The sequence below is a fragment of the Apium graveolens genome, chromosome 5 (assembly GCF_009905375.1).
Source record: "Apium graveolens cultivar Ventura chromosome 5, ASM990537v1, whole genome shotgun sequence".
Lineage (NCBI taxonomy): Eukaryota > Viridiplantae > Streptophyta > Magnoliopsida > Apiales > Apiaceae > Apium > Apium graveolens.
This window is the reverse complement of record NC_133651.1, coordinates 295943544-296015632: the sequence shown is the minus strand read 5'-3', so window position 1 is coordinate 296015632 and position 72089 is coordinate 295943544. Positions and strand designations below refer to the sequence as shown.

At 36.8% G+C, this 72089-nt stretch overlaps 2 protein-coding genes and 1 non-coding gene across 3 annotated transcripts; 2 read left to right on the top strand and 1 right to left on the bottom strand.

Moving 5' to 3' along the window:
- Window positions 1–20362: 20362 nt before the first annotated feature.
- On the top strand, window positions 20363–21058 carry LOC141661065 (secreted RxLR effector protein 161-like). Its single transcript, XM_074468048.1, has one exon. It carries the CDS (start codon window positions 20363–20365, stop codon window positions 21056–21058), a length of 696 nt encoding a protein of 231 aa, XP_074324149.1.
- Window positions 21059–23458: 2400 nt separating this feature from the next.
- On the top strand, window positions 23459–25383 carry LOC141662118 (vesicle-associated protein 3-1-like). The gene is made up of 8 exons (XM_074469168.1): window positions 23459–23591; window positions 23661–23716; window positions 23851–23924; window positions 24142–24223; window positions 24316–24437; window positions 24508–24642; window positions 24722–24786; window positions 25126–25383. Exons 1-8 carry the CDS (start codon window positions 23545–23547, stop codon window positions 25178–25180), a joined length of 636 nt encoding a protein of 211 aa, XP_074325269.1. The 5' UTR covers window positions 23459–23544; the 3' UTR covers window positions 25181–25383.
- A 27108-nt stretch (window positions 25384–52491) lies between these two features.
- LOC141663264 (small nucleolar RNA R71) lies at window positions 52492–52598 on the bottom strand. Its single transcript, XR_012551342.1, has one exon. It is a non-coding gene; the product is annotated as a small nucleolar RNA R71 (small nucleolar RNA).
- Between the last annotated feature and the right edge of the window lie 19491 nt (window positions 52599–72089).

Below are 72089 nucleotides of genomic sequence, written 5' to 3'. Positions count from 1 at the left end.
ATTCTGAATCCATGGTTTCAGTCCTTGCTGAAACCTCCTAGCTTTCTTTTCCTCGGTGCTCACAAACTCCGGCACAAACCTTGAGAACTCAGTAAATTTTGCTTCATACTCTGCCACAGATAAATTAGTCTGCTTTAGCTCCAAGAACTTGAGCTCCATCTGGTTCTCCATAAAACTCGGGAAATATTTTCCCAAAAACAACTGACCGTACCTCTCCCAGGTTATGATAGCATCGGTCTCCATGTTTTTCTTGGCCTCCCACCAGTAGTTGGTCTCTCCTTTCAGAAGGTAGGTAGCAAATATAGTCTTCTGTGCTTCATCGGTACTCAGAATCTCAAAGGATTTCTCCATTTCCTTTAGCCATGCCCTTGCCTCAACTGGATCGGCTAATCCGTGGAACTCAGGGGGCTTAAGGGACTTGCAAGCCCTGAAAGAGTTTGCCACATCATTGCTATTTCCTTGAGGGGATGGGTTGGGTTGACGTTCCAAGTTCTGCCTTAGTAGTTGCATGAACTGTGCCATGGGGTCCATGCCTGGGTTTGGTACTGGTTGCTCAACCCCATTTTCTCCTTCTTTAGCCTCTATCTCAAATCCTTCAACATCATATGTTTCCTCCTCCTCTTCATACAGGGAGTCATCCTGTTCAACATAATACTCATCTTCCTCTTTACTGTGTTCTTGGTTCCTACCGTCCTGGTTATGGCTTCCCTGGTCCTCAGATCCAGGGTTCGCCCTAGTTCCAATCTTTCTTGGCGGCATGATACTGATAAATTTTTGGGAAATTCAACGTTAGGTCACAATCATACATAAAATTGTGCCTTGCACAGTTTCTATAATGGGGAGAATGTATCTCGTAATTCTATTATATTATGACAGTTTTAATAAGAAGTGCAGTAATAATAATGATAAAAACAGTGATCTCGTCACTAAGGAACTGAACTGAAAGGAAACAAATATATACATAATGCGAGAAATACATAGTTTGATCTGGTCAAAAGTACAACAGTTCTGCAGCCATCTGCCCAAAAGTGATACACAAGAGTCTATCTGTCTAGTCAGAGAAAGGGAACTATGTACAAGTAAACTATCCCGGAAAATTGGCTCTTACTATGGCCTCGACTAACTAGACGACTAGACTACCCCATCACTGGTCCTGAATCACACACCGGAGCGGGTCAGCTCCCACACCCTTTCCATCGCACGACGGAAAATGTAGTCAGCCTGCCTCCTAGAGATCCTGCCATGCCTGTCCCCCTGGAGTGATCGGAGTCTCGCACGGGCCCTGAGCTCTATCCCATTCAGCTCCCTCCTCAGGGATCAGGGTATGGGAGCTCTAGCCTCATAAGCTCGGGCACGCCGACCAGCCCTCTCCACCTCCAACTCCCTCCTGACTTCATCCAGCCGGGCCTCAGCAACAGCCACTCGAGTCATCAGTACATCCTGAACATAGCCGTGAGCTAACAAAGACTGCCTATGGGCAGGGTCGAGAGGTGGTGAATCCGGAGCCGCTGGGGGTGCCTCCTCGGTCTGCCTAGGCTCGGGAGTATGGGTCTCAAAGCTGTCATCATAAGGTCTCCAAGATAGTGGTTCAGGGGTAGGAGCTCTGACCACCAGGAGAGAAGGAAAAGGGGTACCAGTGTACTCTACCATAGCTCCGACATGCTCCTCAGCCACTAGGATATCATCCGGGTCCTCCTCATCTGAACTCGCAATAACCTCCGTCTCTGACTCCTCTGAGGGGTCCTCCTCCTCCTCCTGCATCTCAGGCTCCTCCTGATGCTCGACATCTAGCAGTGCCTCATCATGCTCATGCTCGAACATCTCTGGGTCCTCTATCTCATGTGCCTACACATTAAACGAGCTAAGTTACTATCATGATACTTATAAGGGTTCCCGTAAGGGTTTAACTGTCAGCGCTACTTTAAGTAGACCGACCATGAACTTGGCAATAGTTCTTATTATCTTTGTGAGTTTATTATTATATTATCGCATCATCTCTGAGGTTTATAACGCTTAGCTCTAATACCATTTCTGTAACACCCCCAGATCCGGGGTCGGGGATCCGGGTCGTCACGGTCTTTCTTTCCACAATATCACTTAACTTAATTAATAATAAATAACCTCATACTGTGACCCCACACTAACACACACCACAACACGTTATAGTCTCATAGATGAAATTGAAATAAGTACAAGTCCTTGAATCCATAATTTAAAAGTTATTACAACCCAAAATGATTACTTGATAAGTTTTAAGTTAATTGCCATTATCTGCCACAAGTTATAATTATACATAATTGATTCCCAAAAGTAGAATGCCCGATCTACAAATAGATCTACCTCTGCAGCTATAACAGCTACGATATCAACGGGAAGACGCGGGACGCTTCCCACGCGCTTGCGCTGGGTCTGCTTGAGTCTGGCCATCTTTCCTAATTATTGTTGTGTGATGAAGAAATGAAGCCAGAGTGAACATCACAGCTCGCAAGATAATATATAGTGTAAACAATAATGCAAGTATCTAAATGGATAACTTACTAGAACCCTTTATCAAGTGTAAGGTAATTACTTACTGGATATAAGCTTAAAGGAAGATGAAGTTACCAATTACTTCACTATACTTATACCATTTTAGAAAACTACTTGAACTACCACTGTTCAAAGTATAATAGGTTTCAAAAGGTCATCCCATAGATGAGACCACAAGTTAAGACTTGAATAGATTAAATCTTTGAAATATTATTGAATGAAATGAAGTTACGAGATACTTCATTAAGTCCCGATATATATATCCACATATATATCTCTTATACATTTCCTGGAAACCTCTGTCATGTAAAGTATGAGCAGAGTTTGTAATATCCAATAAATTTTGGAAAGAAAAGAATTTTGGCATAAACCCGATATCTTGCTGATCAGGCAAAGATACCAATAAGTAACCTTTTCTACTAGTAGATGGACGAATTCCCCACTGGTCATCACCCTGGCCGCAATAGGACCTTATGCTGGACTGCCACTCAGCCACTTACACATTTGATGGACTCCCACTGAGCCACTTACACTTTCATGGACGCCCACTGAGCCCATGTTGCTTATGCCGACTCAATAGATGGACTTACTTCCCGAACGTTGGGTAAGTAATCAATTCATTTATCAAAATAGCAACCTCGTTGGGAATATAAAATACACCACAGAGCCGGATCCCTCATGTTTTGAGCGAGTATTTAAAATCCCCTTTAAAAGGAAGATCTTAAATATAAAAATGAGTTTTGGGATCCGCTCTAACTTTTAAAATCATTTTGAAGACTCGAAAACATTTTTAAGAATGTTTGGAGTAATGCCGATTTAATGAAATAAATCAGTCCCGATATATTAGAAAATATCTGAATATTATTATTTAAATAATATTCCCATAAGAATAATCTTTATATAAATAATTTGAAGTAGAAGTTTTAAAACTCATACTTGAAATGAATAATAAATAACCAAAGGTATACTTATACGAAGTACGATCTTTATTTGAATAATCGAAAATAAGTTTGATTATCGAAACATTATTCTTTAATAAAATAAAGAATATTATTTAGTAAATAAGCGGAGTCATAAGTCCTCGAATGAATATTCAAGATAATATTCATTAAATAAAATAAACCGAGTCATAAGTCGTCGAATGAATATTCAAAGTAATATTCATTAATAAAAATAAAGTTATCGAATAAACCTTATTCGATTAATAGTTTTGAAAACTATATCTATATCTATATATATAAATATATATAATATACTCGGGAATATCGACTCCCGATTTTAGAAAATGTTCGCCTTTGGGTCCCCTATACTAAGGGTATACGCAACTACTGCTTATCTCTAGCATAGATATTTTGCAATTATAAGCACTGGAATCAACAGATAGATATCAAGATTATGAAACAGACATGCATATAAATCATATCAGTATACTCCAATATATCGCAAGATTTGCTAATTAACCATCATGCATCTATCACAAGATAATGCATATACATATATACATCACAACAACAGTATAACGGGTAGAACACTTGCCTGAGCGACTGGGGGTGGTAAAAGTCCTGGGATGAGTCTGGTAACCTATAAACAACATATAAGTTGGAATTAACCAAAGTCGCTTAAGAATCTATACTTTAACCAATTAGACCCTAACGTTCGCTTTCGCGCTTAACGATTCACTTAAGTCGCTCAAGTACCCTCGGCTCCACCATTTTTAATAAATTAATCATTAAGAGTTTTAAGGCAATTCTTTCGCGAGTACCCTACCAACTGCCTAATCCACTTTACATAATTGTTTTATACTCCAATTAGTCATTTAAGGGCCTTAACCAAGGTTTCAAAGTAAGGCGAGGGGTAATGGTTCGGTCGCGAAACGCCGTTACTTAAAACAGTCGTTTCTCCTAAACCGTACATCGGATTCAAGCGAACCACATACCAAAACGAAGCTCGTAACATGAACTATCTAATAATGGCAATGGTTAAAACCTAACAGTGAGTTCACGGGTTCTGATGTTAAGGACAAAAACAGTCTAAAGTAAATCGGGCATTACGACGGCTATGTTTACGCGATTACCAAATTTTATACTACTCCAAATCAATCCACAATCAACCCACAATCATTATTACAACCAAACTCCATCCATACACTACTACAACAGCCCCAACATCTCAAGATTTCCAATTTATACTACTTCTCAATCATGAACTAAGAGCTTACTTAAGTTCATTAACTAATAATCAAGATTTACAACTCCAAAAACATCACAAAACCAACCAATCTCTAAATACACAATAATCATGCCTCTCATGAACTATACTACTCATAACAAGCTCTTAACATTCAATAATAATGCTAGGTTAAGAGATTATACCTTCCTTGAGAGTAGGAGTAACTAATGAGCTTGAAACAACCTTGGAAAATCCTTACTAAAGCTTTATCTAAACAAAAACACAAGATCAAAATTTCAAGTTCTTGAAAAACACTATTCACTCTCTTCTTCCATGAATTATTGGAAGAGATTGTGAAGGAATTTGAAGCTTAGATTCATAGGATATCTATATCTATGTACAAGGAACCTTAGATAATTACCTCACTAATTAACAAGGCTTGGAACTTGAATTTGAATTTTCTTTCCTTTGAAAAAGAAAAGAGGCCGAGAGTTTCTTCTTGAATAATGAAAGTCAACTTTGTGTTTTATGATTTGTGATTTGTTTTGCTTGGTTGTTTTGTTTTTGTTTTGTTTAATTAACCTTTTAACCATGGTAAAATTTGTGTGGCTTGTAATCAACCAACAATTCCTTCCCTTTTGGTCATGCTTATGTCATCCTCCTATGTCATCTTCCCACACTTGTCCTCTTCTTGTTGGTGTGATGACATCATCATCACTAACCTCTTTGATTAACTCCTAATCACTTGGCTAATGATCGCTGATCTGTTATACGGTTCGCTTAACTTTCATTTTCGTTTATCGTTAGAGGGATCATACCCGGGATCTTATTACTTGGGTTCCCTTAACCTTTCTCAATACATTATATTCCTTTTATGATCCTCTCTTATAATTCTTGAATTTAAATCCTTTTTATCCTGTTACCTTATACTCAATTCTTTCGGTATCTGGTGGATTTTCGGGAAAAATCAAAGTGTTCGAATTTGGATTCTGACGATCTTTACATACACTTATATACCATATAGAGTACTAATAGGATCTCAGAATAACAATAAAAGAACCTCTACAAAGTGTGGTATGACAAGTTTCCTTATTCAACATAATCAGCAAAATCACTATTCATAACGGTTACAAAAAGTCCAAAATTTTGGGGTTATTACACTTCAACTCATTAAATGTAGAATCTGCCACTTGCCTTCTCAGCAAAGCAAGTCAAGATGAAAGTTGGCTATGGCACAAGAAGTTGTCCCATCTAAACTCCAAAACCATAAATGAGCTTGTCAAGAAAGAACTGGATAGATGAATTCCTCAAGTGGAGTTTACAAAAGATGGACTGTGTGATGCTTGCCAAAAGGGAAAGCAAATCAAAGCATCATTCAGAAAGAAGCTTGATTCAATAATTGAAGAACCTTTGCAATTGCTACACATGGATTTTTTTGGACCAGTCAATGTGTTGTCCATCTCAAGGAAAAGATTTTGCCTAGTAATTGTGGATGATTTCTTAAAGTTCTCTTGGACATATTTCCTAAAGTCTAAAGATGAAGCTAGTGAAATCATCATAAATCATATAAGGCAAGTCAACAATCATCTTGATTTTAAAGTAAGAAGAATCAGGAGTGACAATGGAACTGAGTTCAAGAATTCTGTGATGATATCATTTTGTGAAGAAACTGGGATTATGCATGAATTTTCTGTAGCAAGGACTCCACAACAAAATGGAGTGGTAGAAATAAATAATAGATCCCTTATTGAAACTGCAAGAACAATGCTTGAAGAATCAAAGTTACCAACATACTTTTGGACTGAAGCTGTGAACATTGCCTGTTATACTCAAAATATCTCTTTGGTGAATCAAGTAAAATATATGACTCCCTACCAATTGTTCAAGAACATGAAACCAACTCTAAATTTTCTTCATGTCTATGGCTGCAAATGTTATATCTTGAAGAATCAAACTGATCAACATGGGAAGTTTGATGCTAAAGCAGATGAAGGAATTTTTGTTGGATATGCTGTGGGAAAAGCATATAGAGTCTACAATCTAAGAACCAACATTGTTGTGGAATCAATACATGTTGTGTTTGATAATAAAAAGATTGAAGGACTGCAAGATGGAGATTTCCATGAAAGCCTAAAATTTGACAATTTGGAGATGGTTAGTGATGATAGTGATGATGAAAGTGATCAAGAAACTACAACTAAGGATAGTGCAGAAAAATCTACAACTAATGAAGCTAATAACTCAATATCCATCAAGTTACAAAGTGTTTCATCCGCCGGGTCATTGAGAGAAGCTGAAAGTCAAGGTAGATCACTCACAGAAAGTTCCCCTTTCTCAAATCAAAGACTCACAAACTCAGGGGGAGTTTCTCAAAATCAAAACTCAGTCACACATCAGGACAACAATGAGGCCTCTTCATCTATAGCAAATCTACCACAACAGAGAAAATGGACAAGAGATCACCCCTATGAACTAATTATTGGTGATGCATCTTCTAGAGTTCAGACAAGGAAAACAACTCAAGATGAATGTTTGTACAACAGCTTCCTTTCTAAAGAAGAACCAAAGAAGGTAGAAGAAGCTCTGTTGGATCCTAATTGGATTTTAGCTATGTAGGAAAAGCTAAACCAATTTGAAAGGAACAATGTTTGGAAGCTGGTACCCAAGCCTAAGGGAAAGAATCCAATAGATACCATATGGGTATTCAGAAACAAGATGGATGAAAATGGCATAGTAGTCAGGAACAAAGCTAGATTGGTTGCTAAGGGCTATTGTCAACAAAAATGAATAGATTCTGATGAAACCTTTGCTCCTGTTGCAAGACTTGAAGCCATCAGAATCTTCTTAGCCTATGCAGCCCATGCCAATTTCAAGGTCTATCAAATGGCTGTCAAAAGTGCCTTTCTAAATGGAGATTTGGAGGAGGAAGTCTATGTCATTCAGCCTCCTGGTGTTGAATATCCAAATCTACCTGATCATGTATACTATCTTTTGAAAGCACTCTATGGATTGAAGCAAGCACCAGAGCCTGGTATGACACTTTGTCAAAGTTTCTTTTAGAGAATCACTTCACTAGAGGTACTGTAAACAAAACTTTATTCTTTAGAAATGTTAATGGCTCTAGCATACTTGTCAAATTTATGTAGATGACATTGTTTTTGGCTCTATAGATGAAAAACTTTGCAAAACATTTGCCAAATTGATGCAAAGTAAGTACAAATGAGCATGATGGGAGAACTAACTTACTTTCTTGGTTTACAAGTTAAGCAAATTAGTGATGGAATATTCATTAGTCAAACTAAATACATTTATGATCTTTTAAAGAAGTTTAAACTAATGGATTGCACATTTGTAAAAACTCCCATGGCCACTGCAACTAAACTTGAACTAAACACTACTGAAAAGTCTGTGGATATTTCAAGTTATAGAGGCATGGTTGACTCACTTCTATACTTAACGGCTAGTAGGCCAGATATAATGTTTGCTACATGTCTTTGTGCTAGATTTCAGGTTAATTCTAGAGAATCTCACTTAATTGCTATTAAGAGAATTTTTAGATATCTCAAAGGTACACCAAAACTTGGCATTTGGTACCCTAGAGATTCTGGTTTTGATCTGACTGGTTATTCGGATGCAGATTATGCAGGTTGTAGAATTGATAGAAAAAGTACAACAAGAACCTGTCAATTTCTAGGAAACAAGCTAGTGTCCTGGTTCAGTAAAAAGCAAAATTCAGTTTATACTTCTACAACAGAAGCTGAATATATTGATGCTGGTAGTTGCTGTGCACAGATTTTGTGGATGAAAAACCAAATGCTAGATTATGGTCTGCAAGTGAAAAGAAATCCTATTTTCTGTGATAACACAAGTGCAATTTCCATTACTGAGAATCCAGTACAGCATTCAAGAACAAAGCACATAGACATCAAGTATCATTTCATTAGGGAACATGTAATGAATGGTATTGTGGAACTATATTTTGTTCCAAGTGAAAAACATTTTGCAGATATATTTACCAAGCCACTGGATGAATCCACCTTTTCAAGGTTGGTAAGTGAGTTAGGTATGCTTAATTATTCTTGAATTATTTCAGATATTTTTGTAAGTTGTAATGCAGCCAGAAATTTAATTGATTTTTCTTCCTTGGATAAAATTTTGGCTAAGTCAAAATTTACATCCCGACGGATGATCATTATCTATCGAGTTTGATCATCCGTCGGAATAGCATATCTAAAAATTCAATTATTTTTCTAGATTATTTTAATAACCCGACAGATCAAATGTTTTATCCTCATCCGTCGAGTTGTCCAAATCTTGGCCGTTAATTCTCTGAACATCATCCATCGAGTTTACTTACAGTCTGTAAGTATATTTCTATGGATGGTTGATAGAATTTTGACAGTTTATTTTAATTTAAACGGCTATTTTGGGAAAATTTGATTGGTTCTTTATTACTTTTGTCAATTTATTTTTGAGAAAGTATAAAAGCAAAATTCATTTTCATTACTTTTCTTTTATCATTCTCAATTCATCTGCTCTAACTTCTTTCTTTCTCAAAAGAAATTACCCTCTCTCTCTGCAATTTTTACTCTCTAACAATGGCACCAGTCGTCAAAATCATGTCTCAAACTGGCTTTATCTATGAGAAGAACAATTTCACAGCTCTAGTGAACAAGGGGATTCAACAGTCTGGCGACTACCACAAAATGATGGATTTTGTGCAAGGATATAAGCTCAACTATGCCATGCTAGAGTCTCCCACTATCTACTGTGAGGTTGTGGAGGAGATATGGATGACCGCAGTATACAACTCAACTGACAAGACCATCACTTTCACTATTAAAGGTAAGGAATTCTGTGTTAATAGTGACATTGTTAAGGCATACTTTAGGATTCCTGTTAATACTGTCACTACTCCACACACAGACACTGATATTGTTAACATGTTAAACTCCATGGGTTATGCACTCACCATCTCTAAATTAAGTGAAATTAGGAGATTGGGTCTTAGGAAAGAATGGAGTTACCTGTGTGATGTAGTTACTAAAGTATTCTCTAGTATAATTAGCAATTTTGATTCTGTTAATATCTCCATGCTCAACATGCTTTACATGCTGGTAACTGATAAATACTTCAATTTTAGTGATCTAGTCTTGTTTGAGTTGGGGTTTAAGTCAGGGGAGCTTAATAAGAGGGGTAAGAGTGTTTATTATGCTAGATTTTTCATGATGCTTGCTAACCACCTCTCTGAGGATATTGTGATTGAGAACCCAACTAACAAGTTAAATTGTTGGGTTCAAGAAAGAAGAATTATTGCAGATCTCAATAGAGCAGATCACCACAAAAAGGTGCCATTCTTCTACTTTCCAGTAATGGAGGCACCTCAGGTAAGTGAGGTAATTTCAACTGTCTCTACTCTTCCAACCTCAAACATTTCTTTGCCTTCTAGTATAGCAGTGACATCTGTGTCAATGACCAGACAGATGCCTACCCAAGCTACCAAAACCAAAGTTTCAAAAATAAAGACAAAGAAAGCCCCCTCCGGTGTCTCTCAAAATATGTTAGTTTTAAAATCCACTAAACACAAAGAGGGGAGTGTGAAGGTGGGAAAGACAGGTGAGGGACAGGGTGAAAATCAAAGAAACCCTAAGAATAAGGATGGTGAGCATAGTGTACCCAAACCAAGCCACACCACAGTTTCCCAACAAACTGTGGTTGTTAATAAGGACAAAAGCTCAATTCTAGTTTCATCCTCCCAAAAGTATGTAACTATTGAAACAAGCTCTCAACCAGGAGCACATAACAAAAGGGGTAGGGACACAAGTTCACCACAAACTTATACAAGAAAGTAGAAAACTAAAACCCTTGGGGATGCATAGGGTACACACATAGTGCAAACTGGAGCTAAAGACCCAGTCACTGCACCATCTTAAAGTTAAATTGATGTGGCTCCAACAAATGTGGAGTCACAGCCAAAATCTGTACAAATTGAAACACCTCAAACACCAAATTCTCCCACACACTCTTTGGATATTGACATGATTCAAACATCTCAACCATATTCTCCATCTTTAATTCTGTTGGAGAAGCCAAAAATCAATGCAAGTGAGCATCATCTTCTAGATGATTTGTTGGCTCACTTGTCATTTCCATCTGAGACTATTGAGACATCTGTGCCAAAATTTTCATCAATCTGCACAGAGTCTACAATAGTCTCCACTCCACACTCATTCATTTCTACTCACTTGATGGATATTGTTCATCCGTCGAGTAGTGATTGTATCCCGACGGATGTGCCTAACAGCAGTCATCCGTCAGATAGTCAAATTACTAACCCGATGGATATTTCTCATCCATCAGGTGTCTCTGCACAACTCCAAAGCTCAACTATAGTTACAAGTGTAGATGACTTAGTAATTGTGCAATCACTATTAGGATTGAGGGAAGGTAGTGACTTGAGTGAGAGTCTGGGTTGCTCCCAGGAAAAAGAAGAGGTAAAGAGTGATCCAATGCAGCCCATTTCTTCAGGACTGGAAAAAGTGAGTGTGAGGAGTCCCACCTTAGATGGTGAAGGTGAGGGTGTGAGGGTGGGGAGCCAAGGTGAGACCTTGATGCAAGAAAAGAGAAAAAATGAGAGAAATGCAGACACTGGAGATATAAGGGTGGATGTCATTGCAAGTGAGTTAATGAATGTCCAGGATGCAGACAGGGAGGGACTATCTCAGCAAACTCAAGCTGTTATAGATTCTACCTCCTTCGATGCTGAGGCATTTACTCACCCTGTTCCAGCATATCAACTTCTAGCTGGACAGGGCAATGACAATGCAGAAAGAATGCTCAATTTGGTGTACACCATATAGTCCATGCAAAGAGCTAAGGATGCCATCACAGCTTTGCCCTCCACAGCTGATGATGTTGATTATGAGACTGGTGGCTTAGAAGAATTCTTTGGAGGTGAGGGTGGAGATAGTGAAGAAGAGCCATTGGACATACGGGGAGAAGTAGGCCCTAGTTCCAGATCAAGCATGCCATAATGGGCCTTCTCTAAGAACTGTGATGATCACCATTTCAAGACCACACTCATCCAACTTATCAGCCAAACACAGTCTGCACTTCAATCAACCACAAATGCTAGCACCAGGAAGCTTCTGTAAGCACATCTTGCTTCTCTCCAACTACAGCAAATCTCTGGCTACCAACAAAGTCAAAATGTCTCCCTCATCAAAAATGAAGTTGATCAACTTAAGAAAGACATCTGTGACAAGTTGGAAGCTAAACTTCCAGAAGCCACAATGCTTGACATCAAAAGACAGCTCAGGAAAAACTCTGATCTTGCAACCAAGGTGGATTCCTTGGACAAAAGAATGGTTTCTATGGAAGCTTCTCTTACAACAATCCATCTACACCAAGCTCAACAAATAGACTTGCTTCAGAAACTGGTGGCTGCACAGACCTCCCCTTCTACTCAACTTGCTGATAACAAAAAGGGGGAGAAAGAGAGTTCTAGGAGTGAGGGGGAGCAAAAAGTGCTTAACATTCAAGTGAGTAAAGAAATTGTTCCAACAATTGCTTTCACAAAGCCACCAGCTAAAGATAACATTGATCTGATAAATGAAGCAGCAACCACTTTGAGAGCAGCTGAGAAGAAGCAGTTTAGTCCAATCAACTGGGAGAAAACTGACGAGGATATTCAAAAGAAATTTGGTCTAGCAAAGAAGCCAGAAAAATCAGTCATTCATCACTCTCAAGTCAGGCAAATTTTTGTGAATGATATGAGCATGAACTATCTGGAGAGAGGCCAGCCATCCTGCATCAAATCCCCAAAGGCAGATCTAATTATGAAGCCAAAGGTGAACTACCCAAAGTCTTCACTCAAGAACCCTTTGGACACAGTGTATGAGACACCAAAGCCTGATGAGAAGAAGCTGTTGGCCAGGTCCATAGCATTCTACAAAGATCCTGCAGATTCAGCTCTAAAAAGGAGAATTGCCAAGGTTTTCAGAAATGGTAAGGAAATTTGTGTGGTGGCTGGACACCCTCAATTTTTTGAAGCAAAAAGGGAAGAAAAGGCAAGATTGAAGAAAGAAAAGAAGCAAGCTGCTCTAGATGCTAAAAAGCTCAAACAAAAGAAGGAGCAAGCATCTATCTTGGCCAAGTTGCAAGCTGTAAAACCCACACAACAAATTCCTGAACAACCATCTGAAACCACTGAATCTAAAGATTAAGAAGCACCTCAAAAGAAAAGAAAATTTAGATATAAGCTTCCCTCTAAGAGGAAATTGGATTTCAGTGATGAGGAGATGGAAAACTACTTTCCCAAAGAGTCTACTTCTACAACAACTCAAACATCCATGCCCTCTGTGGCACATAAAGAATTCAAGATAGATCCATCCAAGAATTTTCATGGTGAACCTATCATTCCAAAGGATGAGCCAATAGACTGGGAGAGTCTACCAATTCTTGAACTCAATCTGCCTCATTTCATGAAGCCAAAGAAAACAAAGACCAGAGCAGTCAAGAAAGTGAAGCCCTCAACTGTCAGATCCAAGTCTCTAACCAAAGCTCAAACCAAGGTCAACAAGGGAGATATAATGTACATCTGTGACATTAAGGAATTCTCTGATCTAAATCTCTATCTAGATGAACTGGAAGAAGTTAGAGGGATTAATGCTTACAGGAATCTACCTGAGAGGCTAGTATTCAAGTACAAGGGAGGAAAATAGATGACATGGCCACTTCACAAGATTCTTCAAGAGAGCCAATCTATACTGATAAAAGTCTATTCATCTTTCAAGAAGAACTTTGGATTCAATACGACAGCTAGAAGACTACTTCTAAAGAAGATTGAAGAACTGAGGAGTATTAGAGTCAAAAATGCACTCCCAAAGACTTTAACTATTCCTTACATAGGAAGTAGAGTGCATCTAAGGCCCTACTGGCTGATGGAATTCTTGGATGATAAGGAAGTTAGAAGATTCTTCAGACTAGAGGACCAACTGAGCATCTCTAGCAATGAGACTCTACTGGAAATGCAAGAAATGCTAGATCTGTCAGACGCTGATGAACTTGAATTCCACAGACAGCTCCAAAATCAGATAGAAGAAAACAACAGGAAGCTTGGAAAGAAATGCAGAACATCAAGGAAATAGATCAATCTGCTCAGACTAGAGGAGCACCTTGAAAATGATTGTGAGCAAATCTTTGTACACTTTGTCTTGTAAATTCTTCAGTAAATATTGCAGCACTTTTTAGTTTTATCTACTACCTTTTAAATTTGTATTTTTAGGGTGTTTGTTATCATCAAGTTTCTCTAAATTTATGGCTACAATTCTAGTAGGCATAAATTGGGGGAGATTGTTAAGAATATGTTGTGTACTTGATGATAAACTAAATAAAACACCTTAGTAGATTTAACTTAGTGAATTTTGTAGCACCCGATTGATGATCAATTATAGTCCCGACAGATGATTCAATATAGTCCCGATGGATGACTAATTGATATCCATCGGGTGAGTAGCTTATGTAACAATAAGTCATGTAGCACATTTCTGTAAACAACTTTGTATAGTTTCTGTAGTAGCTTATGAGTCTTGGAGATTGCTAGTAGATGTGCAGAATAGGTTGATTAAATGTAAATATAAGATGTCTTGTAATTCTCCACAAATGAAATGGAGTCAAGTGATAAATGGCTACCCGACGGATGATTAACAAAGCTACCCGACGGATGATCAACAAGGCAACTCGACGGATAACAAGCATGTACCCGACGGATGATCAATTCAAACATCTGTTGACAATGACAACACAGTCACATGCGTTGAGTGTTTGCAAAAGGAATGTGGAAGCCTGTTTAACAGGTAATGAAGAACAAAGAAGCATTACCATTTCCATGCAAGTCAAGAAGATTTTCAAAGGTGCTGGAATAGAGTAGTGAAGCAGCATGGAGTTTAACTTGATAGTTTTATTTTATTATCTTGTCTTATTACCATGTAAACTTGGTGGTATATAAACCAAGTATAGCTAGTAGAACAAAAAACTAAGCAAACACTTTTAGAAGAGAAATAGAAAAAGCTGTAACTGTTAAGAATTTCTCTGTAGTTTGTTTGTTCACTTGTAAAGCAGCTGTGAGACAATTTGTTCTTCACAGAGTTCTTAATTCGATATATATATCTGGTGGATACTTTCAAATCCACCAGAAAGTTTTAAAGACTTTTGTTTTTATTACATTGTGTTTTTGATTTATTTAACTTGTGATTCCGTACCTTGCAAATCAAAACACTTATATATATATATATAGTTTGAGTTAGAACATTTTATAGTTTAAGAAAAAGTTTACTAGAATTACATTGAACCCCCCTTCTATAATTCTTGCTGCATTGTTAGGGACTAACAGTTTGCAAATTAAAGAAGTCCATCAATGGTCTCAGGCAGGCTTCTCGTGAATGGTATCATAAATTTCATCATGTAATCACATCATATGGTTTCGAAGTGAACTTGGTGGAACATTGTGTATATCACAAGTTTAGTGGGAGCAAATTTATCTTTCTTCTCTTATACGTTGATGACATCTTACTTGCTACTAATGATATAGGCTTATTGCACGATACCAAGAATTTTCTCACTAATCAATTTGAGATGAAGGATCTTGGTAACGCCTCTTTTGTATTAGGAATTCAGATACATCAAGATCGTTCTCGAGGTATTCTTGGATTGTCACAAAAGAGCTATATCGAAAAGATCTTGGAAAGGTATGGCATGAAAGATTGTGCACCAATGGATAAACCCGTGTCTAAGGGAGACCCGATTAGATTTAATTTATTGTATGGACCTAATAAGTGGATACCTAATACCAGACCCAATTAAATTATAATGGAAGATTTAAATAGGTGGTATACAAAAGGGTAATAGTCCCCAATATATCAAGTATACGTAACGGCTTATCTTCTACCATCAGAGAGAGCTATTTGAGAAACCCTAAAGAGTACTTGGTTGAGGAAGAGAATAATCAAGAACACTATACATATTCAGATACAGTTACGATTATCGCCACATGGATTCAGGTACGCTTCTGCCTTCAGTTTTAATCTCGATAATTAGATATGATGATTACGGTCCTCATCTCTATTTAGAGAATTATATGTTTATAGAATTATTATATTCTATCAATTGGCATCAGAGCCTCTTCATATTTTGATTATCGGGAATTACGGTTCTTATTTATTTCTAAGATTGTGACATATATGACCCGTATATTTGGATGATTACGGCCCGTGCAATCTTGTACGCCAGATTCCGTGATTTTGATTAAGTTTTTGTTTTGTTTCATTTTATTTTATTTTATTCACGCACGAACATGGTTATTCATTCTTTTCTCGGGCCATGATAATTGAGTAAAACTGTTGAATGTTTTTCTCCTTTTTTGAATATGGTCACATTGCTTATAATACTGGAATTATATTTCAAACCTAACTTTATGTGTACTGAATAACATGTATTGTGTCTTGTGACTAAAATATTACTAAGGATGCAACATAAAAATATTTTGTGTTCACTTGAAGTCTTTATAATTATTTGATTAAATTCTTATAATCATGACACATATATGTATCATTATATGCTGTATGTTAATTCAACTCATGTATGTATCATGTCACATATATGTTTTATTATTTTCATGGGATGATGATGATGTCAAGTGAAGTGATGGTCTAGTTTACTATTAATAAAAGTCTCGGGTCGGCAACTTATTTGCATAAGGAACATGTTCGTGCCCATGTATATCAAGTTAGCATATCATCCATCTTTACCATTTAGTTGTTTAGAATGGTACACTTTTGGCGAATTACTGTTAATAAGTATATTTGTGATTTATATTTTTTAATTATTGACAAATTAATATTAACTTATTTATATAAGTGGTATAATATTTTTAAATTAATTGATTGAAACAATATGTCGCCAAGGTGACCTCTTTTGTGTAAATTGATTAATTTAAAAATATTATTGTGACGATAAAATATTTAATTTTATGCAAATTTTATCGGCCCAAAGGAAGGTAACATTTAGCCAAAATTAATATATTCTAGTGATAATAAGTATGTAACAATATTAAGTATTTCATGTGAATAATAAGTCGGTCCAAAGAAAAGCATATTATTTGACAGAAATTGATTGTTAATACTTGATTATTGCGTGGAGAGTATCAATTGCAAATTAAATTTTCTGTCCAAAGACTAAAATTTAATTTTGCGCTAGGTATCTTGTGATGGTGTTGCCAATATTTAAAATTTATCACATTATTGTATATACTAGTTTGAGCATATGTCATATATTTGTTTTCTATTTCAGTTACTGCTAGTGTTAATTCTGCTTCCGCTCAATTAAGCATGATTCCAATGTTGAATGGGACAAATTATGTCACGTGGAAAGAGAATGTTGAGATTGTTCTTGGTTGTATGGATCTCGACCTTGCGCTAAAGAAAGAGCTACCAGTTCCCATTACGGATGATCCCAAAAAGGATCAAATTGAGAAATGGGAACGCTCTAATCGCATGTGTCTGGCGATCATGAAGGGAACGATTCCAACTGGCTTTCGGGGCTCTATTGCTGAGAGCACAAGTGCCAAGAAGTTCCTCTCCGAGATTGAGCAATATTTTTCTAAGAATGAGAAAGCGGAAACAAGTAATCTTCTGTCAAAACTCGTGACCATGAAGTATAAAGGAAAGGGGAACATAAGGGAGTACATCATTGGGATGTCTAATCTTGATGGCAAACTCAAGGAACTCAAGTTAGAACTATGAATGAGTTACTTGTTTACTTGGTTCTTATTTCTATGCTTTCTCAGTTTGGACACTTCACGATGAGTTATAATACTCAAAAGGAAAAATGGACTCTTAATGAGCTCATTTTACACTGTGTGCAAGAGGAAGAAAGGGTTTTGCAAGAGAAGAATGAGAGTGCTCACTTGGCATCAAGCTCTCATTATAAGAAAAGAAAGAGAGGTAAGGATATTGCAAGTGGAAAACCCAAGCATCAGTTGCAAGAGAAGCTGGATAAGTGAACAACCTGCTACTTTTGTAAGAAGGTTGGACACATGAAGAAAGAGTGTTCCAAATATGCTGCTTGGCGTGTGAAGAAGGGTAAGACTTCTGTCTTTGTTTGTTCTGAAGTTAATTTGGCTTCTGTACCTAAGGATACTTGGTGGGTAGATTCTGGTGCTACTACTCACATAAGTGTATCAATGCAGGATTGCCTGTGGAGCCGACCGCCAATTGATGCTGCAAGATTCATCTATGTGGGCGACAACAATAAAGTTTCAGTTGAAGCTGTTTGAACATTTAGATTATTATTAAAAACTGGTGTTTATTTGGGTTTATTTGAGATATTTGTTGCGCCGTCTTTTAGACGAAAGCTTATTTCTGTTTCCTGTTTGGACAAATATGACTACCCTTATTTTTTTGGAAAAAATAAAGTGTGTTTCTCTTTAAATTCAAATGTGGTTGCCATTGGTTCTTTGATTGATAATCTTTATATGTTTGATACTGTTGCTTTTAATAATGAAATTTTGTACTCAAGTGCAAGAGGTACAAAGCGTAAGTTAACTGAGAATTCTGCTATGTTGTGGCACAAGCGATTAGGTCATATCTCTAAACAGAGAATTCAGAGGCTTATGAATGATAATATTCTTGATCCCTTAGATTTAAGTGACTTTCAAGTCTGTGTTGAATGTATTAAGGAAAAATAAACAAACTCGAGAAAGTTAGGTGCCAATAGAGCTACAAGTGTCTTGGAACTGATTCATACCAATATATGTGGACCATTCCTTACAGCCTCTTGGAACGGTCAACGGTATTTTATCACATTCATAGATGATTACTCTAGGTATGGTTACCTATACTTGATACATGAGAAGTCACAAGCTCTGGACGTATTTAAAGAGTATAAGGCTGAAGTTGAACTTCAGCTAAGCAGTAGTATTAAAGTTGTCAGATCTGATCGTGGTGGTGAATACTAAGGTAGATATGATGGATCAGGTGAGAAATGTCCAGGACCCTTTGCTAACTTCCTAAAGGAGTGTGGAATTTTCCCTCAATACACTATGCCAGGAAAACCACATATGAATGGTGTTGCTGAGAGGCGAAACCATACTCTTAAAGATATGGTGAGAAGTATGATAAGTCATTCTTCCTTGCCTGAGTCACTTTGGGAAGATGCACTAAAGACAGGAATTTATATCCTTAACCGGGTTCCAACTAAAGCAGTGGCGGAAACTCCTTACAAACTTTGGACTAAGAAAACACTTAGTATTAAACATTTACATGTTTGGGGTTGTCGAGCTGAGGCAAGGCCATATAGGCCAAAACTGGACTCTAGGACGGTTAGTTGCTATTTTGTTGGGTATCTGGAACGTACTCGCGGATTTAAATTTTATGATCCCGCTACTAGATCCTTCTTTAAGACTGATAATGTAAGATTTTTTGAGGATGTCGATTTTGGGAGGGAAGATATATGTAAAAGTATTGTCTTTGAAGAAAATAGTCATGATCCTATTTATGACTCTGCCGAGAGCAATGATCAGATTATGATACCTATCATTGTTTAAGGCCCTCTGGTTCAAGACAACACCTAAATTCCGTATGAAGAACCAATTGAGCAAACTCAAAAACCTCATGAATCACAAGAAGTGCCACTAAGGAGATCCACTAGAGAGCGAAAGAGCGCAATTCCAAATGATTATGTTGTTTTTCTATAAGAACATGAAGATGAAATTGGCATTGGGGAAGATGATCCTTTAAATCTTCAACAATGCAGAGTCCTAACTCTCAAAATGGATTGATGCCATGAATGAAGAGATGCAATCAATGAAAGAAAATGACGTTTGGGATCTTGTCGAGTTGCCTAAAGGCTCAAAACCTATTGGTTGCAAATGGGTATTTAAAACCAAATGGGATTCGAGTGGTAACATCGAATGATATAAGGCTCGTCTAATCGCTAAAGGATTCACTCAAAAGAAAGGTATCGACTACAATGAGACTTTCTTTCCGGTTCCCATGAAAGACTTATTTAGAATTTTTATGGCACTTGTGGCTCATTATGATCTAGAGCTACATCAGATGGATGTAAAGACGATATTTCTCAATGGAAACATTGGCGAGACAATTTATATGGTGCAACCAGAAAACTTTGTCATTGGAGATCCAAAGACTGTGGTTTGCAAATTAAAGAAGTCCATCTATGGTCTCAGGCAGACTTTTCGTGAATGGTATCACAAATTTCATCATGTAATCATATCATATGGTTTCGAAGTGAACTTGGTGGAACATTGTGTATATCACAAGTTCAGTGGGAGCAAATTTATCTTTCTTCTCTTATACGTTGATGACATCTTACTTGCTACTAATGATATAGGCTTATTGCACGATACCAAGAAATTTCTCACTAATCAATTTGAGATGAAGGATCTTGGTAACGCCTCTTTTATATTAGGAATTCAGATACATCGAGATCGTTCTCGAGGTATTCTTGGATTGTCACAAAAGAGCTATATCGAAAAGATCCTGGAAAAGTATGGCATGAAAGATTGTGCACCAATGGATACACCCGTGTCTAAGTGAGACAAATTTAGTCTCAAACAGTGTCCAAGAATGAACTTAAGATAAGGGAAATGCAAAGGATACCATATGCATCGGCAGTGGAAAGCCTAATGTATGCTCAAATTTGTACTCGTCATGACATAGCATTCATTGTTGGAATATTGGGAAGATATTTGAGTAATCCGGGAATGGAGCAATGGAAAGCAGTGAAACGAGTCTTACGGTATTTGAAGAAAACAAAAGAGTATATGCTCACATACAGGAAATCGGATCATCTAGAAATCATTGGATATTCAGATTCTGACTTTGGAGGATGCAAAGATGAAAGAAAATCTACTTCGGGCTATGTTTATCTACTGGCTGGTGGGGCGATTTCACAAAGGTCTGCCAAACAAACGCTCATAGCTTCATCCACCATTGCTGCAGAATATATAGCATGTTTTGTGGCATCCAATCAAGCTTTATGGCTGCGAAACTTTTTCACTAGTTTACGTATTTTTGCTGGTGTTGAAAGACCATTAAAAATATTTTGTGATAATAAATCAGCAGTGGAGTATTCAAACAACAATAGGAGCACTACAGATGCAAAACATATAGATATTAAGTTCTTAGTTGTTAAAGAAAAGATTCAGAGTGTACAGATTTCGATAGAACACATTGGCACTAACTCCATGATTACGGATCCGCTCACTAAGGCGCTAACACCTAAGGTTTTTCACGAGCATACTGCTCATATGGGTGTTACCTTATGTGATACTTTGGTTTAGTGGGAGTTTAGTATTTTGGTGTTTTATGTAATAAACATTGAGTTGTTTATATTCTACAGAATACAGTTGATGGAATTTTATTAAATGTCACTCTACTTTTGTTCAATTTTATTATTGTGGTTTAACATTGAGTTGAGAAAATTGGAATCAATCTCATTAGAGATTGACTAAGGACTAGTTGGAAATAGACATTATATAGATCACATTATATGTAATTTTCATGCCACTTATCCATGCATTGATTCATGTCGTTGAATATATTTATGTGGTGACCATGTAAGGTTTAGTCACGTAAAGTTTATGATGAATGCCGCCAAAATCTCATGCATATATTGTAGACGGACCGAATTGTTTTGGTAAAATTTAAGGACGATGAATAGCATAAAGTTGCGCACTAAAGTTTGGTATAATTGATTCTGGATTCATATGAAGCCCAAGTGGGAGATTGTTATTATTATTTTAATAATAATAATTATTTATGGGTTACATATAAATATATCAATTATATTTGCTATTTATTATATTGAGTTAAAATAAGTGATCAAATAAGAAACCCTATTAGATTTAATTTATTGTATGGACCTAATAAGTGGATACCTAATACCAGGCCCAATTAAATTATAATGGGAGATTTAATTAGGTGGTATACAAAAGGGTTATAGTTCCCAATATATCAAGTACACGTAACGGCTTATCTTCTAGCCATCAGGGAGAACTATTTGAGAAACCCTAAGGAGTACTTGATTGAGGAAGAGAATAATCAAGAACACTATATATATTCAGATACCGTTATGATTATCGCCTCATGGATTCAGGTACGCTTCCGCCTTCGGTTTTAATCTCGATAATTAGATATGATAATTATGGTCCTTATCTCTACTTTAGAGAATTATATGTGTATAGAATTATTAAATTCTATCAATACATATAACTATGTATAAATTTGAAATAACTTGAATATAATCCTTACAATTCCAAATCAACAAAAGATATCATTGTGTATCTACTAAATTTTGTACCGTATATTAAAGAGAACAATTCTTTTTGTTCGCGGTATTAACCCCGTAGTGCAATCTATTTCTTTGGATCTCTTAAAGGGGATATCTTTTTTTTTTCTTTCTATTTTGTAAAGAACCTGCAACCGTTATTTTTGGGTGTGTACTGGATAAATTTTACGGATTCACGCAATAATCACGCCAGTTAGAGAAACATTATCGGCCGTGAGCTTTCACAGGTTTGGATATTATTTAATTATTGAACATAATATAAGAATTAAATATGAAAGTAAAAATAAAAATATGAATGTAAAATAAGTAGTGAATTATCGAAAATAAAAATAATTATTGAAAACAGAATTAATTAATTATATTATTTAGATATGTTGTTGTAGAGTATTTAACATAAATTATGAGCTTAAAAAATATAAAATTTGGATGAAAATTGTATGGGATCGGACCCCGGCGAAACCGGAGATAAATCAAATAAATAAATTTCAAACCTGAATTTTAGTGATAGATAAAACTTGATAATTGCATATCCCGGTAATAGTACTTCGTGAGTATATATATTGAGAATAATTTTGCAATTCACTCGAGTATATTCAATCAAGATTTTAAAAAATTATTTTAAAATATTAGGCATTCAATTTTGATTTTTTCTAAAATATGACGGTATTAGAGAAAGATTGTAAAAGTCTTTTAAAATATTAGAGTATTCAATTTAAATTTAAAATATTTATGAAAATATGGTGTTATTTAATTTTAATTTTAAAAAATTTGTCAAAATATGATAGTATTCAAAAGTAAATAGATTTTTAAAAGTGGTGAATTTTGATAAATTTTCTAGTATATTCTTAATAGTTTAAAATCTCTCTAAATTTCATGAGATAAATTCATGAAATTAAAGAATTTCTGGAAAAGAAACTCTTCAAATTATTAAAACTTGCAAGATTCTTTTATCTAACTCCATCAAAATCACCTAACAATTAAGAACAACAATATTTTATTAAATTCATAAATTTTAGTATCAATCAAAACAGAAATGAATACACTCTAAGAAATTTGCTTTTATGAAAAATGTGAGGATACAATTTTTTTTTAAAAATAGTTATAAATATTACGTGTCATACCACTCGTGTATTCACAATAACTGCATCAATTAAATTATTTTATATTATCACATTGAATTTATAATGACTGCACCAATTAAATTATTTTATATTGTCACATTAACCCCTACCATGTCATTTTATAATAATTTTTGACAATAATTTTATATATCTTTGACATTACTCATTCTTTCCTAAGGTGACCCAAAAGAAAGCCACGTCTTAGACGATCGATAAGGTTTGTTATAGCACTAAAATAGTAGGTACAGTTCCTCATTTTTCTACGTATAATTTATCAACAACTTTAACCATTCAACCTATATTAGAAATCTACCATTTGATCTTCCCACTAGAGATTTGAATTCTTAAATATAATTTCATGGCATATTTCGGGGTCCTTGTTGCTGACAGTGCAAAGGATGATAAGTAAGTCTACTAATTTGTTTCCTTGGATCACTTATGTAATCATTATTTATCTTTGCATATGTCATGCAGAAGAAACAAGAATACACAGTTATTGAAGATTGAACCGCTTGACCTCAAACTCAATTGTGAGTACTACAATTGTATCAATGTTTATGTACTCCTGCTTCTTGTCAGTTGTCATTTACTTGCAGATCAAAAACAATTATGAGCTAATTAATGTCTTATTTTTCACAATTGCCTCCTGCTTCGTACTTCAAAGTTGAGTCCAAGAAGCCAAGTACGTTTGCCATTAACCTTATCAATGCTTGTGATCATAATCATGTTGCGTTCAAGGTATATAAATATTAATTTGATCAATGTTAAATACTATCACTAACGCATCTCCAAGAATAACCTAAAGATCCAAATTTAGACCAAATTACTGGAGTTGAAGAGGGATTCGGTCCAAATTTGAATTTAAACTTTTTGGACCAAACTCTTGAAGTTGCTATTGGGGAGATAAGAAAGACCGTGCAAGTAACAAACTAATCATTATATAAACATGTTGCAGGTAAGCACTACAGCGCCAGAAAAGTACAATGTGCATCCAAACACCGGCCTAATCAAGTCAAACTCAAAATCTAATTTTACAGGTACACTAGACTCTTTTAGTCCTCAAGTAGCTTGCTTACCTGAAACTACACCTCTAATATTTGTTGCTGTTTTGCTCTGTTTGTCTTTTTAGTTACATTATTGCAAGATCCAAGTATTGATAATTTAGCTGATATCAAGTGCGGAGATAAGTTTCTGATTATGAGCAGAAGTGTTCCATTTTTGGCAAATCAAGATGATGTTACTCCTGCCCTTGTAAGAGCTTTATACTATATTCAATTGTCTATTATTCTTCGTTATTATTTACAAAAAATGTCTTTAGCAGTGGACCGAAGAAGACAGCGCAAGCTATGTAGAAGAAAACAGTCTTTCGTTTGTTCTGGCTGGCAAAGCAAATTCTCTGCCACTGAATTTAGCCGAGGAAATAGAACTTTTAGAGGCAATTTTGAACAATTTACAGGTCAGTTTTTTTGTTGTATATATCATTGACCCGTCCTCCTCTATCAATAATAATAATTTTTTGGAAATAATTCTGGCAGAAAGAATTTTCCACCGCCAAGGAAGATCAGCTGGACAAGTGGATGTTAAACGTAGACGATGCATGGTCAGTGTACAACTAAAAACATCAAGTCACTCTTATATAAAATAAGAGTTGGATCAACCCCAAACACTATTCTGTCCCTCCTGAGCTATATTCTTGGTTACGCCACTGATCAAGTGGATGTTAAACCTCACTCTGTGATCACTCCTGCTTATTACTCTTATTCCAAAACATCGCTTAATTTTAAATTATGTTTGTGGTTTAATGAACTCGCTCCAACTGAAATCCTAACAAATATATAAGATGCATCCGATCTTAGATGATCGAGGCTTCTGAGTATTGCTTTAACATGCAAATGAGGTGTGCTTGCGACTCATTTTACATTCAAATTGAAATATGCAGGGCCAGATGTCAATTTGCCAAATTGCAAGACTACGTGGATGGAAGTATTGGATAATAATAAGCTTATCGTTTATAACGAGCCTCCTGGTGCGGAGATTTGTGGTTTATTCCACCCTCATCAAAGAATAGACTTAGGTGTAGCCGCTGCCAATCCGGTTGGAATCCAGAACTCGCTCTGACTCTTTGAATTTCATGTTTGTAGTCGATTTATGGCCTAATATTCATGCTTCAAACTTGTGTTGTTTTAAGTAATGAAAAACTACGCCCCTTATCCTTATAACATCGTTTGGTTAGCGATGTTTTGCAATTTTAAACTAAAAATAGAAATTATTGCTGAACAATATTATTCCATATTCTTAAAAGAAATACAAACAGAATCCCGAAAGCGAGTCAGCCTACTGATGTGAGAAACCATAAGTGTGGTCCACATAATTTCATAGAATCCTGAAGCTTGTTGCAAAACTTGTTTAATCTTGCTATAAGCTCTGTTCGATGACTTGTCATTCACCCCCTCTACGTCTTCGTTGAGATTCTTATTTTGTAACAAGTACTTCGCCTGATAAGAGGTAGCAGCCATTGTGGCCATTTACTCGGGAATAGAGAGGGGAAGCCTCCCAATATTTAACATCTTGTTCAAACTCGTTACTTGATTTCTCAACAGCAACACTCTTTTTTCTCAAGGCTTGGTTTTCAATGTTCGAGACAGCAAACTAAGCATTAGCCTTTAAAAGTGTGCATACAGTAGATAGTTAGTACTACACAATATAAGTCGGCTAAATAGAAAATTCCGACTAGGCTTTGGGGAAGCCCTTCGTCCGACTAGGCTCCTGGGAGCCCTTTAGTCGACTAAAAAGGACCGAGTAGGCTCTCCTAGGAGCCCTCTTGCTGAGTAGGCTACCGGGAGAGCCCTCGGCCGTATAGAAAAATCCGATTTGAAAAGCGGAACAATAAAATACGTGTTAACAGAAATGCTCACCTCATACAAGGCATGAGCTCCCACCACCTCAGACTCAAGAAATTTGTTAGTCACAGTGCCATGAATAAGGCTATGCAGAGTGATTGAATACTTGGACCAATCCAAGGCAAGTTGTGGACTTTCAAAGATGAGTCCCGGGTACAAATATCCCGTCCCCGCTCAAACGGAGTATGTTGGATATTGTGAATATTTTCTAAAAAATATACTTTTATAATAATATCAAATATTTTATTTTTTGAGATTGGGTAACATATAAGTAAATGAAAGTAAAATAATTATTTTTTGAATTTGATTGATTTGGTGTCCAGGTTCATTTTGTAACTGGTGCATTAATTTATTAAGCAAGCATAGTGGGTGCCTTTTCTTGTACTTTTTATTCAAGATTATGGCTCCTCTTTAGCCTATATAAGGAGCTTGTTGCATACAAGTTTGATACAAAAAAAAAAATATTTACATCTTTTCTCTTTCTTGTACTTATACAAATCTCTTACACACACTCTTTTTAATATTTATACATTTGGTGAATTTACCATCTCTTGTACACTTACATGTTATATTATCCGTAGCCATCATTACTATTTATATAAAGAGTCGAGTTTGTTTAAACCGAAGACAACAATCTCGAGCAGTATATTTGTTTATTTTGGGTGTGCATTGGTCGATAATTTCTAGGTGCAAGAAATTATCGTTAAAGATTTTTTTTTGGGCTGTTTTATCCTGGGGACGACGGGGCAAACGTGATTGTCTAGCACTATTTTGGACATAGCCGCAAAACGTCTTAAAGAAAGCGAGATCCGTGGCTCATCCCAGAAAAATCCGGTATATTCGTTCTATTTTTCAGATTTTAATAATCGTAAAATAATTTCTTTCAAAAATTCATTTTTTGTTTTTTTAAATATTTTTTACAACAATTTTAAGACGTTTCAGAATTTTATGATTATTAAGAATCTGCTTGCCATGTCTACTGTAGATTTTTCAGGTAATGTAGCTTTTGATATTTATAAGTCTTTCCGTTTTGAGGGTGTGCATTTTAAGCGTTGGAAACAAAAAATGTTATTTTTCCTTACCATGCGTAAAGTAGCTAATGTTTTATCGACCCCAAAACCTGTTGCCTGCCCCTGCTAGTAGTGAATCTTCTGAAACTGTGACACCAACTAATACTGAAATTGCTAAGGAGATAGATTTGTGGGTAGAAAATGACTTTCTTTGTAAGAATTTTATTTTAAACGGCTTATCCGATAATTTGTACGATTACCATAGTTCTGATAAGTCGGCCAAAGAAATTTGGGAAGCACTTCAAAAGAAGTATGATACGGCGGAGGCTAGCGCCAAGAAATATGCGATGAGCCACTATCTCAAGTTCCAAATGACCGATGATAAGTCGGTTGAGGAACAATCACACAAGCTGTAAATGATCTTACACGAGATCATCACGGAGGGGATGCCACTAGATGAGCAATTTCAAGTAGCTGTGATATTAGACAAGTTTTCACCAAGTTTAAAGGACTTCAAGAATATCCTAAGGCATAAGACTAAGGAATTCTCCTTAGAAAGTCTTATCACTCGCTTCAGGATTGAAGAGGAATCTCGGAAGCAGAATAAGAAGGAAGATGTGTTGGTTGTGTCCAACAATAAGCAAAGGAATCACTCTGGTGCGGGTCTGATGCCTAAGATGAAGAATTTCAAGAAGGCCAACTGCAACCTACAAGGAAACTCCCAACCTCAGAAGAATCAGACAACATAACAACCACCCAAGAATGCCGCTGGAGTGTTCCACTGTTTCAACTGTGGGAAGCTAGGACATATGGCGAAGAAGTGCAGACTCAAGCGCCAAGCTCCTCCGCAAGTTAACAACACTGAGGAAGCCTTTGTAGCGATGATCACGGAGGTTAATCTTGTTGGTGGAGTTGATGGGTGGTGGGTAGACACTGGTGCCTCCCTCCATGTCTGCTATGACCGTATAATGTTCAAGACATATACAGATGCTGAGGACAAGAAGGTGCTGCTAGGAGACTCCCACACCACCAATGTTGCTGGAATTGGAAATGTGGAGCTCAAGTTTACCTCTGGAAAGACCCTATTGCTGAAGGACGTCTTGCATACTCCAGAGATGCGAAAGAATTTGGTGTCTGGGTTTTTACTTAATAAGGGAGGGTTTATCCAGACTATAGGTTCTGATTTATATACATTTACTAAAAAATGGTATTTTTGTGGGTAAAGGGTATGCCGTAGATGGAATGTTTAAGTTGAATGTTGAAGTTAATAAAATTTCTATTTCCCCTTACATGTTGACTCATTTCACTACTTGGCATAATAGACCCTGTCACATTAATAAACGAAACATAAGAAATATGAGCAACCTAGGAATAATTCCCAAATTGTCTCTCTCTGATTTAGATAAATGTGAGTATTGTACTCAAGAAAAAATCACAAAGACTCCCCATAGGTCAGTGGTGATTAAATTAGATCTAATTCATTATGATATATATGAATTAAATGGAGTTTTAACTCGAAATGGTGAGAGGTACTTTATCACATTTATCGATGATTTTTCTGATTATACTTTTGTTTATCTTATGAAAAACAAAAGTGGCACATTTGACATGTTCAAGTTATTTGCGAATAGAGTTAAAAATCAGTACAATAGGAAAATCAAGAGACTTCGTAGTGACAGAGGAGTGGAGTACGAATCAAACCTATTTACCAAATATTATAACTCTCATTGAATTATACATGAGAGAACTGCTCCTTATTCACCGAAAATGAATGGAAAAGCCGAAAGAAAAAATAGAACTCTAACAGAGTTGGTAGTTTCCATTATGCTTGGTTCTGGTGTTGCATCTTGTTAAGTGGCATTTATGTCCACTTAGAATGCTCTATAAAGGCTTGAATTGATGTTTTGTACTCGAATTATTTGTGTATTTGATGTGGTTTTATAGTGTTTTTGCATTTCAGATATATAACAGGAATCAAGATAATTTAGCATTATTTTGGTGCTAAATTGTTGCTAGGAGTGTGTCCAAGAAGATTGCTCGTGAAAAGACCAACTTAAACCAGCAAGAAAATAAAAATTAGAAGTTTTTCCAGAGAGTTAGCGCGCCCGCACTGTAGTAGCGCGCAGCCGTGCCGGGAGGCAGATTTGCAGCGCCCACACGCTGGTGAAGCGCGCGGTTGCACCAGTCTGGGTTTCAAGAATCCTGATTCTACTACAATTTTGATCTGCTGGACTTCTAATCTGCATGGGCTGCTGTAATAACTCGACTTATTGAGACCTTGTAAAATGTTTAATGAATAGTAACCCTGACAGACGGGAAAAACTTTTGAGCCCACACTATGTAGTGCATGAGAAAATGAGTTTTGGAATTGATATTACGACTATACGTACCAAATGAGTGTATGTAAATGCTATTAGTTTTCGAATAAAATGAACTTTGAAAAACGACCGTATTTACGACTTATCGAGGATTACGAGAATCACAATATAATTACGAGATTAAAATCCTACGGATTTATATTCAAGTAGGATAAATAAAAATATAAGGAATAAATACGAAATGAATTACATCGTGAACCAATTACAAGTAAGTATTACGGAGAACGTTTAAGTAACAGAGCGAACGCGTAAACGATTAAATAAACGTAACGCACTAACTAAACAATGGTAAGGAAGTAACCATGGTTACTTCATCAAATAGTGAGCTAACCATAGGATGACCAAGCTAGCTAGCAAATAGTGTGCTAAGGAAGCTAACCTTGTAGCTAGCTTATAAGCTAGCAAGCTGCAAAGATATGTCCATGGATTTGGCAACAAAGAATAAACCTAGAATGCTATACTAGGAAGAATAAAATCAAGTTGCAATATATCAACTCACCTTCCAAGAAGCAACCTATCCAAAGCATCCAAGAGAAGCAACCAAGTAGTATAAATACCCCCCCATTCCCATTTGTTCCATTCGGCCCTATTAAAGAAAAAAAGGGGAATTCAAATTCCAAACTCCAAGTTCAAGCTCTTGTAAAATCACCCAATTAATTACCAAGCCTCCAAGAAACTAAACTAAGATAAAAAAATTCTTTCATCTCATTTTATCAAGGTTTGATGGGTGGAATAAATTCAAGAAACTCACTAGTGAAAGTGTGAATAGTAACCTCTCTTTGGTTTCTTGATTTCAATGGTGGTTCTAGGTTCTAAAAATCATACCAAGCACTTCCAAGCCTCCATAATCCTCAAGAACACATCTCAAGCTTTCAATAAAGGTAAAAATCTTTGGCCCAACTTTATTTAAGGTTCATTTTTAAGATCCATTTAGTATGTAGTAGTAAACCTAGCTTACTAAGTGTTATTGATGAAATCTTGATGATTAAGTTAAGTAGATTTAAGGTTGGTTGTTGTTGTCTCAAGAACATGATGTTCTTGAGAGGAGTTTGATGATTGTTGGTGGTTGTGTTGATAGTTAGGGTGTAAACGAAACCCCGATCATAAACGTAACTTCGTTAAAACCAACAAATCATAACTTTAAGTTTCTGCAGAAAGTCCCGAAGTTGTAAACTGTAGATTCTTGAAAAATAACCATTTTTTAGGATAGACAATGTTATAAGGATCGTTTAGGCGCTTGAATCGCTTGATCCCGATTTACGGATCAAAAGTTATGGCCGTTTTAGTAAAAGTGATTTACGCGACAAAAACTGCTACGAATTACAAACTTTGAAAATATAAAGGATAGACTTAAGTATGTTCATAAATCATGAAATATTTACAGAGAGTAACATATTGAGTTTCCTAAATGTCATAAAAATTTCAAGTGAAAATATTAATTTCTCAATTTTATAAAAATGTCGGAGCCGAGACTGCACGAGTAGAAACCGTAAGAATCCTTAAGCGGAGCCAACGACGATAATGAGAATGAGCCCAAGATACTTAGAAAAATGAAGTGACCATAATATGAATATGACTTAAAAGAATGTTAGGGTAGTATGAGTGGGAGGGTGCATAATAAGTAGCGCATGAGTGCGAGTTGCCGTAACTTAGAACGGAACCTAATGAAATAAAATGTGTTTATGGTTATAGATTTCCGAGCGGAACCTAGAGCATCCTCCACCTCGAGATATCAAGGAAAGTTTACAAACCCAACTCCATTTTTACTGTTGTGTTGTGAAAGGATTTTTTTACTATCATCGCATAAATACCATGTTTGCCATGATACGTAGTTGTTGAATTTTCGCATAATGTAGCGATGTTGTACGATAAGTCTATATCGTGAAATGTTATTTCGCTTTAAGCGTGTCGTATTATATAAGACCAAGAATCGAGGTTTATTTATACTCCAACGTTTATTTATTTTAAACCCGATTAATCATTATAGATTATTAATTACATAGAGACAAACTAGTTGAGGAATATTATTTTAAATAAATCTTTTAGAGAGTAAACTCATTCGAGGTTTGATTATTATCAATTATTATTTAATTAATTATTATTCTTAAAATGGTTTATTATTGATTTAAAAATCATAGATCCTGATTTAAAATATACTTTCTGATTTCAGAATATCATTCGAATAATTTCAGATCGTCGGTGAATATTATCCCAACATATTTAATATGTTGAATATAGTTTCGAGAAGAAACTTTTCCCCCTTATTAATTATCTGTTGATAACGGTCAACTCACATCCTTAGTACTTCCTCTGAAATTCTCGGAAGTACGTATATACATATATATACACTTATATCTTAGAGAGATAAGCTATTTTTATCAACAAACAAAATGTTTGGGGAACTTCGATGTGGTTCGAGTTCTCGAGATTGATAGAATTCTTTTAAAGGACAAGGGAGGGGTAGACTCTGGTACTATGTGTGCTAGATGGACTACCAAAGGTACCGCAGGCGAAGGTACTCAGTGTACTCAGTGAAAGAGATCTGTCCTAAGTCCAATCATGTATGAGGATTTAGGAATAACTTTTATGTAATCTGTTTTGATTTCATTGATATTAATAAAAGGCTTATTTTGTTTTTATTGTGGGCTCTATCTATTTAAATTTTTAAATAAGATATACCACAGTTTAGAGTAAAGCTTTTTATGGATTGTGATGAGATCATAATAATGAGACCTAAAAGATAATAACTCTAAACTTAAATAGTTTCTGGTCGTAGGATTACTAACTGGTAATTAATAATTCACAAATATCGGTACATACTATGCTTGCTTCATTATGAAGGATGTATGTTCTCATAGACATTTGTGTGGTGACACTATAGCTAGTATGTAGGTGCTTATTATAGAATAAGTTTACTGAACATGACTCACACAGCTGAACAACTGATGGAGTTCACTCACGTGTCAGCAGTTGTTCACATAGTGATAGTTGTACAAGTATCCTTAGACTTGAGGTCATCATAGTCATCTTGTGTACACTGAACTATGCTTTGGTTTAGTTCTTAGTCTCAAGGGACAATTATAAGGGCTCTACTGGGTATAGGAATTTGTACACGAAGATAGTGTATGATCAATAAAGGATCTAACCCTTCTAGTGTAGGAAGAGAATGTTCAATGCTGATCCACTTATGTTAGTTCAGAAATCTCTGGCCAGAGTGAATGAAATTAGAAAGGAGTTTCTAATTTACATTAAATAGAACTAAGCATATTGAATGGGAAAGCAAGTGATTAAATAAGATAGGCTTGACACAAGTTCCATGCCTTGTATTTAATCGTGATATTGCAGGGTAGAAGGAATTAATTGTACGGTAACTACTCACTGAATAGGTTTTTGGTATTCTAAGTAGTGAATTCGTATTATCCGGATAGTCGCGATATGCTAAGAAGTATCTCTCACGATGTAGAATAAATATGATTAATTAATTAATCATATTTAATGAATTAGACAATTTATATAAATAATGATAAAATAGTTTTATTATTATTTATTTCTACTACCGACTTAATATTGAACCTACAGGGTCACACCATAAAAGAGAATGATTTAATGGTGGAGGAATTAATTAATAATGGCTGATAATTATTTATTTATGAAATAAATAATTAATTGGCAAATTTAATAATTGATTAAATGAGATTTAATTGATTATAAATTAATTAAGAAAAGGTTCTTAATATTATTAATTAAGAATTTAATTTTTGGAAATTAAATCAAGTGATAGAATTATTTCTAAAGAGTTTATAAAAAGGATTAAAAATTAAAAGGTGTTTTGATTATTAGTGAGAATAATAAAGGGTTAATAATAATAATATTTTATGGGAAAATTTTCAGCTGAAAATTTTGCCTATAAATATACTATTATAAACCCAATTTTTGCCTAGACCAAAAGATTTACAAAACCCTAATTCTCTCCACCTCCTCCTCCTTCATTACATCGTTTTCTTGGTGGATACCGGTGGAGTGCTTCACACTTGAGGAGCAGCTGCTAAGGATCTCCGTTCATCGTTCTTGGATCGCTATTAAAGACCTCCATCTTTTCATTAACGTAAAGCTTCTTAAGGTTAACATACTGAACTACGAATTAAATATTATTTTTTTTTGCATGGATCCTGCGGAGGGTTTCGGTTTTTTTTAAGATTAAATTTACGTTTTCGCTGCGTTTATGTGCTAAAAACCCTTCAATGGCATCAGAGCTACTTGCGAAAAGTTTTTAATTCGTTTATGTGTTTAACTGTTTTTGATATATAAGCATGTACGTGATTCGCCAAGATTTGATGTTGATATAATATGCTTACATATGTATGGTTTTGAAAATATGATATTCATGTGAGTTGTATAATCATAAGATGATTATGTAATCCGTATATATACTGATATATACATGATTTATGTTTGTTCTAATTATGAGAATCATATTAGATACGGATTCTGAATTGGCTGCTGCAGATTTGCTGAAATCTGGGTCTGGTGTCCGATTTACGCAAACGAATACCCTATTCCATAGGTAAACGAGCGTCTGAACAAACTGATAGCTGAAGCTATCAACGACTCGCCTGTAAGGCGTTTGACGTCGTTTACTGCCCGTAAACAGTGATTCTTGTTTTTCTGATTTGATTCTGATTTTTCTGATTTTTGTCATATTTTCTTTTTATGATTAGATCATGGATAATATGATATGTTAAGATCAGATTATGTGTTTTAACATGCTTTAATGTGTTGTATGAGCATGGTGGATGGTTATGGCCTTTTGACCTTAGTGTAATGGTTTTGGTTTTGGTTTTAAATACGACTTGCATGTCGTCAATCTTTGTAATCATAAATCTCGAATGTAACTCGAGTTATTCTTGTAAGTTCATTAGATTAGTTTTACTTTCAATCATGTAATATAATTGAAGACTCAAGAAGGCTATCCAATGGAGGTGATACAAAGAAGAAGACGAGGCATACAAGAAGTCTAAACAAAGAAGAAGACTTATGTAATAAGTAGTTGTATTTATTTCCATCGCCATATTAGATTGACCTTGATCTTTATCATGAGCTTGATAAAGATCATATAGGATGGGGCCATAACCAAACACATTTACTTTATTGCACTTTACATTTACTTGTTTATTTAATTTTATATATGAGATATATGCCTATGTTTACCATGCGATGATAGATTTAGGTGAACCTAAATCAATATAAGGCGTGCTCTAGAAAATCTATAATTTGAATCGTTTCTTGCCTTAACAATAAATATTATGAATACGATCATGAGATTCTTGTGTTTATGAAACACGTAATTGAATACGAATTTTCAATATTGAGAGAAATGATGATTCTGTCAACAACAAATTTCTATCTGTAAGAAAGGGTTATTAAGTGACGCCTCTTGACAATGCTCCACCCGGTCCGGGAATCATCTGATTATCAATTATTGATTTGAAATATTTAATTTAAAAGGAAGAATCTCTTTATAATATGATTATGATTGTAACATAATATAATCCCTCTAAAATTAAATAATATCAAGTAGTAATTGGCCAATGACACAACGGGCTTGTGTCGGTCATAGCCTTCCAACATGGTAGAAAGTGGTTCTTATTTTTAAATCATTGTCGTTTCATGCTACAGCCGAGGGCTTTGATTTCGAAATAAGAAATACTTGTTTATTAAATAGAGATGTGTACATTGAATTAGAATCTAAAGGTCGGTACGTGCTACAGCCGTGGGCCGTTGGAGACTGATTCAATTGTACGAAATGTTGGGTTAGACTTGACTTAGAATATTGAGTTTGTCGTGCCACAGCCGTGACTCAATTATTCAAGAGGCTAAAGTTTTATTAGGGAATAACATAAGATGTAATTGACAAGAGTTGTCTGCCTATTGAACATCACATGACGTTTCGTGCCACAACCGAGGTTGTGTGATGGAATATAGGATCCCTATTCCCACTAGCATTATGAATGCTTAATTTTCACTTAGGGGGTTGAAAAAAATAAGATAAACTAGTGGGAGACACTTATGAATAAAGACCCGAATCATATAGTGTTTTGAAATGAAATTGAATATTTGCTAAGTGTTGTTATGTGTTTATCATTTACAGATTTACTATATTCGTCATGTCTTCTGCACTATCACTCCAGAGCATACTAGATGCTCACAAGTTGACTGGTCCTAATTTAGCTGTTTATTTTCACTGTAACAAGTTGGGGTACTAGAAGAGGAACTGCAAGGTTTACCTTGCAGAATTGAAGAAGAAGGGTAGTGAGACTACCGCTTCTGATTCAGGCATGTTCATGATCGAAGTTAATATGTCACTAGATCAAATTTCTACTTGGGTATTAGATACCGCCTGTGGTTCTCATATTTGTAATTCGTTTCAAGGACTAAAGGGAAGTAGGACTCTTGAAAAAGATGAGGTGATTCTACGTATGGGTAATGGAGCAAGGGTTGCGGCCATATCTGTAGGATCATTTAGTTTACATATGCCTACGGGAAAGACTATTATTTTGAATAATTGTTATTATGTTCCCTCTATTGTGAGGAATATTATTTCTATTCCTATGTTGGATTTGGATGGTTTTTCATTTATTATTAAGAATAATGAATGTTCTATCCTTAGAGATAATGTTCTTTATGGACGTGGTATTTTAAATAATGGTCTGTATGTATGTGACGTAGAGCATGATTTACTTCAAATTTATCAAACTAATAAAAGAAAACGAGATGATGAAAATCTGACCTATTTATGGCACTGTAGGCTAGGTCATATTAGTGAAAATAGACTGCGGACATTGCATAAGGAAGGGTTACTTGACCCCTTTGATTTTGAATCATATCCTACATGCGAGTCTTGTCTATTGGGTAAAATGACCAAATCTCCATTTAGTGGACATGGAGAGAGGGCTGCAGATTTGCTAGGATTGGTACACACAGATGTATGTGGACCAATATCTACGCAAGCCATGGGTGGATTTTCATACTTCATTACTTTCATAGATGATAGATCTAGATTCGGATATGTGTATTTGATGAAACACAAGTCCGAAGCCTTTGAAAAGTTCAAAGAATATAAACATGAAGTGGAGAAACAAACCAAACACAGTATTATAACTCTTCAATCAGATCGAGGTGGTGAATACTTGAATGGAGAGTTTCTAGATTATCTCAAAGAAAATGGTATAGTCTCCCAGTGGACTCCTCCATATACTCCACAGTTAAATGGGGTATCTGAAAGTAGAAATCAAACTTTGTTAGACAAGGTTCGGTCCATGATGAGCTATGCGAATCTTCCAGTATTCCTATGGGGTTATGCATTGGAAACCTCATCATATTTACTGAATAAGGTGCCTTCCAAATCTGTTCCTCAAACACCATATAAGATATGGAAAGAAAGGAAACCGAGTCTTAAACACATTAAGATTTGGGGATGTCCAGCTTATGTCAAGATAGTTGACCCAGATAAGCTGGAATCTGGATCCGTAAAATGTAATTTTGTGGGATATCCTAAAGAGACTTTGGGGTATTACTTTTACACCGATCATCGGGTGTTTGTCTCCAGACATGCTACCTTTTTGGAAAAGGAGTTTATCCTTGAAGGAAACAGTGGGAGCAAAATTGAACTTGATGAAGTTCAAGAAGCACAAACTACTACAGATCAAGTGGAAACACCTGTTCAGACTGAACAACCTTCTGTGGAACAGCCCATTCGTAGGACAGGGAGAATGTCTCGCCAACCTGCGAGGTATTATGGCCTTGTCATTGAGAATGACAATGAGTTGTCAATCATTGATGATGACAACCCTGTGACCTATAATGAGGCTATGAGTAGTGTTGACTTAGAGAAATGACATAGTGCCATGAAATTCGAAATGGAATCTATGTATACCAACCAAGTATGGACTCTGGTTGAGGCGCCTGAAGGTGTTAAGCCTATTGGGTGCAAGTGGGTATACAAAAGAAAGATTGGAGCAGATGGCTAGGTGGAGACCTATAAGGTCAGGCTCGTGGCAAAAGGATTCAAACAAAGGCAAGGGATTGACTTTAATGAAACTTTTTCGCCTGTAGCCCTGTTAAAATCAATTCGGATTTTGCTTGCGATTGCTGTTTACTACGACTATGAGATCTAGCAAATGGACGTGAAAATGGCCTTCCTCAATGGGGAACTTGAGGAGGAAGTGTATATGACACAGCTAGAGGGTTTGCTTTCCAAGGGAAATGAACACCTAGTGTGTAAGCTGTTGCGAACCATATATGGTTTAAGGCAAGCTTCTCGTAGATGGAACATCCGTTTTGATGAGACAATCAAAGAGTTTGGTTTTATCAAAAATATAGATGAACCATGTGTCTACAAGAAGGTTAGTGGGAGCGCGGTAACATTTCTTGTATTGTATGTGGATGACATACTTCTTATAGGAAATGATATACCGATGCTACAATCAGTCAAAGTATGGCTATCAAAGAACTTCACCATGAAGGACTTGGGAGAAGCATCCTACATTCTCGGTATGAATATCTATAGAGATAGATCTAGAAGAATGATAGGTCTTACCCAGGGTACATACATCCAGATAGTGCTTAAAAGATTTAGCATGGAAAACTCAGAAAGAGGTCTCATACCGATGAGCCATGGAGTGTCCCTTTCCGAAAAATGTCTCCTAAGACACCTGAGGAAAGAGAGCGTATGAGTAAGATTCCTTATGCTTCAGCAATAGGATCTATCATGTACGCGATGTTGTGTACAAGGCCTGATGTTGCTTATTTAATTAGTATGACGAGCAGATATCAGTCCAATCCAGGTGAAGACCACTGGAAAACAGTGAAAAACATCCTTAAGTACTTGCGAAGGACTCATGACATTTTTCTTGTTTTTGGTGGTGAATCTGAGTTGAAAATAGAGGGTTATACCTACTCTAGTTTTCAATCAGAAAGTGATAGCAAATCCATGTCAGGGTACGTGTTTACTCTGAATGGTGGTGCAATTCAGATTGTTTAAAGAGGAGATGTCAACGTCGAGAGAGTTGACATACATAACAACGTAGCAGACCCACTCACAAAGCCACTTTCTCAGAGTCACTTTGATCGTCATAAAGATAAGATGGGTATTAGATACCAGAGTGATTGGCTTTAGTACAAGTGGGAGATTGAAAGAGATATGTCCTAAGTCCAATCATGTATGCGGATTTAGGAATAACTTTTATGTAATCTGTTTTGATTTCATTGATATTAATAAAAGGCTTGTTTTGTTTTTATTGCGGGCTCTATCTATTTAAATGTTTAAATAAGATATACCACAGTTTAGAATAAATCTTTTTATGGATTGTGATGAGATCATAATAATGAGACCTAAAAGATGATAACTTTAAACTTAAATAGTTCCTGGTCGTAGGATTACTAACTGGTAATTAATAATCCGCAAAGATCGGTACATACTATACTTGCTTCATTATGAAGGATGTCTGTTCTCATAGACATTTATATGGTGACACTATAGCTAGTATGTAGGTGCTTATTATAGAATAAGTTCACTGAATATGACTCACACAGCTGAACAACTGACGGAGTTCACTCACGTGTCAGCAGTTGTTCACATAGTGATAGTTGTATAAGTATCCTTAGACTTGAGGTCATCATAGTCATCTTGTGTACACTGAACTATGCTTTGGTTTAGTTCTTAGTCTCAAGGGACAATTATAAGGGCTCTACTGGGTATAGGAATTAGTACACGAAGATAGTGTATGATCAATAAAGGATCTACCCCTTCTAGTATAGGAAGAGAATGTTCAATGCTGATCCACTTATGTTAGTTCAGGAATCTCTGGCCAGAGTGAATGAAATTAGAAAGGAGTTTCTAATTTACATTAAATAGAACTAAGCATAGTGAATGGGAAAGTAAGTGATTAAATAAGATAGGCTTGACACAAGTTCCATGCCTTGTATTTAATCATGACATTGCAGGGTAGAAGGAATTAATTGTACGGTAACTACTCACGGAATAGGTTCTTGGTATTCTAAGTAGTGAATTCGTATTATCCGGATAGTCGCGATATGCTGAGAAGTTTCCCTCACGATGTAAAATAAATATGATTAATTAATTAATCATATTTAATGAATTAGAGAATTTATATAAATAATGATAAAATAGTTTTATTATTATTTATTTCTACTACCGACTTAATATTGAACCTACAGGGTCACACCATAAAAGAGAATGATTTAATGGTGGAAGAATTAATTAATAATGGCTGATAATTATTTATTTATGAAATAAATAATTAATTGGCAAATTTAATAATATATTAAATGAGATTTAATTGATTATAAATTAATTAAGAAAAGGTTCTTAATATTATTAATTAAGAATTTAATTTTTGAAAATTAAATCAAGTGAGAGAATTATTTCTAAAGAGTTTAGAAATAGGATTAATAATTAAAAGGTGTTTTAATTATTAGTGAGAATAATAAAGGGTTAATAATAATAATATTTTATGGGAAAATTTTCAGCTGTAAATTTTGCCTATAAATATAATATTATAAACCCTATTTTTGCCTAAACCAAAAGATTTACAAAACCCTAATTCTCTCCACCTCCTCCTCCTTCATTACATCGTTTTCTTGGTGGATACCGGTGGAGTGCTTCACACTTGAGGAGCAGCTGCTAAGGATCTCCGTTCATCGTTCTTGGATCGCTATTAAAGACCTCTAACTTTCCATTAACGTAATGCTTCTTAAGGTAAACATACTGAACTACGAATTAAATATTATATTTTTTCGCATGGATCCTGCGGAGGGTTTCGTTTTTTTTTTAAGATTAACTTTACATTTTCGCTGCGTTTATGTGCTAAAAACCCTTCACTCAGGAACTTGTGAAGTATGTGTATACCCGAAAATGGGACACGTAGCCCGAGTGCGGAAGGGTGATACCCGAGGGATGACGGTTTCATCCTTCTACTAGTAGAAAAGGTTACTTTATCGCAGTATGACTGATCATCGTATGCGGTGGCTCCAGTGAATGTCCTAATTCTTCCAATTGGAATTGAGATGTAATACCGTAACCCAAGCCTAGGTGCTGGGATTACTATTAAGGTATTCGCAGGTTATTAAAACCCCCTTAATGAATTGTTTTCATAAAAAGGTGTGTATCACCAAGGAAAGCTATTTTTGAATAAAACATAAATATCACATATGATGTTATCATACGGTCATTTCCATACTGTACATTATTATGCTGGGCATTATAGCTCATACTTGTTTTCTTAAATTGACACAACACAACAGTGAATCAAGATGCCTGCCATGAGAACCACAGCCAGGAAACAGGTAGGAAATGGCCAGCTGTTCCGTAGATTGCTTGGTGCTGTACCACAGGTAGTCAGAATAAGCTGGATTAGTTTCCAGTTCTTTATAGTTCGGCTTATTTATAAGTATGATTTATGTAAGGTAAGAAACAAGAAATGTATATTTGGCTGGTGGACTAGCCTTACCTAAAGGTCACTCCCCGGCAAGACTAATGATATTTGGGTTGTAATAAAATTACTCTAGTTATGATGGTTCATTTCCAAGACAATAACCTGTAAGTTTGTGTGTGATAAGTGTGGGGTCGTGAAGCGTGAGTATTTATATATTGTAGTGTGAGTTGTCTGAGTTTAGATGGCGTGGCTTTCGAGACTCCTGACCCCGGGTTTTGGGGCGCCACAGAAATGGTATCAGAGCTTTAGGTTATCAAATCTTGGAAACGATAAGATATAAAATATGTAGACATAAGAATAATAAAATAATCAATTAGAGCTCAAGTCGAGTTCGTCATCGGGCTACACGGGTAGTCTTGATTGTTTTACCCTCAATGGAATTCCAACTCTAAGTTAGTAACACCTTGCCTATTGTGTCAGGTACCAGTGGAGCCTAGGAGGGAGGTTGATCCTGTTGATGATGTCATGATTCCTGAGCGTGACCCTATTCCCGAGCCAGATAGCCCACCCATTGATGATTCAGATGATGACCCTACCGAGGATGTCCTAGAGGAGGAGACTGAGCTTCTTGTCCCCGTAGCTAATGACGTAGTATGGAGAGATGTAGAGATGTACCCTCACCAGGCTATTCGCTCTCCTACACCACCCCCAGGGATCCAGAGCCCTATGTCCTATACTGATGATGATGATGAGGAGGCGATACACGCATAGTTCCACGAGGTCCATAACATATCCTCTAGTGACCCAGATTCACCTCTACCACCACCGGCGACCATACATGTAGCCGTACACGACTGGATAGTGGGTCAGCTTAACGCTGAGATCACTGCGGCATCTGCTCGCATTGCGGAGTTACGCCAGGCACTGACAGCTGAGAGAGCCACCCGACTAGGATACCCAGGAGATTTCAGAGCTGCTTTCCCAGTCATAGCCCGCAAAGAGATCAATGGGATCGAGCTCCGTACCAGGGTTCAGATGAGGATGACATCAGTGAGAGGATACATCCCGGTAGTTGATGCAGAGATGATGATTGCAGGAACGATGAGGAGGGTGCGTGACCTCACTTGCAGTGATAGTGACTGAGAGACTAGTGACTAGATATAGACCTTGAAGAAGGCTGGGTGACTTGTCACCAATTTTGATAGGATAGCTAGTAGTAGATAGTGTTCATAGCCCTTCAGGGTACACGGCTATATATTTTCATTTCAGTATTCAGAACTAGTAGTGATAGATTATAATCAAGCATGTATGAACTCGGCTAGTTATTTCATCCCCAAGATATAAATGGGAGATCTTATTAATATATATCTAAGCAGTTATTAAGAAATGATGTATATATTATTGCACTTTATAAAACCTGCTAGATAATAAATGACATGCTTACATATGAATAAAATAACCCAACTGTTATAATTACAATTATGTCGACCATTTTTTATTATCAGAACAATGCCACCCCGTAGAAAAGGAACTAGGGCACAACCTGCAGAATCTGTTAACCAACAACGAGGTGACCCAGTAGTAAATGAGGAAAGTGAAGAAGACCTAGACTATAATGAATATGATGAGGAAGAATATGTAGAAGAAGGGGGTGAGGATACCCATCAAGGAGGGAACCCCATTAATGAATTTATGGAACTGCTAAGAGCAAATCTGAACCAGCAGCCTATTCCACCACAACCACATGCTGCCCATCAGACTGCAGCTACTGCCTTTAGAGCCTTCAAATTTCTTAAACCCCCGGAGTTTCTAGGATCTGCCAACCCCGTTGAAGCACGGGCCTGGCTCAAAGAGATAGAAAAGTCCTTCGAAATACTAGGTGTTGAGGAACGATATAAGACCATTTTCACTTCTTACATGCTGAAAGGAGAAGCTAACTACTGGTGGGAGTCCAAACGAAACCTAGAAACTGATGTTGTGATTCCATGGGATAGATTTACCCAATTGTTCTTAGACAAGTACTTCCTTAGGTTTATAGAAACCCAGATGAAGATTAGGTTTCTGGAGTTGAAACAAGATAAGATGACTGTGGCAGAATATGAGGCCAAATTTACTGAGTTGTCGAGATTTGTGCCTGAGTTTGTGAATACCGAAGAAAAGAAAGCGCGAAGGTTTTAGCTTGGTATGAAACAATGGATACAGATGCGAGTAGCAGTGTTAGAGCTGATAGACTATGCCACCTTAGTATAGAAAGCCTCGATTGTTGAAGCTGGAAGTGAGCAGATTGTGAAAGAGAAGGAAAATAGGAAGAGGAAGATAGGAAGTCAAGGAATAGGAACCGAGAATAGGAGCCTTCCGAGCAGGTTCATCGGGGGAGCGGTGTCCCAACCTGCACAAGGCCCCGGATTCAGAAAGGCCCCGAGTGAGAGCGTTGGCCAAGGCGGCGGACAATCTAGGGCAACATTTCATAGCCAACCACGTGCCCCAATACCAGAGTGTCAAACCTGCAAGAAGAGACACCTTGGAGTGTGTACCCAGACAAGAGCCCCTCTGAGATGTTACCGGTGTGACCAAATCGGACACCTTGCCAATAGCTGCACCAGGCCCAATGTAACGTGTTTCCAATATGGAAAGGTAGGACACATGAAGAAGAATTGCCTAATGTTGAATCCCCCAGCCTCAGGGATGAGCAAAACTGCATCCAACCGACCCCCAGCTGCTAGGACCTTCAACATGACTGTTCAGGATGCTGTCCGAAACACTGACATAATAGCAGGTACCCTTTTAATAAATTCTGAACATGCAAATGTCCTATTTGATTCTGGAGCAACCAAGTCTTTTATATCTCAAGATTTTGCTAAAAAGTTAAAACTTAATGCCATACCCTTACGTGAGATATTACGAGTGGAAATAGCAAACAAAAAAATAATTCCTATAAATCAAGTACACCCTAAGTGCAAGTTGAAATTAGAAGGGAAGATCTTCGAAGTTGACCTAATCCCATTCGCGTTAGGAGAATTCGATGTAATCTTAGGAATGGATTGGTTATCTAATAATGGAGCGCAAATAGATTGTAAACGGAAGAAAGTAAAGATAAGAGTACAGAATGAAAAAGAAGTAGTGTCTAAAGGTCTACGACAGAACCAAAAATTTCTAACCATACTTCAGGAAAAAAGATTGTTAAGGAAAGGTAACGAGGCCTATTTGGCTTATATGATAGATACCAAGAAGGAAGTCCCTAATATAGAGGACATACCCGTAGTAAACGAATTCGAGGATATATTCCCAATAAACTTACCAGGATTACCGCCTGACCGAGAAATAGAGTTCGCTATAGAGTTAGCACCAGGAACGGCACCAATATCCAAGGCCCCATATAGGCTAGCCCCAGTTGAGATGAAGGAACTAGCTTCTCAACTGCAAGAGTTATTAGATAATGGAATGATAAGGCCCAGTGTGTCGCCATGGGGAGCGCTAGTACTGTTCGTTAAGAAAAAGAATGGCAGTATGAGATTATGTATAGACTATCGAGAGCTGAATAAGCTGACTATTAAGAATAGGTACCCTCTCCCCGGAATTGATGACCTATTCGATCAATTTAAAGGAGCTGTACATTTTTTCCAAAATAGATTTAAGAACAGGATATCACCAGTTGAAAATCAAATCGGAAGATGTACCGAAGACTGCTTTTCGTACTAGGTATGGACACTATGAGTTCTTAGTTATGTCGTTTGGGTTAACCAATGCACCCGCAGCCTTTATGGATTTGATGAACAGAGTGTTCAAAAAGTACCTGGATATATGTGTGATAGTTTTTATAGATGATATTCTGATCTACTCAAAGACAGAGCAAGAACACGCAAAACATTTGAGGATAGTCTTGGAAATCTTGAGGAATGAGAAATTGTATGCCAAGTTCTCGAAGTGCGAGTTTTGGTTGAGATAAGTTCAGTTTTTAGGACATGTGGTGAGTAGCAAAGGAGTTTTAGTTGACCCTGCCAAGATAGAGGCGGTATCCAATTGGGAAAGACCAACTACCCCAACAGTGGTTAGGAGTTTTGTGGGTTTAGCAGGATATTACCGAAGATTTGTGCAAGACTTTGCTAAGATAGCTGGTCCACTGACTAGACTTACCCGGAAGGCAGAAAAGTTTGTATGGACAGAGAAATGTGAGGAAAGTTTTCAAGAACTAAAAAGGAGGCTGGTGTCAGCACCAGTGCTCGCTCTTCCCGATGGAAAGGGAGAGTTTGTGATATACAGCGACACATCGCTTAAAAGATTAGGATGTGTACTAATGCAGCACGGCAAAGTTATAGCGTATGCCTCTCGACAATTAAAGGAATATGAAAGCAGATACCCTACGCATGATCTAGAATTAGCAGCCATAGTGTTTGCCCTGAAAATTTGGAGGCACTACCTATACGGTGAGAAATGCAAGATCTACACTGACCATACAAGCCTCAAATATATTTTTACTCAGAATGAACTGAACATGAGACAGAGGAGATGGTTAGAGTTGATAAAAGACTACGACTGTGAAATTTTGTATCACCCGGGTAAAGCCAATGTGGTGGCTGACGCCCTTGGTAGGAGGAAAGACTCAAGATGATAATGAAATCAGAGGAGTTGATTAAGGAATTTGGGAAGATGGAAATTGACGTGAGAATAACCGGTAAGGGAACGGAAGGATTATTTGAGATTAAGCTAGTACCAGAACTGACTGAAAATATACGAGTATGTCAGGAAAAGAAGATGAGTGAGGAAAAAGGAATATTGACCGGTGAAGAAGTGAGATGCGAGAAGGATGAGAAAGGGATCATGAGGTATGCGTCCCAGATTTGGATTCCGAATGTGCAAGAATTAAAGGATGAGCTACTGCACGAAGGGCACAGCTCTAGATATTCAATCCACCCAGGAAGTACGAAAATGTACCGTGACCTTAAGGAATATTATTGGTGGCCTAACATGAAAAGAGAAGTAGAAGAGTGGGTCAGCAAGTGCTTGACATGCCAGAGAGTGAAGGCGGAACATCAGCGACCTAGTGGACTATTACGACCCCTAGAGTTTCCAGAATGGAAATGGGAGCACATAGCCATGGATTTTGTGACAAGCTTACCAAGGACAAAGACCAATCACGATGCCGTATGGGTTATCATAGATAGACTGACCAAGTCCGCACACTTCCTACCAATCAACGAAAGATACACCGTAGACAAGTTGGTAGATATTTACTTGAAGGAAATTATAGTAAGACACGGCGTTCTTGTAGCCATAGTGTCAGATAGAGACCCGAGGTTTAATTCCCGATTTTGGAGAAGCTTCTAGGAATGTGTAGGCACCAGACTAAACATGAGTACCGCTTACCGCCCCCAGACTGATGGACAAAGTGAAATGACTATTCAGACCCTAGAAGATATGCTACGAGAGTGTACCATTAATTTTAATGGAAAATGGGATGACCACCTACCCCTGATCGAATTTGCTTATAACAATAGCTATCACGCTAGCAGAGGAATGCCCCCCTATGAAGCTCTTTACGGAAGAAGATGTCGCTCTCCCCTGTGTTGGGATGAAGTTGGAGAACACAAGATATTAGGACCAGAGTTAGTCCAGCAGACCAGAGAATTGGTAGAACTCATCAGGAAAAGACTGGTAGCAGCCCAGGACAGACAAAAGAAGTACGCCGACCAGACCAGGAAAGATAGGGAATATGAAGTAGGAGATTTTGTGCTATTGAAGGTATTTCCGTGGAAAGGAGTGATGAGATTTGGAAAGAAAGGGAAGCTGAGTCCCAGATTCATAGGACCCTTTAAAATTTTGAGGAGAATAAGACCTCTAGCTTACGAGCTCGCCTTGCCTCCTAATTTGCAACAAGTACACAACGTGTTCCACGTGTCCATGTTAAGGAAGTACCATGCAGATGCACGACATGTAATAGAGTACGAGCAGGTAGATTTACAACCAGACCTGACCTACATCGAGCAGCCAGTAATGATACTGGACCAGAAAGAACAAGTGCTGAGGAACAAAACTTTGAAGTTGGTTAGGATCTTATGGAGAAATCAAAATGTTGAGGAATCAACTTGGGAACTTGAAGACGCAATGAGGAATAGATATCCCCACTTATTTTCTAATTGATTTTGGGACGGAATCCTTGTTAGAGGGGAAGAATGTAATAACTCAAATTTTTGAGACCTTGTAAAACGTTTAATGAATAGTAACCCTGACAGACGGGAAAAACTTTTGAGCCCACACTATGTAGTGCATGAGAAAATGAGTTTCGGAATTGATATTACGACTATACGTACCAAATGAGTGTATGTAAACGCTATTAGTTTTCGAAAAAAATGAACTTTGAAAAACGACCGTATTTACGACTTATCGAGGATTAGGAGAATCACAATATAATTATGAGATTAAAATCCTACGGATTTATATTCAAGTAGGATAAATAAAAATATAAGGAATAAATACGAAATGAATTACATCGTGAACCAATTACGAGTAAGTATTACGGAGAACGTTTAAGTAACCGAGCGAACGCGTAAACGATTAAATAAACGTAACGCACTAACTAAACCATGGTAAGGAAGTAACCATGGTTACTTCATCAAATAGTGATCTAACCATAGGATGACCAAGCTAGCTAGCAAATAGTGTGCTAAGGAAGCTAACCTTATAGTTAGCTTGTAAGCTAGCAAGCTACAAAGATATGTCCATGGATTTGGCAACAAAGAATAAACCTAGAATGCTATACTAGGAAGAATAAAATCAAGTTGCAAGATATCAACTCACCTTCCAAGAAGCAACCTATCCAAAGCATCCAAGAGAAGCAACCAAGTAGTATAAATACCCCCCCCATTCCCATTTGTTCCATTCAGCCCTATTGAAGAAAAAAGGGGAATTCAAATTCCAAACTCCAAGTTCAAGCTCTTGTAAAATCACCCAATTAATTCCCAAGCCTCCTAGAAACTAAACTAAGGTAAGAAAATTCTTTCATCTTTTTTTTATCAAGGTTTGATGGGTGGAATAAATTCAAGAAACTCACTAGTGAATAGTGTGAATAGTAACCTCTCTTTGGTTTCTTGATTTCAATGGGGGTTCTAGGTTCTAAAAATCATACCAAGCACTTGCAAGCCTCCACCATCCTCAAGAACACTACTCAGGCTTTCAAGAAAGGTAAAAATATTTGGCCCAACTTTATTTAAGGTTCATTTTTAAGATCCATTTAGTATGTGGTAGTAAACCTAGCTTACTAAGTGTTATTGATGATATCTTGATGATTAAGTTAAGTATATTTAAGTTTGGTTGTTTTTGCCTCAAGAACATGATGTTCTTGAGAGAAGTTTGTGTGTTGATGATGATATGATGATTGTTGGTGGTTGTGTTGATAGTTAGGGCGTAAACAAAACTTCGTTAAAACCAACAAATCGTAACTTTAAGTTTCTGCAAAAATTCCCGAAGTTGTAAACTGTAGATTCTTGAAAAACAACCATTGTTTAGGATATAAAATGTTATAAGGATCGTTTAGGCGCTTGGATCACTTGATTCTGATTTACGGATCAAAAGTTATGGCCGTTTTAGTAAAAGTGATTTACGCGACAAAAACTGCTACGAATTACAAATTTTGAAAATATAAAGGATAGACTAAAAAGTGTTCATAAATCATGAAATTTTACAGAGAGTAAAATATTGAGTTTCCTAACTATCAAAAAAATTTCAAGTTAAAATAATGATTTCTCAATTTTATAAAAATATCGGAGCCGAGACCGCGCGAGTAGAAACCATAAGAATCCTTAAGCAGAGCCGACGACGATAATGAGAATGAGCCCAAGATACTTAGAAAAATGAAGTGAACATAATATGAATATGACTTGAAAGAATGTTAAGGGTAGTATGAGTGGGAGGGTGCATAATAAGTAGTGCATGAGTGCGAGTTGCTGTAACTTAGAACGGAACCTAACGAAATAAAATATGTTTATGGCTATAGATTTCCGAGCGGAACCTAGAGCATCCTCCACCTCGAGATACCCAAGCAAGTTTAAAAACCCAACTCCATTTTTACTGTTGTGTTGTGAAAGGATTGTTTTACTATCATCGCATAAATACCATGTTTGTCATGATACGTAGTTGTTGAATTTTCGTATAATGTAGCGATGTTGTACGATAAGTATATATCGTGAAATATTATTTCGCTTTAAGCGTGTCGTATTATATAAGACCGAGAATCGGTCAGGATTTAAGATAAATCCCGGGAATCATTCCGGAGATATTATAGGACGGTTATAAGTCCATAGTAGTACGTTTTAAAGGGACTCATCGTCCACTTACAAAACATTAAAACACCTCGAAATTTTATTAAAATGATTTCCCAACGATCATATTCCCTCAACTAAATTTTATTGTTCGAATAACAAATACTATATACTTATTCCTTTATTATGGGAGTAGTGTACTCCAACGTTTATTTATTTCAAACTCGATTAATCATTATAGATTATTAATTACATAGACACAAACTAGTTGAGGAATATTATTTTAAATAAATCTTTTAGAGAGTAAACTCATTCGAGGTTTGATTATTATCAATTATTATTTATTTAATTATTATTCTTAAAAGGATTTATTATTGATTTAAAAATCATAGATCCTGATTTAAGAATATCATTCGAATAATTTCAGATCGTCGGTGAATATTATCCCGACATATTTAATATGTTGAATATAGTTTCGAGAAGAAACTTTTCCCCCTTATTAATTATCTGTTGACAACGGTCAACTCACATCCTTAGTACTTCCTCCGAAATTCTCGGAAGTACGTATATACATATATATACACTTATATCTTAGAGAGATAAGCTATTTCTATCAGCAAGCAAAACGCTTGGGGAACTTCGATGTGGTTCGAGTTCTCGAGATTGATAGAATTCTTTTAAAGGACAAGGGAGGGGTAGACTCTGGTACTATGTGTGTCAGATGGACTACCAAAGGTACCGCAGGTGAAGGTACTCAGGAACTTGTGAAGTATGTGTATACCCGAAAATGGGACACGTAGCCCGAATGCGGCAAGGGTGATACCCGAGGGATGACGGTTTTGTCCTTCTACTAGTAGAAAAGGTTACTTTATCGCAGTACGACTGATCATCGTATGCGGTAACTCCAGTGAATGTCCTAATTCTTCCAATTGGAATTGAGATGCAATACCGTAACCCAAGCCTAGGTGCTGGGATTACTATTAAGGTATTCGCAAGTTATTAAAACCCCCTTAATGAATTGTTTTCATAAAAAGGTGTGTATCACCAAGGAAAACTATTTTCAAATAAAACATAAATATCACATATGATGTTATCATACGGTCATTTCCATACTGTACATTATTATGCCGGGCATTATAGCTCACACTTGTTTTCTTAAATTGACACAACACAACAGTGAATCAAGATGCCTGCCATGAGAACCACAGCCAGGAAACGGGTAGGAAATGGCCAGCTGTTCCGTAGATTGTTTGGTGCTGTACCACAGGTAGTCAGAATAAGATGGATTAGTTTCCAGTTGTTTATAGTTCGGCTTATTTATAAGTATGATTTATGTAAGATAAGAAACAAGAAACGTTTATTTGGCCGGCGGACTAACCTTACGTAAAGGTCACTCCCCGGTAAGACTAATGATATTTGGGTTGTAATAAAATTACTCTAGTTATGATGGTTCGTTTCCAAGACAATAACCTGTAAGTGTGTGTGTGATAAGTGTGGGATCGTGAAGCGTGAGTATTTATATATTGTAATGTGAGTTGTGTGAGTTTAGATGGCGTGGCTTTCGAGACTCCTGACCCCGGGTTTTGGGGTGCCACAACTGCTATGTATTGATAACTTATGATCATTTTTCATAACAAGACGTACCAGAGCTTAAGGAGAAGGCGTAAGAAGACCGTATAGCACAATTCAACAAAGGCAAAGAGGATCTAGTTTATTCTTGTGACTCTTTGTTTTAAGTTGTAATCTTGGATGCTAGTTTTCATATTTGTGAACCTATACTCTTGTGTAACGTACTTGGTTTTATTATTTATTCAGTATAAAGACTACGTTTATTATACTATGCTTTCATCGGAACCCACGTTAATGACGAATCCGATTATGGGCTAATCATTATTGTGGGGTTCTAGCGGATTTACTTATGAATTTCTTTAGTTAATTTATTTCGATACCTTAGTGTGTGGTGATTGTATGATAACCTAGTATTGGTTGTGCTTATTCGTCTTATGAGCGTCGCGAACTTATAAGATATCGTGTTAATCTCTAATGAAGCGAAAGTGAATTTAGGGGTTTAGAACTTGCCATGCTAGCATAGGTTCATGTATTTGATATGCATGATTTGTAGGTAATTTTAACCATCTTACTTGCCCTATATAATCATGATAGATAACTTGTGTGTTAAACCGTTATATTGTCAAATTCTATAGACATATAGGGTCTCAATATAATTGGTGTCTATTCAGCTTCTATCTATCTTGTGGATGCATGATAGTAGGGTATTCATACAACGAAAGTTGGCATTTACTAGTTTCGTGTTATCTGATTAGTGTCATCACAATTGTATGCTAAGGTTAAGAACAAAAAGGCTATTGAATGAAGTAGTAATGAAGTTAGAATCCCATGTTTGTGTCATATAGTAATCAATCCCTTTCAATCTCTTAATTAATGTTCTTTAATATAATTTCTTAGTTAATCTTAGCTATAAACAATCTCAATTTGTTAATCGTCTTAGCATTGAATAATAACCATACCATTGTTACATAAGTACATTGATTGAAATTAACTTAAAAGAGTCTTTGTGGGAACAAACTAGAAATAATTCTATATTACTTGCGATCGCGTATACTTGCATGAATATTAGCGCGTATTTTCGTCCTAATAAGTTTTTGGCGCCGCTGCCGGGGAACAGGGGTTAATTTTTAGTTTATGTGTTTATCATCAGTGGTCGTTAAAGTTCATTGACTCGGACATTGTTACTTACTTATTTCCTTGTCGTGTTTCAGGTACTCTAGCAAGCGTGTATGCATACGCGTTCTCGGTCTCGTAAGAGAACACTAGATCAAGCTGAGGAAGAAGTTGTAGTAGCTAAGGAAGTTTTTGAAGAAGTTCTTGTCGCGGAGAAAGTTGAAGAAGAAGCTCTTATTGTAATGGGAGAACCATAAGTGAATACGAAGGCTTTGATGGATTACTCTCAACCGAAGGTTAATGATATCCAGTCTAGCATTGTCCGACCAGCCATCTCGGCTAACACCTTTGAGATCAAATAGAGCACGATTCAGATGATACATAACTCATTTTGGGGGTTCTCTGATAGAAGACCCCAATATGCACATTAGAGATTTCATCGAGATCAACGACACTTTCAAGTTTAATGGAGTTTCTGAAGATGCTATTAAGTTGAGGCTTTTCCCATTCTCTCTGCGGGATAAAGCTAAGTGCGGGTTACATTCTCTACCACCAGGGTCTATCACCAAATGGGAGGATCTTACTAAAAAATTCCTAACTAAATTCTTTCATATGGCGAAAACTGCTGCAATCAGAAATGCACTTACTCAATTTGCTTAGCAATCTGGAGAATCTTTATGTGAGGCGTGGGATCGCTACAAAGAGATGCTTAGAAAGTGTCCTCACCATGGAATGCCTGACTAGATGATCATTAATTGTCTCTATAATGGATTGGGTGCTATTTCTAGACCCATGCTTGATGTAGCATCAGGAGGAGCCTTGTGGGCTAAAAGTTATGATGAAGCTTATGAATTGATTGAACTGATGGCTGCTAATGAGTACTAGAATCCTACTCAGGGACTACCTCGGGGCAAGGTAGTACGAATTCTAGAAGTGGATGCAGCTACTGCTATAGCTGCTCAGCTTAAGGGTTTAACGATGAATGTGGATTCTTTGGCTAACTATGGAGTTAATCAGATCACTGTGAACATTGTGCTGGTGCGCACGAGACTGATCAGTGTGCTATTTCTAGTGAATCCGCTCAGTTCGTGAGTGACTTTCAGAGATCACAGCAGCATGTTCCAGCCATCTATCATCCCAATAACCGCAATCATCCTAATTTAAATTGGAGCAATACTCAGAATACGGTTCAGCAGCCTTATCAGCAATATGCAACAAAGTAATACAACCCTCCTGGTTTTCATCAACCGCAATATGCACCAAGACAACAACTCCAGCTGCAACAATCTAATGAAAAATCTGAACTGGAGGAGTTGAGGCTCATGTGCAAGAGCCAAGCGGTTTCTATCAAGACCTTAGAGAATCAAATTGGGCAAATTGCCAATGCCTTGCTAAATCGTCAACCTGGTACACTCCCTAGTGACACTGAAGTGCCAGGAAAGAGGGAAGCTAAGGAGCAGGTAAAGGCAATTACATTGAGGTCTGGGAAGGTTGTAAATCCCGAACACTCTTTAGTTTCGGAAGAAAAAGCTGTGACTGAAGAAGAAGTGCAGAAGGAAGCAGAAGTGGAAGCAAGGAAGACTATTATTGAACACACTCCTTCTGAGGGTAATACAGGGGAGAAACAGATCTATCCTCCACCTCCGTTTCCTAAGAGACTGCAGAAGAGAAAGCTGGATAAGCAGTTCGAGAAGTTTATGGAGGTGTTCAAGACACTTCATATCAACATACCTTTCACTGAAGCTCTTGAACAAATGCCTAGTTATGCGAAGTTTATGAAAGGTATTCTCTCCCGGAAGATGAAGCTTGATGACTTAGAGACAATTGCTCTCACGGAGGAATGTAGTGCTGTGCTGCAACAGAAGTTGTCTACGAAGCTTAAAGATCCTGGAAGCTTCACTATTTCTTGCACCATTGGAAAAGTGTCATTTGACAAATGCTTATGTGACTTGGGAGAGAGCATCAATCTGATTCCCTTGTCAATCTTCAAGAAATTGGACTTACCTGATCCAAAGCCTACTTATATGACCTTGCAGTTGGCCGAACGTTCTATTACATATCCACGAGGCATTGTGGAGGATGTCTTGGTCAAGGTTAATAAACTCATCTTTCCTGTTGATTTTGTAATTCTTAATTTTGAGGAGGATAAGAAGATTCCCATAATCTTGGGAAGACCATTTTTGGCTACTGGCCTAACCTTGATTGATGTGCAGAAGGGTGAGCTTACCATGCGAGTGCTGGATCAGGATGTGACGTTCAATGTTTTAAATGCCATAAAATTCCCAACTGAGAACGAGGAGTTCTTAAAAGTGGAGTTGATCAATTCTGTGGTTACTTCAGAACTTGATTAATTGCTAAGCTCTAGTGCCTTAGAGAAGGCCTTGTTGGGGAATTCAGATAGTGAAGATGATGAAGGTGATGAGTAGTTGCAGTATCTGAATGCTTCTCCCTGGAAGCGAAGGCTGGATATGCCTTTTGAATCTCTTGGAATGAAGGAGCTAAACAAATCTCCCAAGCACCTCAAGCCATCTATTGAGGAAGCTCCTACACTTGAGCTTAAACCATTGCCTGAACACTTAAGGTATGCTTTTTTAGGTGATGCATCTATTTTTCCTGTTATTATTATATTTGACCTTTCAGGTAGTGATGAGGAAAAGCTCTTAAGAATTTTGAAAGATTTCAAGTCGGCAATCGGATGGACTATAGCAGATATCAAGGGAATCAGCCCTTTTTATTGCATGCATAAAATTCTGCTAGAAGAAGGTAGCAAGCCTATTGTTGAGCAATAGAGAAGGCTTAATCCAATCATGAAAGAAGTTGTGAAGAAAGAAATCCTCAAATGGCTAGATCCAGGGATCATCTATCCCATTTCTGACAGTCCTTGGGTGAGTCCAGTGCAGTGTGTACCGAAGAAAGGAAGTATCACAGTTGTTGCTAATGAGAAGAATGAGCTCATCCCTACTCGAACAGTCACATGGTGGAGAGTTTGCATGGATTACAGGAAGCTGAATAAGGCCACAAGGAATGATCACTTTCCTCTTCCATTTATTAATCAGATGCTTGACAGATTAGATGGTCAAGAGTACTATTGTCTTCGGGATGGCTATTCGAGTTATAATCAAATTTGTATTGCTCCAGAAGATCAGGAAAAGACTACCTTCACTTGTCAATTTGGTACTTTTACCTTCAGAATAGTTTCTTTTGGGTTGTATGAAGCATCTATCACATTTTAGAGATGCATGACGGCTATCTTCTCTGACATGATTGGTCAGAATGTGGAGGTAATTATGGACAATTTCTCTGTGTTTGGTGATTCTTTTGACGAATGCTTGCAAAATCTTGGCACCGTTCTTAAAAGGTGTGTTGAGACCAATCTGGTTCTCAACTGGGAAAAATGTCATTTTATGGTGCGACAAGGCATTATTCTTGGCCATAAGGTCTCTAGAAAGGGTCTTGAGGTGGATAAAGTGAAGGTGGGGGTTATTGAAAACCTTCCTCCACCAATTTATGTAAAGGGAGTTCGAAGCTTTCTTGGACATGCGGGTTTCTATAGGCGTTTCATCAAGGACTTCTCAAAAATCTCTAAACCCTTATGCAATATTCTAGAGAAAGATGTTCCGTTCAAGTTTGATGATGAGTGCCTAGCTTCTTTTGAGTTTTTGAAGAAGAGTTTGATTACGATACCCGTCATAACTGCACCTACTTGGGATGAACCTTTTGAGATGATGTGCGATGCAAGTGACTATGCAGTTGGAGCAGTTCTTGGGAAGAGAAAGAACAACATATTTCATGTGGTCTACTATGCTAGTAAGACCCTCAATAGTGCTTAACTGAATTATACTAATACTGAGAAAGAACTCTTAGCCATTGTCTACGGTTTTGAGAAGTTTCGATCTTATTTATTTGGGACGAAGGTGACAGTTTTCACTGATTATGCTGCTATTCACTATCTCATCTCAAAGAAGGACTCTAAGCCTAGATTGATTCGATGGGTTCTTTTACTTCAGGAATTTGAGTTAGAGATCAAGGACAGAAAGGGTACTGAAAATCAAGTCGCTGATCATCTCTCTCGTTTGGAAGATCCAAGTGAAACTTCACAGGATAAGACATTGATAAATGAGTCTTTTCCCGATGAGCAATTATTTGGGGTGCAAGACGAAGAACCGTGGTTCGCAGACATTGTGAACTACCTTGTGAGTAATATCATGCCTCCAGACTTGTCTTATGCTCAAAGGAAGAAGTTTCTTCATGAGGTGAAGTGGTACATGTGGAATGAGCCATATTTATTTAGACAAGGAGCTGACTAGATCATCAGGAGATATATTCCGTATAGCGAAACAGGGGGGGGGGGATCTTGCGAGATTGTCATTCGACTGCGTATGGAGGCCACTATGGTGGAGAAAAGACAGCAGCTCGTATCCTTCAAGCAGAATTTTTCTGACCCACATTGTTTAAGGATGCGCATCAATTCGTTTTGAAGTGTGATCGATGTTAATGTATGGGTAATATGTCTAAGAGGGATGAGATGCCTTTTAGTGTGCTTCTCGAGGTTGAAGTCTTCAATGTTTGGGGAATTGACTTCATGGGGCCATTTGTCTCATCTTGCAATAATAAGTATATTTTGTTAGCGGTTGATTATGTCTCGAAATGGGTTGAAGTTAAGGCTTTTCCGACAAATGATGCGAAGGTAGTGCTTAATTTTCTTCATAAGTAGATATTTACAAGGTTTGGGACTCCAAGAGTCATAATCAGTGACGAGGGATCGCATTTCTGCAATCACAAGTTCATTACCATGATGCAAAGGTATAATTTGAATCATCGTATTGCTACAGCCTACCATCCTCAAACTAATGGTCAAGCTGAGGTGTCTAATAGAGAGATCAAGCGAATACTAGAGAAAGTTGTGTGTCCATCAAGGAAGGATTGGTCTTTGAAGCTTGATGAAGCTCTTTTGGCGTATCGAACATCATACAAGACTTCACTTCGCATGTCGCCATTTTAGTTGGTTTATGGTAAGGGATGTCGTTTTCTTGTGGAGCTCCAGCACAAAGCATATTGGGCTTTAAAGAAGTTAAACCTTGATTTGGATACAGCTGGTAAGAAGAGGATGCTTTAATTGAATGAACTCGACAAGTTTCGACTTCAAGCGTATGAGAATAATAAAATGTATAAGGAGAAAGTCAAGAGGTGGCACTATAGGGGTCTCGTGCTCAAATCATTTATGCCAGGGCAACAAGTTCTGTTATTCAACTGTCGTCTCCATCTTTTTCCTAGAAAGTTGAAGTCAAGGTGGTCAGGGTCGTTTATTATCAAAACTGTGTTTTCACATGGAGCGGTGGAGATTTTTGAATATGATCCAGGCCAAACATTCAAGGTGAATGGAAAAAGGTTGAATCATTACTATGGGGATACAACAAACTGTGAGGTGGTTAGTGCCATTTTATTGTCTACTTGATATTGAGTTTCTACGTCAAGCTAACGACGTAAAGCAAGCACTTCTTGGGAGGCAACCAAGTTTGTTGTACATTAGTAGATAGAGGAAGAAGAAAATAAGGAGAAAAACAAAAAAAAATCAGAAAAAGAAAAAAATTCAAGTTCAACTACAGAAGCACGGCGCGCCCGCGTTGGCATGCGGGGCGGCCGCGCTGGAATTCCGGAAGCATGGCGTGCCCGCGCTGCCATGTTGAGCGGCCGCGCTGAGTCCCTGTAGTCGAAAAAAATAAAGGCAGCAAAATAACAGAATATCGGGGACTTCATTCCAATATCAATTCAAAGCCGAATTTTACTCTCCCACATCCCAAATTTCCCTCTCCAAATCAATTTCCATCACCCCATTATTTCCCTTATTCCCATAATCAATTCCCACTTTTTTCCATAACTAATTCTCTCCAAATTACTATATATACATACACTTATACACAAACTTCTCCATCACTTCTCAAATTCTCAAACATAATTCTTTCTTGTACATACATCTCTTATTCTCTCTTATTCAATCTCAATGGCACCCAAAAGATAGCAAACCCAAGTTAGCAGTAGAACCACTGATTCTTCGAGTGTGGGTGGTGTGAGGCCCAGGTTTTCAACTCCGGAGGTTGAGGCGGAGTATACGAGGCTGCTTTCGAAGCTTATAGCCAAGGAGCGAGGTTTTCTGCCATCGGGGAGGGATGGTAAGTTGCTGGAGATGATTTTGGAGATGGGGTGGATAACTTTTTGTGAGGCACCCACTACGATACCTATTAGTGTGGTTCGCGAGTTCTACGCGAATACAAAGGTGGAGAAGAATGGTATCACGGTGGTGAGGGGATTGACGGTGGACTATATTGCTGAGGTGATTCGGAGGGTGATTGCGCAGCCCAAGAAGAGGCCAGAATAGGAGAAATGGAACGAGAAGACGGAGGATGATTTTAACTTGGATTTGATAGTTGCTACCCTGTGTGTGCCAGAGACTCACTGGAAGTTCAAAAAGGGCACGAACGAGTATGCTACTTTCCCTGCCTCGTGCATGAACAGGTTTGCACATGCATGGAACTCTTTTATTTGTGCTAATATCATGCCATCTTCTCACGTGCATGATGTTATTGTGGACTGGTGGCACGACTCAGGCGAGCAGAGCAGCTTGGAGAGCAGAGTTGGGTGAGGATGCCGGTCCTTCGGGTTAGCAGCAGCAAGAGAAAGCTCAGGGCAGTGCTGGTATGAGTTCAGCGCAGTATAGGTGCTTGATGAGGAGGATGGATGCGATGCATGACATCCATAATCGATTTGCACATGACCTTACCCAGGCGTTGGGGACTGCATTCACAACCACGGGAGTTGATATCCTGTGGCCAGTATTCGGTGAGGACTCTGTGTATCCACCTCTAGACAGTCTTGACACACCACCCGTTGAGGGTGATGACCCTGATTCTGAGTAGGTATGCCTGATTCCTTACTATTACCTTCATTGAGGACAGTGAATATTTTAAGTTTTGGGGTAGTAGTTAAGGATTATATGTTATTTGTGAGTCGCATATAGTTTGCATATTCATGCTAGTTTAGTTAATATAGTTGTATATTTGCCATATAGTAGTTTTTTTTATGCATGATAATTTGTTCATATAGTTCATGCATTTGCATTATAACATGATCCCTTAGATGAATATTCCGATTAATTTGTGATATTGATGCTAGTGTAGTGATGTCGTATTTAGTGATGTTAAGTCCTATCAAGTTGATTTGCATGCTAGAGACAGTTGTAATTTTACTAAGTCTTATAGGTTGCTTGAGGCTAGATCATGGTTATGGTTTATTGGTTTGTCGAGGTTTAATCACATGTTTATATTTAGAATTTAGGATATTTTCTTAATGATAAAATAACATGGATATTTAAAAGTTGGAGTAAAAACATTGGATTTCATTGCTAGTTGTTGTGGCTAAGTGTCAAATGGCTAGTAGCCGGCTCATTTTATATGAGTAGTCTAGGGTTGAACGAGATGGAGCGAAACACACTCGTTCAGAAATTTATGAAAAAAAGAAAAGTAAAAAAAGAAAAAAAAATTGTGTTATGCATGATTGATCATGAGTGGGCTCTTTAGTACTCGAGTTATTAAGTTCTTAGGGGACTTTGTGCCTAGTGACCTAAGGCTTGTACAGTCTGGGATCCACTAACCTAACACTCGCGATATGGGTGTTATTGTATAAGTCTTTTGTGGATCTCACTTATTGCATGATCAAATAAGCATATTTGTGTTTTTTGTGTGTTGTGAATAAAAGCATGAATCCATATAATAACTCCGATATAAGAAATTGAAGTGTTGTCAGTTATTTTGAGTTTAGATTTTTATTCTATTTATAACCTTGTGATTTCCTAGATGAGTAGTGAGTCATGATTGTCAATCTAGTTGTGAAAGTATATTTGTAAGCAGTTGCATAAACGCACATTTCTGGCTTGTAATTTGATTTGTGGGATTTGATTGATCTATGTGTGAATACTACATTTGTTGAGATGTTGCTTGTTGGTTGGTTTAAGTTAATCTGAGGGGATCGTTGCATTCATGTATTTTTATTTCTTGTTCTTAGAGTCTGTTTATGCTTGAGGACAAGCATCGGTTCAAGTTTGGGGGTGTGTTAAGTGGCATTTATGTCCACCTAGAATGCTCTATAAAGGCTTGAATTGATTTTTTGTACTCGAGTTATTTGTGTATTTGATGTGGTTTTGTAGTGTTTTTGCATTTCAGGCATATAATAGGAATCAAGGTAATTTAGCATTATTTTGGTGCTAAATTGTTGCTAGGAGTGTGTCCAAGAAGATTTCTCAAAAAAGACCAACTCAAACCAGCAAGAAAATAAAAAGTAGAAGTTTTTCCAGAGAGTCAGCGCGCCCGTGCTGTAGTAGCGCGCGGCCGCCCTGGCAGGCAGATTTGCAGCGTGGCCGCACCAGTTCGGGTTTCAAGAATCCTGATTCTACTATAATTTTGATCTGCTGGACTTCTAATCTGCATGGGCTGCTATGTATTGATAACGTATGATCGTTTTTCATAATAAGACGTACCAGACGTATGATCGTTTTAAATTAGCCCCCCGTTGTGAAATGATGGATAAGACATGGGTGTTCTTCAAGAAACCGATGTTAAATCTTTTTGTTTAACATCAGCCAATTTATCTAACCGATGTTATTTGACTTAAAATACATTGAGTTTCTTTTCAGAACCGATGTCAAATACCTATTTCACATCGGTTTTTTAGTTCTTTTTCGTTTAATATTATTTTACATGATGTCTTTTGTACATTTTTTACATGGGTTTACATTTACCATTGTGATGTTAATGTGGTGTAAATTACATGCCAACCTGGTCCTATTTTACAGCCACATGAACCAATTGCATTTACACAACCAAAAAAATACCAAACAATCCAACCAAAAACATCCAACAGAAACATAAAGCTACATTGATACCAAATTTCTTAACATACAATATTCCAAAACCAATTCGGACATACATTCCAAGTCTAAAATAAACATCCCAACCAATAAAAATAAAATAACTTAGTTATTCAGACTCTTTTAACTAAGGACTTGTCAAGAGTTTATACATGACCAAAAAAAATTAAAGTAAAACACATACTTGAATACACAAGTTCAGGAATGGGCTAATCTCTTTCTTCAAGCTAATCACAGATTAGTCCATTTATTTTTTCAATACAAGCCGTTAAGTGCTGTTTACACAACAGAGCCGTATACTTGGCCACCATAGATATACTTGTGGTGAACCTCAGCATCAAGCTATTTAGAATCCTTTGAGTAGCCAGCAAATTGTTTTTCACTGTGAGGAATGTCAAGGCCACCATCCAAAGCACCCTACAATTAACAACTGAATAAGTTCTAGTATATATGCACAAACACAAGCAATCACATGCTAACCAATACCATGTTACTTGTACACCAGACATACACTTTCTAATTGAGACCTAAGTCACACTCAGTATTACATGCTGGCATTTAGTACATAGAAGCATATAGTGACTAGGACTCCTTCATCCAAGACAGTAATATTTTCCGACAAAAATGTGGGGTAAAATGAAAAAAAGTATACCCATAACTGAAACCATTTAAATCAATTTAATACACAACACAACTTGTGGGAGCAATAAGAAAGATTATTGTATTTCAGTAGTATTTGCGAAAATTGTAAATAATACCAATATTATAGTACAGATCAAAAAAGGTACATAGATACAGAGATTCAGTATTAAGTAATGTGACATTACTGTGAAAAAAAAGATGGATCATGTACAATTATAGTTAATGTTTCATTATATACAGAAGACTATTTTGAATAGTCATTGGAGGATGGCAAGGTTATGCAGAAGACTTGCAATTGTAAATCTTGCAACCAAAGGCTAATTTTCCGATAACTATAGCTTTGAGATCCACAAAATAATTGTCCAAAGAACAAAAAAAGAAGAGGGACTGGAAGAAGCTATATAGATCACAAGATCAAATAATCCGGCTATCCAGAATCTGTTGATTTCTGGCCCTAAAATGCAACTCATAAATGATTTATGTGACCTCATTAAGTCCCCCCCCGGCCACCTAATATTAAAGCAACTACTTTAATCTTTCCTGCACATTGTCATGGAAATCCTTTTTTATTAAAATTTCTAACCCCATACATACACTAAACAAACTGAAACTAGTGAAAGCATTTGCAAACCTTTATTATAGTAAAACAAATAAGGATAGAAAAAATAAACAGAAGAATAATTGCCACACTGGTTGCAAGGAAAGAAGAAGTATACAAGAACATATATCTTAAAACCAACTCCAAGGGCATGCTTGCAAGGAAAGAGAAAATATAAAAGTATTAGAGATGTACAAACTATATAGTCAATATATTTGAATAAATGATTATATAACAGACAATGCCGTGAAATACCTTCAATATTGCCGGTTGAAAGAGATGCAAAGAGATCTGTTGGGCACAGGGCTACATCAGTACAAATCTGGCGGAGTCGCAGAATTATACTAAGCACAGTTGTATAATTGCTTGTGACTCTATTGGCTGTGATGTAATCCTGGACTACACTCTTAACCTCTCCTTCCATTCATTCATAAAGCTCTCTTTCCTCCGCAGAAAGATCAATATAACAGATCTCCATTATCTTTTCAGGCAATCCAGTTAAGTCCCTGTCTTTTGTTCTTCTCAAGGAAATGGTTGACACTATAGCCTAATTTTTGTAAGCACATAACATGGAGAATTTTTTCAGTTAATTAACTATAAAAGAACTTAAAAATAAACTTATAAACTCCAAATTAAACTGAATACAGTGGAAATGAAAACAAAGGTAAATCAATGAACTTTAACAATCCATCTAACATGTTTCCGTTACGAAAGACCCCACCAAGATACTAAATAAAAGCATTGATTTCTCTATGGCTTAAACATTATCAACCTGATGATCCCTTTGCAGCGCCACCTCCACTAAAACAGAATTAAGCATACAAGTCTCTGTCATTCTCATACCCTATCAAATAGAGCTTGCTAATACCATATGGAAACGTGAGTATCAGTGACACCACAACAATGTGAGCTCTTTACGAGCCAAAAGATTTTCCAGAACCCCGCACAAAGATATTATTTATGTGAAATTGTTGACAAGAAAAATACTATGTTTGAATCTCGTAAATAAGTAGATCATGTCTGTCTAGTATGCAAGACACGGTGTGGGACATGAGCAAGAAAACTAGAAAGCAGGAAAGCCTATGGTAATATTGTGACACACAAACACATATTTGTGTAGCATAACTGGGATAAACAGATTATTTAATTTACACACAAAAACTGGACGAAAGTCCTGAAGATGACTGAATGTAAATCCAATGTAAGATCGTGAAACATAACATCAAGTGAATTTTGCATGCATAATATATGTCACCAGCCCTTATATATTGTATTATCAGAACCCTGCAATTTTATTAAGACATTATGTGCAAAGTATAATTGATACATATTCACACTTCCTTATGTTACTTTTTTCACAAATAAATTATCATGTTTTTGTTTTCTGAATTCTGATAAACTAATTAACTTACAAGTTACAACTAATTGGACATACTATAATCAACACCCACAAGGCATTCATTGAAAGGTAAAAGGCAACTACTAGTGAGCTACCACTTCAATATTAAACAGTACATGTTGGATGTTAACAATCAACCAGACCTGCCATATCCATGGAGGTTGAAAAAGCAAGGATTGTAAAAAAAGTAAATTGCAGCATGTGCATAAAGAATGATAACATGTGTAGCAGCTATAGACCCGAAGTAACATTTATGCACCTGTAGACGTGAGAGCCCAATCTTGTCCCCAATGTCTATTGGCCGTTGCACCAAGGTATTCCAGTAGCTCTTATTTGCAAACAGCTGATACCTCAAAAAAGCCATAAGAGAAAACAAGTCCATTGTTCCATTTTGGATGGGTGTTCCTGTGACCACCCACCTCCGTTTAGCATTTAATTTATTAACAACGCGGGTTTGTTGGGCATTGCCATTTTTGATGATATGAGCCTCGTCCAAGAACTCCCAAACTGTCGCCTTAATAGAGGGATGTATGCCCTACAATGAATACCAAAATTATTATTTCCAAAGATATAGAGACAAAAAGCTGAAAATGCCTACCAAAGCGTAGCAAACATAGAGAATAAATAAAAATCTCTAAAAATATAAACACTCAAGTACTCAACAAGCATATAGCGCATAGAACATTATCTGGGCCACTGACGACAAAACTTGAGATTTTTACTAGATGAAATGAATTGCTCTTAAAATTTAAAGATCAAGGTAGCACATCTGCACTATACATCACATGACTCAAATCCAATCTCTTTACAAGACCCTTCAATTAAAATATATGAATAATCAACACTTGGAATGAATAATTTCAACAGAATTTACCATTAAGAGAAATAATACAGAATTGAGCATATGGTTACGACATGTATGATTAAGAATTTAAGTACGTTATGTATCGGGACAACTCACCAAGCTTACAATCAGAAGCTACAATGAAATCAGACATGTACACATCTTTGGCAAGCTTAATGAAATTTGGAGGAAGCACCTGGTTTTCATATGAGCCACACAACCATATCAGTTTACCAAATTTATAATCTTTTTCGAGCATAAAAATTAAAAAAGAAAGGATCTTGCAAGATATTTGTTTATTTCACTAAATGACTGAAAATCTAGATTCATACCCCAGCTTGGTAGACATCAAACAGAGTGGGTGAACTTACGACCAGGCATCTTCTCTATCTCAAACAAGGATATCACACAGTTTTGATTCAACATTAAGCGCAAACAATCGTAAGGGCCAATCACTACAACCCAAAAGGACAAACTTCTCCATATTCAGAAAAAGCTTAACGACTTCGAATACTAAAAAAATAGCTCCATATAATAACAAGCATCAAACAAGCATGATAAAAGAAACAAAGATGGATTAACAGCTCAAGAAAGAGGGAAATCTTTCTTGACGAACCCAAATCTCCAAAATCAAATCTTCACAAAGATCCTTAATCTCCAAAAACAGCAGATCTGTGAACAAAAATAGACCAAAGAGAAAGAAAAATTGAAAATTGGAGACTAGTTCAAATTTAACGAACCAAATTTGAAATTAAAACTTAATCGAACGATACCCAAAGTTTCGAAGATTCTCAAATCTACGATTTTTGTCTAATCTTACCAATTCAAAGCGTAATTTGGTGCTTAATTAGGTATAATTTGAATGTAAAATATGTACTAGTGTAAATTAGGGTTTATGAGAGCGAGTTCGAGAGATAGAGGAAAGAGAGAGAAGACAGAGTCGCCTTGGGGTGTGGGGGATGTAAGGCATATGTCATAGCCTATTTGTATATTCGAGGATTTAACTCAACTCAAATAAGAATGTAATAAGTAAATAGTGGATCTACCATCAAAGAGATCTCGCAAAGTAACATCTGTCAAAGAATTCAGAAACAAGGTTTATCTACAGACTTGAGGAATTAATTCACTGGAAGAAGTTCAAGAAATTGATCAAGCCTCAGTGATATAAATCAAGGTTGTGGATTTAATCAAGTGACAGAGATCTCGTCAGGGTATCAGATAATTACAAGGATTTAATTTGAAGAAAATCAAGTATCAAAGTCAAGACATGAAGAAACGTCACGGAAGTTAGTCACTCATGAACCAGACAGTACATCGAGTGTCAACATTGAAGTGGTGGAATTGATTCATAATTGACTGTGATTATCAGAAGATTTTCAGAAGAATGGTTCCTGCTCAAGATTAGTATTAATTCTCTATTAATTAATTAAGTCATATAATTTAATTAAGAAAATAAATTATATCTGCAAAGATTAATTTATTGATTAATTGAATTAATTGATTAATTAATTTAGAATTAATATTAAGAATTTTCAGAAGTTCAATTGGATTAAAAACAGTCTTAAATCAACAAGACAATTGAAAATGAACTAGCATGACAATCTGGATTGTCATACCGATTGTCATGCCAAGTCATTTCAATAGTCATACCGAAAGTTCTACTGGGAAGGAGATTGTCTTGCTAGTTCAACTGATTGTCATACCGAAAGTCATTGTAGTTCAATCAGATTGTCTTGCTAGTACAATCAATAGTCCTACCGATTGTCTTGCTGAGCTCAGGATTGTCTTGCCAGTTCAATGAGAGTCTGTTGATTGATTTAAAAAGAACAGAAGCAACATACATTCATTATCATCCAACAACCAAGAACACAGAAAGAAAAGCAGCCGCAAAAAACATTTTATTTTTCATCTGCTAAATTCAAGATCACATTTCTAGTTTGTAAAGTTAAATCCAATCAACTAGAAATCATTCTCTTGTTCTTGTGTAACTATCTAGCGGATCAAAATCCCTAGAACTTAATCTCAAATTGCGTTTAGCATTTGAATCTTTTTATTACAAAAATAGAAAAAGTTCATGTCGAATTTATTCTAGATTTGTGATAATTAATTTGAGATTAATTCCTTGTAATCGATACAGTTGTTGTAACACCTTTCAAGTTTAATAATATTCTTATTTAACTTGAATTTTGTTTCATATTTTTTATTCCGCATTTAATTCGATTATTCGGTACTGTTTGTATTCAACCCCCCTTCTACAAACACATTGGGACCTAACAATTGGTATCAGAGCCTTCTGATTAACGAACAAATCAAGATCCTAGACTTTTGTGATTTTTCAACTCCTTGAATTTTTATTTATTCAAAAATTCATAATGACTTCACAAAAAAGTTGGAACCGTTAAAATTCCACTATTTGATAAAGAAAATTATATCATGTGGAAGAAGAAGATGCTCTTGTTTTTACAAGTTGCAAATCCCAAATATCTAAACTTGTTAAAGAAGGGTCCAACAACTCCAATGGTTATTGAACCAGAGGTGATAGTAGATAATGTTGTGATTACCAAAGCTAGAACCTATCCAAAAGAGCCTGAGGATTTTCTCCTGCTGAAAAAGATGAAGCCTCCTTGGATGCCAGCCTTCAATTAATATTAATTGATTCCCTTGATCCCTTGATGAACAGACATGTGATGAACTATAAAAATTCCAAACACATGTGGGAAACTATTGAGGTGATTAATGAAGGCACAAAGGAAGTTAGGGAGAACAAGTTGGAGATCCTAACCTCTGAGTGTGAACATTTTAAATCCAATCCAGGAGAAGGAATTACTGAAGTGTTTGAGAGGTACAACACGTTGATGATCAACAACCTGAACATAAATGGAAAATATTATTCAATCAGGGAGGTCAACAAAAAGTTCCTTTTAACACTGCCAACTCATCTTGAACATAGAATCACTGCCATAAGAGAAGCTAGAGATCTGAGTGAGATTTCTTTGGATAGACTCTATGGTGTGTTAAAAACCTATGAGTTGGAGCAGATTCAGCAGAAGGAAGTCTATGAAAAAGATAGAGTGGTCAGCCCATCTACTGCTCTTGTAGCTGAAGGTCAACAATAACAACAATCTCAACAGTCGGAGAGAATGGTACAGTTTTCCAAGGCTGAGGAAAATGTGATAGTAGCAGAATATGATCCTCCTACTATAAATCAATCCAGCGATGATTTTTATTCCTTGGAAGAGCTGGAGCAATTGGAAGATGAGTCAATGGCCCAAATTGTCAAGAGATTCTCCAATGTCAGATTCAAGAGAAATCCCAAGTTCAAGTACAAGTCCAACTACAACAGATTCCAGACAGGTGGATCTTCATCCTCTAACACCAGTAGTGATGGATACAAAACAGGGATGGTTGATCGGAGCACCATTAGATGCTATAACTGCAATGAGTTGGGACACTTTGCCACAGAATACAGGAAGCCAAAGCAAGTAAGGAAGAACTCTTATGATTCAAATCAGAAGAGTAACTCTGAAAGGGCTTACGAATAAGCTGGGATGATACTGATAGTGAAGATGAAGAAGATAAGAATCTTGCTCTTATGGCTATTGATGGAAAAGCTTCATCGTCAAGAAAAGAGGTAAAATTTACTGATGCTGAATTAGTTTATCATCTAAGAGGTTCCTTAAATTGTGCTCGTCGTAATAATGAACTGTTAAGTCAGCAGATCAAAGACCTTGAGAAAGAGGTCAATGAATTAAGACTTGTGCACATTAATCAAGACAAGTTAAAAGAACAAGTATCTTTTCTAGAGAATAAAGTTGACTGTTATAGACAACTCGAAACTATCCTCAAAGACAAGATCACCGGTCTTGAGACTAAGGTTAGAGCCTACTTCAATTATTGTTCGAAGGCTAAAGAGTTCTACAGTAAGCAAGCTGTTAATCAAACATCTGGAATAGGTTATGATTACAATGCTGCTATTGGAGAATTAGGCATAAACTCCCCTCCTCATGTCTGTGCTAAAGGTAGGGAAGTACCACATGTGCTTAAGGGTGTTGATGAACCCCTCTATAAAGCATCAATTTCTGAACCATTTGATGCGACCTCTTCTGTTATTCAAGAAGAAATACATGCTGAAGATCATGCTAATGAGAAGGTTGTTTCCGAGTCAAGTGTGTCGAAAGTTTCAGTCAAAGTTGTGAAAGCAACTGAGACTAACTCAGACATACATGAGTTGGATAATAAAAATGCCATGTCTACCATGCATAAATTGCCTGCTGTTAATCACTCTCATAAAGCATGTGGTGTTGCTAATTGTATGTCTTGTGCTTTCAATTTGATGTATGCTTATTTTAATGGTAAGCATGTTTCTAATGATAAGACTACTCCTCGTCAGCATGTGAATAATAAGAAGAATGATAGGTCTAAGACTGCTAGTCCTTCTAAGGCTAGAAAGGAGACTTTTATGCCTAAGCCTAAACAGAAATTTGTTAAGGCTGTTTATAAGGTCAAATGTTCAGTCATTGAGAAAGTTGAGACCATGAAAGTTAAAAATGTTGTTTTTCCTGACAAAAGACAATTCTACAAGTATGTCGGACCCAACCAAGTTTGGGTTCCGAAGAAGGTCTAATCCATTTGTAGTGCAGGGCATTAAACAGGTGGAACCGGTAGTGTGGATTCTTGACAGTGGTTCATCAAGAAATATGACCGGAGATAGAGCCCTGCTATCAAATGTGGTTGAGAAAGCTGGCCCCCTGGTTACCTTTGGAGATAACAGCAAAGGTTTATCTGAGGGATATGGCTGTTTGTAAGCTGGTAATGTTATCAATGAAAATTTGTATATTGTGCTAGGTTATTATTATCAGGAAGCAGTATCTAACATATAGCACCAGTGACGAGACTTGAGAATATTACGACATATCACGCACCTGATGCACATTACACTTGGAATTGGACTCTATTAAGATGTGTACAAGTGTACTCCTGGTTGGTGAGTCAAAAGAGGAAGTCAATGGCCCACAGTTCATGGACTTTGTAGTTGCAGATCTATTGGATTATGCAATCTCTTCATCACAATCTCACTTCAGGTTGGTATGAACTAGTGTACTACTCAAGCAATCGTCAATGACATGGTATGGCACTCTAACTGAAGTTATAATTTAATATGAACTAGTAGAGTCGTCATATTTATAACTCTCTTATCACTAGGCACAAACAAATTGTTTTATATGTGCAGTGAGTTTTAGGAGAAAATCAAACTTCTTTCTACATTAGTGATTTCTTATTTCATGTAAAATCCTTTGAAATCACTATTGTACATCATATCTCTCAAAAGATTAAATGTATAATTTTCATTTATTATATATCTTAAGGACATTTTATCTCTCTATTGCCATATGTTCTGTGATACAGGTTCAGTCTCCAATGGCTTTCTTTCATTGACAGTCATGAGGTTGAAAACCCACAACATCTATCCCAGACTGTAAAGACAAACACAGAAACAGAACCAACCAACACTCTCTTACCACTAAATGTAGTATGAATGAGCGTGAGGGAGATAGTGCCTTAGTGCACCACATAAGGAAGGTTCTGAAGTCAACCCAATAGCTCTGTTTCCTACATAGATGAGTAGTATTTAAACCGAGACAACTGCTAGCCCCCATACATCTTCTCAAAAAGATGTAATGGCTGAAAAGGCACAAAAACAGTTACTAGATTCATTCTCTCAACAGGGTGCGTCTATTGAATTTTGCCTGTCGGCCAAGGTATCCGATGTAGTGTCACCACTTCAAATATAAACAATTCTTGATGAACAAGGAAAGGTTACACACACAAAGGATGAGTTGACGGAAATAAGAGTTTCGACCATTTTAAGGTCAGATTCGATTGTTCAAGGTTCGTTAATGGACCAATTGCCTTTACAGGTGTTAGGAGAGGATACTGATCCAAAAGCCATATGTCAGTGGTTAGTGTCTACCTCCCCAGGCTTAAATCCCCTAGATGCATCTGCAGATAGTGGATCTGACATAGGTGCAGATCGGCAACTTGTTGACAATGATTCAGATATTACCTGATGAGTCACAAGGAAATGTCTTCACAGACATTAGAAGGGAACCTTGATCTTTATGCTAAATTCTTTGGATCATTGTTTACCTTCCCAGAATTTAAATCTGGAAGCCTAAAAGGGAAACTAGCAACTTGTAAATTATGACTCAGATTCATCTGACGAGTTTAACAAGGATGGGGATTTGTGAATTCCCATTGCACCACCTGTGACCTCCTTAAGGATGGCTAAGGTGATTTTCCTTGCAGGTACAGCTGATTTTTGGAGCTATGAGTGGAGTGATACACTTGTGAGAATGAGTGTAAACACGATTGGAGAGAAGAGTGAAACACATGTGAGGTACACTAAACAGAATCACACTCACAGTGAAGAAGAAAGAGAAACACTTGTTATTTCTTTTCCAACTAAGTGAAATATGAGAACTCCTTCAGACTACGGCATACATTCCTTCTTTAAAGGGGAGATAAAAGCTTAAGTAATAGTTTGGAGGATTCCTCAACTAAGGGGGGGAAATAGCAGGGAGGAAGAAAAAGATCCTACATATGTACACTACACCACACCATTGTTATTTGTAACTACGGATCCTATTGTACGGGAGAGGTGGTAAACACAAGGTGATTTTCTAGTAAAGGAAGAAGCTGTTTTCAAAAGGTGAGTACCATTGGTTTTTATCTGCTGATCCTATTGTAAGGGAGAGGTGGTAAACGAAGGTGATCTTCTTTAATCAGTTGATTCTCATAGGGGGAGAAGCAAGACAGATATGCGCTTCTCAACAGGAAATGTGGTTGTACAAATGAAGATGAAACTACTTGAAGATATGTTCAGTCTAGAGGAACATTTATTTGGAATCTGGAAAAGGTTAAATGTTATCCAGAACTTTTCTGCTATTTACTTTGCATTTCTGTTTATATATTTTTCTTATTTGTTAGTTGAGTTATCCTCTAGGTATTTGTGTGTTATTATCTAACAAACAAATAGGGGGAGATTGTAAGGCATATGTCATAGCCTATTTGTATATTCGAGGATTTAACTCAACTCAAATAAGAATATAATAAGTAAATAGTGAATCTACCATCAAAGAGATCTCGCAAAGTAACATCTGTCAAAGGATTCAGAAACAAGGTTCATCTACAGACTTGAGGAATTACTTCACTGGAAGAAGTTCAAGAAATTGATCAAGCCTCAGTGATATAAATCAAGGTTGTGGATTTAATCAAGTGACAGAGATCTCGTCAGGGTATCAGATAATTACAAGGATTTAATCTGAAGAAAATCAAGTATCAAAGTCAAGACATGAAGAAACGTCACGGAAGTTAGTCACTCATGAACCAGACAGTACATCGAGTGTCAACATTGAAGTGGTGGAATTGATTCATAATTGACTGTGATTATCAGAAGATTTTCAGAAGAATGGTTACTGCTCAAGATTAGTATTAATTCTCTATTAATTAATTAAGTCATATAATTTAATTAAGAAAATAAATTATATCTGCAAAGATTAATTTATTGATTAATTGAATTAATTGATTAATTAATACAGAATTAATATTAAGAATTTTTAGAAGTTTAATTGGATTAAAAACAGTCTTAAATCAGCAAGAGAATTGAAAATGAAATAGCATGACAATCTGGATTGTCATACCGATTGTCATGCCAAGTCATTTCAATAGTCATACCGAAAGTTCTACTGGGAAGGAGATAGTCTTGCTAGTTCAACTGATTATCATACCGAAAGTCATTGTAGTTCAATCAGATTGTCTTGCT

Bases quoted from the DNA above. Each gene is read 5' to 3' on its own strand.
- LOC141662118 (XM_074469168.1), top strand. From the start codon at position 23,545: ATGGCATATTTCGGGGTCCTTGTTGCTGACAGTGCAAAGGATGATAA. The intron at 23,925-24,141 runs GTATATAAATAT...AACATGTTGCAG, and splicing joins ATAATCATGTTGCGTTCAAG to GTAAGCACTACAGCGCCAGA. The intron at 24,224-24,315 runs GTACACTAGACT...TTGTCTTTTTAG, and splicing joins CTCAAAATCTAATTTTACAG to TTACATTATTGCAAGATCCA.
- LOC141661065 (XM_074468048.1), top strand. From the start codon at position 20,363: ATGCAAAGGATACCATATGCATCGGCAGTGGAAAGCCTAATGTATGCT.